Raw genomic sequence first — 72,089 nt, 5'->3', positions numbered from 1 at the left:
GTGCGGCCTCTTTCCCTCACAGCCCGCATGCACAATTCTACGTGGGCTCTTAGCCCATTTAGCTGGATGCGGGCCCGTTTGGTCTAAACCTTTTTTGTCATGTCCACAACAGTCGCGGACTCGCCGAACATGCAGTCATGCAGACGCAGTAGCCTACGTATAGGGGACTTGGATATGTGAGTCCTTGACGCCGGTACAGACGTGCAGTCAGAGTCAGGTGTATGTATACGGTACGAACTACTAGGAAATGAAGATCTCAGCAGGGCTAGAATAGAGGACTGCAGCAGGTCACAGCACATTGATGCCACCGCTGCAAGCGGGCCAACGCAAGCAAGGATGATCTGAGATTCCGATCCGAGCCCCGCCCGGCCAGGCTCCTTCACTGCACTGCGCCGAATCCAATCCAGGTAGCGTAGCCGCCGTACTGCCGTCTGCCAGTAGTAAACCCGTGAGGTCACATCGGCTTGGCCATGAATCCCGGCGTTAAGAGCTCCAGCGCTCCGCCTGCTGTGCCGGTGCCGACAGGCATTCATCGGCTCGGCTCAGCTCCGGCGTGACGCACAGTAACTCCTTCTTGCTCCCTCTCAGTGCTCATCTTGTGTGGTCGTGGATGCAGTGACGACGTGACCACACGGAACTGCTAATTAACCTCGTCATCACTCACTCATCGGTACGATCTCCATCGCTAGTTTCCGAGCGCTAGCTAGATGCCATGCCAGCCTGTGCATCCAAATGCTGTACGAAGCAGGAGTATCCCTGCAGAGCTCTCGAGAGCCAGGACTCTGAAAGAGGTGGAAATGCATTTCAGAGTCGATCTAAAAGAAAACCTATGCAGTTTCAGAAGCAGGACGGGGCTTTGCCGGGCTGGCTGGACAAGACAAGTCTTAGAAATGGCACGAGCAAACAACAAAGGGTTGAATTCGTGCCTGCCTACTCATACGCTAGTGTACAGCTAAGCTACATCAAACTTTGTGGCGCAGCAGCAGCAGGCGCGGTCGTTGAGGGAAGTGAAATGCGAGCACTGGGAATCGGCACGGTAAATGCGATGCTGCTACCGAGCAGCAAATGCCCTGTCAGTGCCCAACTGGGCGGCCCAGCCCAGGCCAAATCTTTGGACAAATTTCACTACAGCCCAAACTTGAAGACTCCTTTCCGTCCGGCTTTCCCTCCATCCTCGGTTCAGATTTCACTCATCATGCCCTCCTTTCCCGTGTGCATGCAGGATGCAGTCATGTAGCGCAGCGACGCCGCGTGCATCCAGCATGGCTGCCAGTAGGCTCACCTGAGGCACGCCCAGGGAACGCCATGATTTCCGCCACAGTCGCTTGCTTGCCAGCAGGCCACCCGGCCGGGCACGCATCACTACGCCCGTTCACTTGCTTTTAAACCCGCTTTTTTTTCGTCCAGAACTGTATTTTTCTCTTATAAATTCCTCTTCTCCGACGTCCATCCAAATTCCAAACGAACAGGCCCGTACTGTCTCTGTCTGTGTGTTGTCACTCTCACTCCTGTGGCTGTAAGGCCCCGTTTAGTTCCCAAAAAATTTTGCATAGTACCCGTCACATCAAATCTTGTGGCACATGCATGGAGTACTAAATATAGACGAAAAAAAAAACTAATTACACAGTTGGATGAGAAATCGCGAGACGAAACTTTTGAACCTAATTAGTCCATAATTAAACACTAATTATCAAATAAAAACGAAAGTGCTACCGTGCCCAAAACCCAAAAAATTTTGGATCTAAACACACCCTAAATGTCCATCATATCCAGTACTGCACGGCGGGGGCAGCTGCGCAGACGAGGATTCAATTCGCATTCATCGGTGACTTGTACCCTCAACTCTGAAGGGAAGACGATCAAAAAAGAAAGAAAGAAGAAGAAAAAAACTCTGAAGAGCACGACAGCCGCTCGCGTGTGGAATTGTGGATGTTGTTCACCAGGTGGCTGAAAAGCTTGGACTGCTTGCGGTTGCCTTGCGACTGTTGCGGCGACACGCATGCGCCGTCGACATCCGGAGAAGATCTCATTGGTGATTGGTGCATGGGCGGCGTTGCAATGCATGCAGCGAAAAGTATGATCAGGTGAGGCCTGTTCCCCTCCAAAACGTCAAATTTTTCAAGATTCTCCGTCACATCAAATCTTTAGACGTATGCATGAAGCATTAAATATAAATAAAAAATAAAACTAATTACACAGTTTAGACGAAATTCACGAGACGATTCTTTTAAGTCTAATTATACTATGATTGGACACTAATTGTCAAATAACAACGAAAATGCTACAGTGTTGTTTTGCCAAAATTTTCGGAACTAAACTGGGCCCTAGGGATCGACATGCTCCCCGCCAGGAATGCAACGTCAACCCTGCTCGGCTGCTCCCCCGTCTGCAAGCGGATGGATTTTGCTTACAGTAGTATTTGCTAGCAGCATGGTCCATGCACCGAAGAACGCATACATGATGATGATCGCTGCTGCGTGTGCATGTGCTCGATCGATGGCAGGAACCATGCTCGCCTTCTCATCAGCGTGGACTGGCTTGCTTGCAGTCGCCTCGCTTGCATTGGGACCCGTTCAGCCATGGAGTATATTACTCCCGTCGATTGAAAAACGTATCATGATTATTTATGCAAATGAATGGTATATATATATATATATATATATATATATATATATATATATATATATATATATATATATATATATATATATATATATATATATATATATATATATATATATATATATATATATATATATATATATATAACTGTTCGCTTGGCTGATAAGCCATGGCTGAAAGTACTGTTGACTGATTTATTATGAGAGAAAAATATTATTCGTTGGCTGAAAAAGTACAGTTTATAAGCCAAGCAAACAGAGCGATAGTCGGGCATCTTTGGCTGAGCATCATAAATGTGTACTCCCTTCCTCAGTCCCAAAATATCTGCCGAGAAAAAACATTGACAAAAGATATATTAAAAATATTAATATTTATGGTACATAAATAGTATTATTGGAAATATTTTAAAATTTAGTTTTTTAATAAATTTATTTAAAAATATAAATATTGTATATATTTTTTATAAATCAAGTCAAATTTGTGGCATGAAAACTAAAAGCAATAGATAATTTAGGAGAGAGTGAGGAGCTTCAAAATTTTGTAGCACGCGGTAGCTAGGTGTACGGTACATTACATCGTGGTTCATGGGTGTCGTATAAAAAGGGAGATACAGCAGACTTTCTTCGGGCCTGCAAAGCTAAGAGCTGTTGGAATACGGACTTTGCCCAAATCGAGAATTTTTAGTTATTTCAAAATAAATCTCAAAGTCTCGTTCTTGTATGAACATAATATTTATGCATAATAAAATCTATATATCTAGCTGTCGGTATTTGATGACCGGCAACCCGTCACGAGGTATCTAGGACGGTGTTCGAAGGGCTTCGGCGTACGCAGAACTCGTCGGTAAACGCAAAGAGACGAAACTGATTCGGGCCCTCTTGTCGAGTAATAGTTTTACGTCCAGTCGACGTGTGGCCTTTTACGATAGATTGATTGTATGATTGTTAGGGTTATATGTGGGTGCGCCGTGCCTCTCTTTATAGAGGGGAGAGGGTAAGGGCACATTTCTAATCCTAGTCGGTTACAAGAGAAGAGTTCTATTTATATTATAGAATCTAACTTTTATAGTAAGCCGACTAAGTCGATCTGGAATGGTTTGAAGTCCACGCCATCTTCTCGCATCCTTCAATAGATCGTGGGCCATCCCAGGGCCCATCCAAGTAGTACCCCCGAAGGGAACCACTAGGACCCTGGTTCGTCAAGCCCCCGAGCGTGTCATGGTTGAACTCGAAAGCCTTCTTGTTCCTTTTGATCTTGCCGGATAGAAACAAGCGTAGTCCGAGTACTTTCATGAGTGAAGCCGTTAGGTGCACCGTAAAAGCCTCCAGGTGACGTGCACTTTTTAGAAAAGTGCACTAGTCGCCCCGTTCGGCTTACCCCATATCCAGCTTGTTCGGCTTCTTTTTTTAGCCGGAACAGTGTTTTTCTCTCACAACATTTTCAGCCAGAACAGTGTTTTCAGCCAATTTCAGCCAAGATTCAGCAAGGCGAACGGGGCCTCTGAGTGTAGCCCTCGAGCCTTTTGTTATTTGCAAAACAAAGAGTTAGAGGGTCTAGAAGAAAAAGCATCCGTAGAGGATATGTACCCTGCAGCCCCCGAGCCTGTGTCCGAGTACTTGTACTTGAGATAAGGATCTGAAAAAAATATACTCAAGGATGAAAGTGTCAGTGAAAATTATTGCCTTGTCTCCTTGTACAGAAGCAGGTAAGCCATGTCAAAGTTATATGCAAAGTTTTAGTACAGTTGGTCCAAAGATGCTTAGTATATTCATGGGAATATGCCATCAAAGGTGCTACTGAGTGTACTGTGACTTCACATGTGCTGAGAAAAGGCCGTCTATACACTGAAAAGGTGTAGTGGGACGCACTGTACCCTTGTAGTGTAGCACGTGAATCTATGTAGGAGTCAGTAGCTTGTCCGTGTATTCCGTATGAACCTGGTCCATAGACAACACCGAAACGGCTATAAAAACCCTCCTGGCGAGCACTTGAACCTCAGTTGTAGATGAAGCAAAGTTTCTCAGAGGTTGAAGCTTGCAAATATGGTGGTGAGCGAAGTAGACCAGCCCCCGGGAGTACTCGGTTGGTATAACCGAGAGCTGTAGTGACTAAAAGAATTCTTGTGAGAGGGTTTAGAGGTAGGCTGAACCTACAGTTGTGCACAGTAGAGGAGTCTGGAACTGCAACTAGAAGAAGTCTTGTGATGGCTAGTAGGGTGGCACATCCAGCAGTCCCATGTCAATTCTTCTAGGTTGCCTGTCGACGTCTGTCTATGAAGGGTCGTACCCAGACCCGACTGTGTACAGATGGCATCAGCTAGGTGGCAAGATGTGCAAATAGCTCATCCTGCATACTAGCCTACAGGTTTTCTCTTGCAGTAGCTATGCTCCCAAGGGTAGTCGGCCAACAAATATTAATAGCCAGACAGTCTAACCAAGGTTCTAAGCAAGAACACACTACATTTCTGTTATCTACCCAGATGCATTACTCTTCTCCTCTTAGATTCAGGTGCATTGGGTATGAAAGTACCTAGTGAGAAGTACTTAAAGTATGAGTACTCTATTTCATACGAGTAGGTGTTGTCCTTGTTATTGTCTGAAAAAATATTGTATCCAATACTTGTAGCTCTCTAAATAAATAGTCACTCATTATTCTGAGTGGTCTTAATCTTGTAAAGTGTGCAACTTTGTATCCATCGAACTGTTGTTGAATAAAAAATCTTCATCTGAGTACTATGCTGTTTATTGCATACTGTCGAGAGATTTTTTGAGTACTGCATCAATCATCCGGGTACTTCACAATGTGGCCATGTATATAACGGTCGTAGCGTGGCTAGTACTCGAAAAGAAGAAATCCAAAGGATAAGTCTGAACACATTGTGACGCGTTGAAAATCCTAAAAAGACGTGCGATCGTCGTATCAACCGTGCAACCGCATTAAAATGGAACGGAAACCGAAACGCCATGTTCGCTGGCGTGATTATCGGGCCACATCATGGTGAAAACCTTATAAAAAGGGAACCATTCCTGTGCATCATCTTCCTCTGCTCTATTTGCTTTTTGCCTAAGGCCCCGAGCTACTGTGAGCGCTGCTAATCTCGCATCTTAAAACCCTAGATCTATAAAAAGCTCTGCTTGATGGGTAAGGGCAAGAACCCGAGCGCCACCGCTAAGAAAGTCACCGAGAAGAGGGCATTGGAGGTGCCGAAGATGGCCGTCGGCGCTCAGATCTGGCCGGCGTCGGTAACAAAGCCTAAGCATCTCTTGAAGCTCCTTGAACAGGGCTATCTACCGGAGCAGAAACTTAGGGAATGGAAGGCATCTGGAGAGCACCGTATTCCCAATCTTGAGCCGGGTGAGATTGTTCTCTTTGTGCCATTCATCCAGCATGGGTTAGGGTTGCCTACTTGACCCTTTTTGCATGGGTTTTTGCATTATTATGGCATAACCCTGAATCATCTGAACCCTAACTCCATTCTGCATCTTTTGATGTTTATTCATCTCTGTGAAACTTTCCTTGGCATCCCCCTTCCATCACTCTTTTCTGCTATTTTTTTCAAACTAAAACCACACCCAGACGCCACAAGTCCAAGTGTTTTGAGGGTGCTAGAATTCAATTCCGCGCGAGGAGGAAGAACGAGTATGTCCACTATACCCTGGTGGATTCTGTAAAAAACTGGAGGGCCAAGTGGTTTTATGTAGGGAACATGTGGCCCCCCTAGAGGTGCATAGCAACACTGCACCAGTGCCCAACAACCGTTGGGATAAAGAGACGCTGACTGCGACAGAACTTGAGGGTATTCGTCCTTTCCTCAAGCAAATCCAAGCCATAAAGGATCAAGGCCTTAGTGGAGTCGGAGTGGTTGCCAGCTTCATTAGGCGCCGAGTACAGCCTCTGTAGGAGAGGATACACTATGGGTTCGAGTACACTAGGCCAGAGGCCCCTACCCAAGTAACCACTGATGAACTGATGGAGGATAAAGTTTTGACGAGAATTCAGAATGTGCTTGCGTCGGTATAGGTGATACCATACCAGTACCCGGAGCATGATCATCAGAATCCGCCAGTAGCTGTAAGTATATTGACATTGTGATCTATAAATATCTTAACACTTGTGAAAAACTGACTCCTGTGTGTTGATGTAGGAGTTGGGGTGGAATTTCAATGATTTGTCCGCCTGTCCTCCACGTCCTGACTCCAGAGGAGTTGGTAGAAGCGGAGCGGCGTCCGGCAGAGCAAACAAAGCGAGCGCCGCCTCCACCGTCCTTGTGGCCTAGGAAGTCAGGGGCGAGTCTGAAGGTAGCCCAGATGTCATCATAGTCTAGGCAAACCCAGGTGCTAGGCAGGGTGCCGCTGGCGAGAAACGGTCGTTGGAGGCCGATGTTGCCGCCGGGAGCGGGGCAGTGCCTAAGAGGCCCCACCGAGCCTGCACACTGAGACCAGGTAAAAGATGTCTAAACTATTTCCATGTAGTCTGAATTTTACCCTGTGCTGAATCCAACTCGTGAACAGCTACTGCACATGAGGCTGTGGTGGAACAGCCGGAAGAGGAGGAGGAAGACACCTCATTTTCTGTCAGACAGTAAGTATTCTTTCTGAGTAAAATTCTGTTACTGAATTCTTGACATAGGTATACTTGGTGACGTTTATTTGCTTTTGGTAGGATGCCACCACCAGACTCGTTGAGCACCTAGGTGCCAACTCTGGGTGATGGGATCACACTTGGACAGGGTGCTAGCACTACAAATCATCAGGAGGACTCAGTGCTATCAGCATCTATATCAAGCCTGGAGTTGGGTGGATCGTTTAGTGGTATATCACTAGGAAAGCCCACCCTAAAGAAGAAATCTAGTGCCAAGTAAGTGTCGAAGTTTCCTCTATATGTTATTTCATTTCTAGGACATAACTTGACTGCTAGTTATACCAGGGTAAGAAAGACACTGAGTACTCGGGCGCGGAGTGAAGAACCCCGGGTTGAAGAGAACCCGCGTATCGATGCAGCTCGGGTGAATAAAAGGCTAGGATAGCGGGCCTATGTCTTCACTCAGGTCTACTGAGACGCCACGGGCGTAGGGTCCAACGTCCACTGAAGGTGAGGCAGAGCAACTTGCACAGCCGAGTACTGGAGAGGGTGTGGAGGTGCTGCAACCAGAGGTAGCCGCTAGGGCCGAAGCCTACGAAGGCTACTACTGGTGAAGATGTGCATAGCACGAGGGCTGACCCAAGTGCCGCTACACTGAGTGCTCCTACCCTAGATGTGCCGACGATAGTGCCCAGCAAGCGGAGGAGGAGGATGTCATCCCAGTTACCGGACCAGGTACCCAGCTCTAGGCATATAGTCCAGAGTTTGCCAAGTTGATGATGTTTTAGTACAGACTGCTGAACTAGACTTCTATCTTTGATGGCCAACTGAGGGTAAGTAAATGCATTTTGCCATTCCCTGCTGTAAATATCTTCCAAATTCTCATTTCAGAAATAGTTGTATGCTCAGGGCACAGAGCTGAAGGCCTCTGTTAGGATCCAGGAAGCCTAGGCGGAGCTCACCAGGTTAAAGGAGGAGCAGACCAATAAGGAGGCTGAGTGTATGTCCATGCAAAAATAGCACGAAGAGACTCTCTGCATCCTTTGGGCTCAAATTGGTGATGCTGAGCGCCAAAAGGTGGCCGCTGAGATTAGGAAGAATGACGCCTTTGATTCTCTGTTGAAGATGACAGAGAAGGCCGAGCTCTTTGATACCAAACTGAAAGGTATGGGAACTATACAACTTCCCTGCAACTCTTGAATATAGTACTTAGTGATCATGATGATGAACGTGTATGGTCCTTTTTGCAGAAGAGCAGATTAGAACCTAGTGGTTGGAAGGCGAGGCGAAGGAGCTGAATGAAGCCCGGAGAACCAAGCACAATCAAACCGAAGAGGTAACTGAAGCAGGGAGCATATCATGATCTGATGTAGGCTCTAAAGTCAGTAACCGACATGAAGGCCCAACTAGAGAGAGCACAGTCAGAGCAGAACACACTCTAGAAAGCTGTGAAGCCACTCGCCCTCCTTTTTTGTAGGCTAAGAGATGGTGAAAAGAGGTGGGTGGATATAGTGAAAGACATCCCCAACCGCTTCGAGAGCTATGTGCATAGAGCTGACAAGGTCTACGTCCAGAATGTACTCGGTACGCTCTGAGTGCTATACCCAGTTGTGGACCTCCATCAGGTAACCATAGACTATGATGATGAAGGGCATCTTGCTATCGTGGAGAGAGCTGAGGAGGAATTCGACGGACTCGTCACCACCATAACAGATGAATTAGACCTTAGGATGGATAAGCCTGATGAATAGGCTATGTAAGTTTGAAGAAAACTTGTTAAGCATGTGTGCCGGGTAGGCACGTTGTGAGAAACAATGCTCTTTTGCTTGTATAGGCTGTTAGTTTAATGACAAAACTTAGCCTGTAAGTAATGCGTCTTGTTGGGGTACTTAAACACCAAAGTTGGTTTATTCTGGCTAACTTGTCCGTGCAAAGTTAGCATCTTTTAGGCTTGCTAATCTTTTGAGTAAGATTGTAGTCTGCTTAGGCTGGAAGTTTATCTTGTGGAGTCCTTTAGAAAGGCGTGTAATACTGAGTAGCCGAGTAAAAAGTGATCAACGTAGTCACTATGATTAGAATCATGTTAGACCCTTCAGTTGATGTTAAGTGCTCAAAGTCACTTTGAAAGGATCAAGATGCCCAAGAGGGCGGGGGGTAAATTGGGCTAATTCTAAATTTCTTTACAATAATTAAACCCTACGGTTAGCCCAATTAACCCCTTGTGCCTAGAAAGTGTTTCTATTGATCTAACGCACAAAAGTTTAGTAACCTATGTTCCAATCCTACTCTAGCATGTCAATTCTATGAAAGTAAATGACAAGAATTGAATTGCTCAAAGTAAAGAGAGAAGGAGGAACGCGGCGATGTTTTGCCGAGGTATCGGAGGGTCGCCACTCCCCACTAGTCCTCGTTGGAGCACCCGCACAAGGGTGTAGCTCCCCCTTGATCCGCACAAGGATCAAGTGCTCTCTACGGGTTGATTCTCCGACACTCCGTCATGGTGAATCACCCACAACCGCTCACAACTTGAGTTGGGTCATCCACAAGCACCGCTGAATGATCACCAAGCTCCCAATCACCACCAAGCTGTCTAGGTGATGGCGATCACCAAGAGTAACAAGCACAAACTCTCACTTGACCACGACAAGCCTAATGAGAAGGGTGGATACACACTTTGCTACTCTTGATCTCACTAATGAGGGCACTCTTTGGGATTCTCAAATCTCAATCACCTCACTAGGACCTTGCTCCTCTTGGCACTCTCAAAGGTGTTTTCAGTTGTTGGAATGAGCAAAAGTACCCTCATACACGAATGGAGGAAGTATTTATAACACCGGCTAAAAAACGAACCGTTATGTGTGTCTACGGGGTGACCGGACGCTCTGGTCAGTTCTCCTGGAACTCCGATGTTTAAGTAGTGACCGGACGCTTTCAGCACTGACCGGACGCGTCCGGTCATGATTTTCCCTCTCTAGAACCTTATTGGAGTCGACCGGACGCTGGCCCTCAGCATCCGGTCACTCACCACTCAGCGTCTGGTCGTGCCAGATGACATCACCTTGATCAAATGAACTAACCGGACTCTGCGCCAGCGTCCGATCAACCCAGAACCAATGTCCGGTCAGCATTTGATCTTCCATTCACTTCCAACTTTCAATCATACTTGAATGAAGTTTGCTCCATTGGACCTAAGGGCTGTTTTGGAGCTATCTAGTGCCCGTTTAAGAAAGTGTGCACCACACCTAACCCACTAGACTCACCTAGGTCAAGCTACCCATCCATACCCCCCTTAATAGTACGGCCAAAGGAAAACACAAAGTCATAAACTACTCTAAGTGTCTCTTCAACTCCAAATGACACTTAGAACTAGTCCATCCTTAACCTTGTCATCCATCCTTTGAAAACCAAAACGATTTCCATCGTAGGGGCATGACCACCATGATTGCCCAATCGATCTCCATTACCATGGCCTAACTTAATTACCTCTACAAAACACACGTTAGTCATAGTAATCACGTATTGTCATTAATCACCGAAACCCAACTAGGGGCTTAGATGCTTTCAATCTTCCTATTTTTGGTTATTGATGACAATACTACCTCGAGTATGTGAAAGAGATGATGTTTTTAACATGCTTGGATCACATAAGCTTTTGATAATAAGAACTAGAGAGTTAGGCAAGCTTATATGACCCAAGCCAAGATGATGTACTCAAAAGATATGAAATAAGCTTGAGTACAATAAATAAAGCTCATTTGTATCAGAGTAAAATGCGGAAGCAAAAGCAAATGAGCATAGCACAAGTGATATGACATAAAAAATAATTTAAAGTAGAGAGCACACATGTCACATATCACATAACTATCACCATCACGTAGATATCACTATCACATAAAAATAGTTCGATGCATGAAAGTAAACACACGATGAATGCATAATAGTGTATCACACATAAAACTCCAAATGTAATAGATAAGCTAATAGATAAACTAAGCTCCCCCTAGATATGTCGCTCTCCCTAAGACTAACATACTCGAACCCTCTCCCCCTTTGGCGTCAAACACCAAAACCTAAGGGTCGGTCGGCGGGGCTGCAGTAGACGAGCCGGGCACTGAGGTACGAGGAGCGAGCTAGAACTGGATGCCATCATCATCTGACCCTGAGCTCTAAGCAGTCTGACCCTCTATAGTAGGAAGCGATGCTGAAACGGTCTAGGTCGAATCAGGGACTGGAGCGGCCGTAGACTATGCATGTACCACTGAAGCAGGCGGCTCTGATGATGCAAGAGAAGAAGGGAGCGTCTCTGTAGTCCCGGTAATAGGTGTAACTTTAGAAGGACCTAGGACATGTAGATATGGCAGAGTAGGCTGCCTTGTCAACTCACTAAAGGAAGCACCAAGGCTCCTAGACACTATAGTCTCTGGCACAAACAGCGAAGAAGTCTGAGCCGGTGTGAAGCCCGTCTGAAGAGGTGTGAACTGCGGGGCTAGCACTGGCGAGACAAACCACTAGGACACCTATTCTGTAGGTGAAGCAAACTATGCTGGTGGCTATCCCTGACTCTAAAGCCCACTAGGCTATACAGCTAGAGTCATAGAAGTGGTGGCAGGCTGACCAAGCTGAGGCGAAGGCTGTGGCGGTGGAGCCCCAATAGCTGTCACAACATGTTGCATAAGCCCAAGTAGGTGCTACTGCATGAGAAGCTGCTGCTAATGCATGGTCTGCTGCTGCTGCTGCATAGCCTGCTGCTGCTGCTACATAACCAGCTGCTGTCACTGGAACTCGTCCTACCTAGTCTGAAACTGTGCAAAAGTAGCGGCGGTCTCCTATACCTGGCGAGCCTGATCCTACCTCATCCGCTCAAGGATAGCAAGTAGAGCAGGGTCTGTCTGCAGTGTAGGTGGAGCTAAACTGGAGCTACCGGCCTCATGGTCATGTCGATGTGGAGGCATCTGAGGAATGTCCCGGTAGTCCTCATCTGAGCTATCACTAGGTCGCTCTCGACCATCCCCTCCTGCTGAGTATCTAACTACTCCTCCTTAGTAGTTGCTATGCCCCTGATAGTATCATCCTACTAGGCTATAGTCTCTGGCATCTCTGAACGATGGCGCAGCTGGTTAGGTGCACTCGATGTACTATGGAGGATCATCTAAGTCAGGTTGTATGCAGGGAACTCTGTAGTAGCACCACTGTACTCTGCTAGCATCTCAGGCGGTCTCACTATAACTGCCCTATGAATAAGAAATGTGATCCAGTGAGCATAGGGCAACTGACGGTGACCTCTGAACCCCTCAGCAATAGTATCCTCCATCTCTGATTGAAGAAGATCCCAAATGTCAAACACAGTCTGCTGCATCAGAGAGTTTAGAAGCCATAACTGAATGCGAGTCAAGCCCTCATGATACCCCATCCTTGGAATTAGGGTCCTCCTCATAATAGCATCCGACACTCTAGTTGTAGGAGTGAGATCACTAGGAGTCCTGCTCGACCCCTCGCCAAAAGGCTCTTTAAAGCAGTGGTGGACTAGATCTATAAAAGGTACCATACCGCCATGAGGGCATCTGGGAGGCGCTGTCTATCCATAGCAAACCTCATGTAGCCTGACGGGCTGCTCCTGAAGCCTGAGAATCTCCCTGACCCTAAAGCTCATCAGCCTGTAATCTCTGTCTCTGAAAGCAAAGTGAATGAATCTGTGCTGTGGGTCAATCCAAAGTGTAGCATAGAACTCCCGGACCCAAGATGGAACATATAAGCCTATCCATCCGAGTAAATATGTCAGCCCTGGTAGATATGCTTGGTAGGGGTGAATATGCTCTCCAGCTGCTGCTACTATGGACTTAATGTTGCACCCCCTTTATGACCTGAATAGTGCCCCACTGTTAAGATATGCATTATAGAAGTCTTTCTGCAGTGGTGTGTAGAAGCCCTCTGATGCACACTCATCCCGCCTTGGCAGAAACCACTGATCAAAGTCCACAAATCTGAGCTGCTACACCTGCTTGGCCGTGGCGGCCCTCAAATCTAGATGAGTCACTGGCGGCGGACCCTGTGGTCTAGGAGGCAGATGAGAACTCCTTCGCTGTGTCTCTGGCCTCGGTGTGACTGGAGCACGAGTACGACCAGAGCGGCATAACTGTGGCTGAGGTGCCTGCTCTGTCTCCTCAGCCTGCTCTCCCTCTTGAGTCTGCTCTACTAGCTGGGACTGCTGTTGTGACTCCCCCTGAGGCTGACTCTCATCAATAGCAACACGTCGTCCTCCAACCATGAGAGTCCCAGCTGGACCACTATGACGGCGCTCAACCTGCTCAAGTGCAGCCCTCGCTGCTGGTGAAAGCTGATCTACGATCTGGACTCCACTCCTAGCACCTCCTGCCTCTGCACGCTCTGTGGCTGCTGCAACTACGACTGCTCTAGCTGTATCTGCATCTAGATACTTCCGCTTGTGTGTTGCAAGCTTCTTCATCGCCTTGCCTTTTGGATCTATAGGCAAGCAAGGCGGACGCCTTAGATCCTCATCACCTGGACCACCTCCAGCGTTCTTGACACGAGCCATCTGATGGAGCTAAAAAGAACAACTGCCACAGACAAAGATCAACTGCCAATTGTCACTTCCGAGGCTTGGCCTCAATCTGTACTCGTGAGCTTGGCCCCGAGCAGACTAACAACTACAAATAGGACCACAACAGCACCGACTCACTACACGATAGAATAGATAGGATATACAAATAAATACAATATATCTAAAGATACGAAATCCTAGGAAGCAAGCAATTAGGAACGAAATTGGAAATGAGGGCTTGCTACCTGATGAACCGGCAAAATGATGAGAATAGGAATGGATCAGGGAACCACCGGGTCGGCTAGGGTTTGTAGTGGCATGGATCGGCGGTGCACTGTGGTGAAGGGGTGTGGTGAGCAGTGGCTAGGGCACCGAGAGCGTTAGGGCAGAGGCTCGATGGCGCTTGGGCAGAGCACGTGCACGGCGGTGCAGAACGGAGGCGGTGCTTGGAGCAGTATCGTGGGCAAGCGCGATGGTGGTGCTAGGGCACGGCACAGGCGAGCTGTGGTGGCGCGGGCACTGAACGATTCAGCGCGGCAGTGCGGAAGCAGCGGGGAGGCACAATGTGACGGTAGCGGCTCGGCTCAGCGACTTGGACGCAGGAGTGCGACGCGGGTATAGGAGCAGGGCGGCGCGGCGATGTCGGTGTGGGTGCGGTTGCGACCTTAGTTCAAATGGCGCGGCAATATATGAGGGTCCCCCGATGAGACTAAAAAGGAAACGGAGAAAAAGTCCTAAAATCACACGTTTCCTATTGACCGGACACTCCGGTGGCAGCGACCGGACGCAGCCAGAGTCTGGTCGATCCTATCTTCTTCTCCTTCGTACGACCGGACATAGGAACACCATCTGACCGAACACTGAGCAGCAAAGTCCGGTCACTCCTTCGCAGCATAGTTCACCTCTTGTGAACTGACCGGATGCTAGACATCAGAGTCCGGTACAGCGTCCTGTCACTCTTTTTCTAGCAAATCTTCAAAGTCCTTCGTGCTGCCTGTTCCCAATCAAGTTTCAACTTCAACAAGATCCAAATAAGCACCAATTGGGACTGATGTGAGTGACCTCTCTCAAACCCTCGATTTTTTCAAAAATATTTTGCCTTAGGCTATAATTCTTTTTAAGAAAATAGGCAATAAGAGGGCAATTGAAGATAAACAACAAAGCAACATTCATGCATATGCAATGCAATACTTGAAAGTAAATCTAGTTGCTTGTTAAGTTTGATCCAAGGTTAAGCTTCTTCACACGCTTTACGGCGGTTATTTTAACCATGTTAGACAAGCCCTATGTGCATTACCATAAAGTAAACATGTTGTATATTACAATGCAATGCAAGGGACACCACAAGCTCATTTTCTAGAGAAGTTGCTAAAATCAAGAACATTGAGCTCATTCCGCAATCGACAAAAAGTCGCCTCATCTAGCGGTTTAATGAAGATATCCGCCAATTGATCCTCGGTCCTTACACCTTCAAGTGAAATATCATTCTTTGCAATATGATCTCTAAGAAAGTGATGTCGGATATCTATATGCTTGGTGCGAGAGTGTTGAACTGGATTATTTACAAGTTTGACCGCACTTTCATTGTCACACAAAAGAGGTACCTTTTCTAGAACTACACCATAGTCTAGCAAAGTTTATTTCATATAAAGTATTTGTGCACAACAAGTACCCGCGGCAATGTATTCCGCTTCGGCACTGGACAGAGCCACACTATTTTGTTTTTTGGAGGACCAAGACACAAGAGATCTACTAAGCAAATGGCACCTTCCGGATGTACTTTTTCTATCAACTTTGCAACCGGCATAATCCGGATCGAAATAGCCAACTAATTCAAATATAGCTCCTTTGGGATACCGAAGGCCAATGCTTGGTGTGTGCTTAAGATACCTAAGGATTCTTTTAACGGCAATCAAATGAGTTTTCTTAGGTTTAGCTTGAAATCTAGCACACATACACACACTAAACATGATGTCAGGCCTAGATGCGGTTAAATATAACAAGCTATCAATCATAGAGCCATAGAGAGTTTGATCAACCGTGTTACCTCCCTCATCTAGGTCGAGATGTCCATTAGTTGGCATTGGTGTCTTGATTGGCTTACATTCATCCATCTTGAATCTCTTGAGAAAATCATTTGTATATTTCTCTTGAGAGATGAAAATCCTTTCTCTCATTTGCTTGATTTGAAAACCAAGAAAGAAGGTAAGCTCTCCAATCATTGACATCTCGAACTCCTTCGACATCAATTCACCAAACTTTTTGCAAGATTCTTCATTTGATGTTCCAAAGATGATATCATCAACATACACTTGACAAATGAAGATATATCCATCAAGCTTCTTGGTGAATAGTATGGTGTCGACCTTCCCAATGGTGAAGCCCTTCTCAATGAGGAAGTCCCGAAGGCGCTCATACCAAGCTCTTGGGGCTTGCTTAAGCCCATATAATGCCTTGGACAACCTATAAACATGATTAAGATATCTAGGGTCTTTAAACCTGGGTGGTTGATCAATATAGACTAGTTCAATAATAAAGCCATTTAAAATGCACTTTTCACGTTCATTTGATATAGTTTCATTTCATGATGTGATGCATATGCAAGGAGGATACGGATGGCTTCTAGTCTTGCCTTGTTCCTCACAACAACGCCTTGATCATCTTGCTTGTTACGGAACACCCACTTTGTTCCAATGACTCTTGCACCTTTTGGTCGCTCTTCAAGAGTCCAAACTTCATTGCGGGTGAAGTTGTTCAACTCTTAATACATGGCATTTACCCAATCTAGATCTTGAAGAGCTTCTTCTACCTTAGTAGGCTCAAAACAAGAGACAAAAGAGTGATGTACAATAAATGAAGCAAGTTTTTTGTGAGTGAGTCATTACACCCTTTGATGGACTCCCTATGATGAAATCTTGTGGATGATCTTATAGTAGAGGTGTATTTCTTCTATTAACCACTTGAGGTGGAGTTTGTGGAGCATCAACATCTTATGCTTGTATCACCATTTGCTCATGGGAGACATGAGTATCTTCATTTTTTACTCTCCCATCTTTTTCACCATCTTGTGGCACATTTGATGAAAAAGGTGGATCAATCACTTGTACATCATCTTCATCATCTTTAGGCTTGATGTCTCCAACCAGAATATTCTTCTTAGCCTCCCTCAATGGTTCATCACCTACATCATCAAGATTCTCATGTGCTACTTGAGAGCCATTAGATTCATCAAATTCCACATCATATGTTTCTTCAACTAAGCCGGTGGCATAATTAAATACTCTATATACTTTGGACTTTGATGAGTAACCAATAAGAAAACCAATATCACAACGTCTTTGAAACTTCCCTAGGTGTTGCCGCTTCTTATAGATGTAGCATTTGCAAGCAAACACCCTAAAGAAGGAGACATCCGGCTTCTTCCCATTAAGCAACTCATAATTTGTCTTGACAAGAAACTTTTGAAGGAATAGGTGGTTGGATGCATAGCATGTGGTATTGATAGCTTCTGCCCATAGAGCTTCGGGGGTGTTGTACTCATCTAGCATTGTTCTTGCAAGAGTGATCAATGCCTGGTTCTTTCCCTCAACTACATCATTTTGTTGAGGAGTATATGTTGCGGAGACCTCATGCTTGATCCCAACTTCATCACAATAGGCTTCAATGTTTGTGTTGTCAAATTCTTTACCGTTGTCACTTCTTATCTTCTTGAGCTTCACTTCAAATTCATTTTGTGCTCTCTTGGCAAACTTCTTGAAGTAAGATGCAACTTTGGATTTGTCATGAAGGAAGAATACCCATGTATACCATGAATAGTCATCAACAATCCCAAGACAATAAAGATTACCTCCCAAACTCTTATATGTTGTTGGTCCAAATAAGTCCATGTGAAGGAGTTCTAGCACTCTTGTGGTTGACATGAAAGCTTTGGTTGGATGAGTATTTGCAACTTGCTTGCCGGCTTGACATGCACTACAAAGCTTGTCCTTCTCAAACTTCACATCCTTCAACCCTCTCACCAAATCATTCTTCATTAGCTTCTTGAGTGAGCTCATCCCAACATGAGCAAGTCTTCTATGCCATAGCCACCCAAGTGTTATTTTGGTGAATAGGCATGTCTTCAAGTTAGTATCTTCGGAGGTGAAGTCCACTAGATATAGGTTGTTGCATCTAAATCCTTTGAATATCACTTGATCATCATCCTTCTTAGATACAACAACTTCCCTCTCGGTAAACAAGCATTGGAAGCCAAGATCATACAATTGTCCAACGGATAGCAAGTTGAAGCTCAATGAAGCAACATATAGCATATTTGAGATAGAATGATCAATTGATATTGCCACTTTGCCCTTTGAGTTATCTCCAAATGTGATTCTTTCTTGTCCATCTACTTCTTCATCTAGTGAGGTGAACATACGAGGATCACCGGTCATATGTTGAGTGCAACCACTATCAATAACCCAATGACTTTCACCGGTCTTGTAGTTCACCTACACACAAAAGATCAAGCTTTAGGAACCCAAACTTGTTGAGAGCCCTTCACCTTCTCAACAAGTGACTTTGCAACCCAAATTTTTTTAGGCATATTCTTATTGGGAGGTCCTAAAAACATGACTTTTATTTTCCCACTAGAATTCTTTCTAAGCATGTAGTGAGCATTGAAGGCAAAAGATCTAGCATGCTTGGGCAAGGGTTGTGGTGGTGGAGTCTGGCACTCATGGGCAAAGTGGCCTTCTTGTCCACACTCAAAACATCTCTTTGGTTTTGGCTTTGACTTATATTGTTGTTGAGCTTGAGCCTTCATCTCTTGGTTTGCCAAATACCCAATGCCACTTCTATCCATCTTCATGACGGCGTTCATAAGTAGCTCACTTTGAAGATGCTTGCCTCTAGTGAACTTGCTCAATCCAATCTTGAGGTGCTCTTTCTCCAACTTGAGCTTCTTGTTCTCTTCCTTGAGTGTATCATTGTTTTTCTCTTCCTTGAGCTTCTTGTTTTTTTCTTTGAGCTTCTCATTCTCAAGCATCAAATCACCATCATGATCAAGAGTTTCTATCACAATAGTGTTGTGGCTTTTGATCTCTTCAAGATCTTTCTTGAGCTTTTTGTTGTCATTCTTGAGCTTGAGAAACTCATCATAATCATCGGCCTCAACCACTTGCTTGCCCTTGCTACTAGAACTTTGCTCAATGCTCTCAATGATCAAATCATCACATGATGTAGCTATATCAATCTTAACAACATTGTTAGTAGCATCATGTGGCTCATTGATAGAAATTCTTGAGCAATGACAAGATTATCATGATTAATCTTAAGAGTGGTATATTCTTCTTTGGGCTTGTTGTGGCTAGTGATGAGCTCTTATTTACACCAAAATTTGGAAGAAGAGTTGCAGGGACTCGAAAGCTCCCAAAATCATGTCGTCAAGGAATCAATTGCGTGCAGATCGGAACCAGCTGATTCGGATGCCAAAAACTAGAATAGGCTTTCTCCATATATCGCCAACGGATAATGACGAAGGCTACAATTTGGCGCCAGGACGAAACATGTAGGACTCTACAAAAGGGGAAAGATTAGAGTCCAAGTTATCTTAAATTAGGAATGTTTTCTTTAGAGTCAAAATTTGTGATGAGTCATGGCTTCACGTAGGCCGATGAATTAGAAGAAGTGGATATTGGTCCTGGAGATAGACCCAGGCCGACATACGTAAGTGCTAAGTTGGATCCGAAGTATAAGCATGAATTAATTGACTTATTAAAGGAATTTAAAGACTGCTTTGCTTGGGAATACTATGAGATGCCTAGTTTAGATCGGTCAATTGTTGAACATCGGCTACCAATCAAACCTGAATATCGGCCGTTTAAACAAGCTCCGAGGAGATTCAACCGAACGTGCTTGATGATATCAAAAAGAAGACTGAAAGGTTACTGGAAGCAAAATTTATTCGACCGTGCCGATATGCAGAGTGGATATCGAATGTTGTCCCTGTATACAAGAAGAATGGAAAATTGAGAGTTTGCATTGATTTTAGGGATTTGAATAAAGCCACACCTATGGACGGTTATCTAATGTCGATAGCTGATATGTTAGTAGATGCGGCAGCCGAACACAAGGTTATTAGCTTCATGGACGGTAATGCAGGATACAACCAAATTTTCATGGCTGAAGAAGACATAGCAAAGACCGCTTTTAGGTGCCCCGGCGTAATCGGTCTCTTCGAGTGGGTTGTGATGACCTTTGGTTTGAAGAATGCCGGTGCAACTTATCAAAGGGCGATAAATTACATTTTCCATAAGTTGATCGGCAGGATTGTTGAGATCTACATCGATGATGTGATGATAAAATCTAAAGGGTACAAAGAATACTTGGCTAGCTTGCGTGAGACTCTGGAATGCACGAGAAAGCATGGTTTAAAGATGAATCCTAATAAGTGTGCTTTTGGAGTATCAGTCGAGCAATTTTTAGGATTCATGGTTCACGAGAGAGGAATCAAAGTTGGTCAGAAAAGCGCGAAAGCGATTGATGAAGCAGTTCCCCCGACTACCAAAACAGAGTTGCAATCTTTGCTTGGTAAGATTAATTTCATCAGAAGATTCATTTCGAATTTGTCAAAAAGGATCCTGCCGTTTTCTGCCTTGTTGAAGTTGAACAATGATCAAGAATTCAAGTGGGGTGATATACAACAAAGGGCGTTCGAGGAAATAAAAGAATATATGAAGTGTCCACCTGTGCTGGTCCCTCCTCAGTAAGGTAAGACATTTAAACTGTACATATCGACTAATGACAAAACAATTGGATCGACCCTGATGCAAGAATTTGAAGGAAAAGAGAGTTGTTTTCTATCTAAGTAGAAGACTACTGGATCTAGAAACGAGATATTCTCCCATCGAAAAACTATGCTTGTGTTTATATTTCTCTTGCACTAAATTGTGACACTACTTATTATCGGTCGAGTGTACAGTTGTTTCCAAGGCTGATGTGGTTAAGCACATGTTATCAATGCCAATACTGAATGGAAGAGTGGGAAAGTGGATTCTTGCGTTATCAGAATTCGACTTGAGGTACGAATCGGCTAAAGCAGTCAAAGGACAAGTAATGGCTGATTTTATCACCCAACATCACAAGCCAAGCATTAGTTATATAGAGCCGATGCCGTGGACGTTGTTCTTTGATGGGTCATCATGCAAGCAGGGTGGTGGCATCGGTATTGTTATTATTTCACCTCAGGGGGCAAGTTTTGAGTTTGCGCTTCCAACTGAGCCAATGGTTACTAACAATAAAGCGGAATATGAAGCTATTCTCAAGGGACTTCAACTTCTTCATGAAGTAAAGGCCAAAACAATCAAAGTATTTGGAGATTCGCAGTTAATTATTAATCAATTGATTGGCCTATATGAGTGCAAAGAAGAGACTTTGAAATGATACTACGATGAGTGCCAAAAGTTACTCAAGGGATTTCTTCATATCTCTTTCCAACATATTCCGAGAGCACAAAACCAAGAAGCTAACCATCTAGCTCAAAGTGCATTAGGATATCGAGTGTTTCAAGAAGTCTTAAGTAGTGAAACCTTAAGTGATGATTGTAGAGTTGAAATAGCCGATTACCTTAGAGATCCATCTCGGAAAGTTACCAGGAAGCTAAGGTATAAATTGGCTAAGTATGTTTTGTTAGATGATCAGTTATATTATAGAATAGTCGATGGGGTATTGCTCAAGTGCTTGAACCAAGAAGAAGCTAAGGTGTTGATGGGTGAGGTGCCTGAAGGGATATGTGGAGCTCATTAATCGGCTTATAAGATGAAATGAATTGTTTGTAGAACTGGATATTTCTGGCTAACGATACTGGAAGACTGTTTTGAATATTATAAGGGGTGTCAATACTGTCAACATTTTGGTAATGTTCAGAGATCACCCGCATTAGCCATGAATCCAATGATCAAACCATGGCCGTTTCAGGGTTGGGGAATTGATTTAATTAGCTAGATTTTTCCGCCTTCAAGCAAAGGACATAAGTTCATATTGGTAGCAACAGATTACTTCACTAAATGGGTTGAGGCAATTCCTTTAAAAACGGTAATCTCAAAGAACATGATTGATGTTGTTAGGGAACACAGTGTGTATCATTTTAGGATTCCTCAAACTATAACTACCGATCAAGGAATAATGTTCACATCAGAAGAGTTTGGGGATTTTGCTGCCAGTATGGGAATTAAGCTATTGAATTCCTCCCCTTACTATGCCTAGGCTAATGGTCAAGTAGAGGCGTCCAACTAGATTATGATTAAGCTAATCAAGAGAAAGCTCGAGGAACAACCAAGGAAGTGACATTCAATACTATGGGCATATAGGATGGCCTACCATGGATCAATTAAAATGTCACCTTACAAACTTGTGTATGGCCATAATGCAGTTCTTCCTTGGGAGGTTCAGACTGGATCAAGGCGCGTTACACTACAGAATGATTTATCAGTTGAGGTTTACAAGAATCTTATGATAGACAATTTGGAAGACTTGAGTTGCCTTCGACTGCGTGCTCTTGAGAATATCGAAGCCAATAAACTGAGGGTTGCGAAATGTTATAATAAAAAGGTCAAGATTAAGCAATTCTCTGAAGGAGACTTGGTCTGGAAAGTAAAATTGCCGATCGGACCAAAGAACAGTAAATTCGGCAAGTGGTCACCTAACTGGGAAGGATCCCATTGGATCAAACGTTGTGCGCCTAGTAATGCTTATATTTTGAAAACATTAAAAGGAGAGGAAGAGTTTGGCCGAGCAATCAATGGGAAATATTTAAAGAAATATTATCCTAGCGTTTGGATCAATACTTAATAAACGATCTATTCGGTCGATAGCTTTAATAGCCGATATTGAAAGGATATCGCCTCCAGTGCAAAAGATGAATCCAAGTGCCCGTGAAGCACTGATGCTTTTGTAAAAAGTTTTGAGGCATAGGCTCATAAGTGGACGCAAGCGGCAAAAAATAGTAGACCCCAGATAAAAGGTTCTTTACCCATGACTATGGACCAATCAGGGATACAGACATGATAATTTTGGAATAAAATTACTTTTATCCCAAAATTAGAGGGCATGTGTTTACACCAAAATTTGGAAGAAGAGTTGCAGGGACTCAAAAGCTCCCAAAATCATGTCATTAAGGAATCAATTGTGTATAGATTAGAACCAGCTGATTCGGATGCCAAAAACTAGAATCCACTTTCTCCGGATATCGCCAACGGATAACGACGAAGTCTATGATTCGGCGCCAGGACGAAACATGTAGGACTCTGCAAAAGGGGAAAGATTAGAGTCTAAGTTATCTTAAATTAGGAATGTTTTCTTTAGAGTCAAAATTTGTGATGAGTTGTGCTTAGATAGGAGTCGTGCGTAGGTCCCGGGTATAAATACCAAACCCTGTCTATTGTAAAAAGGACAACCAATCAATCCAATATACAAGTTATTTACTTTTTCGGCTCCGGCCACCCCTTAGGAGTAAGAGTAGAGTAGATTTCAGTGAGTTCTTCAGCAAGTACGGCTGCGTCGATTCGGTTGACCTCCACTGCTCGTTGTAAGTACCATCACGGTTTATACCTATGTTCGTATGGCTACATCAATCTGGTCGACCCCCACTGCGGCCCTGGTATAAGCTAGTTATCGACTTTTGTTTAATTCAAGTATGGCCTGTGTGATTCTGCCTCACACCCAACTGCTTGAATTAAATCAAGGTCAAGTTATTGGCTCTACCTTAGAATGGTAGTCTTTGATAGGCAGTCTTTGATAGATTCATTAAGTTACCGTTACCGATATTGCTTATTGCTTTCATTATTTATCTAATTACAGCAATATCATTCTGCCCGATTGAGATTGATTTAGATCAGCCTTATATCTTATTTGACCCATCGTTTGCTAACATAAAACTGATATAATTTACACCTTAAACAATGAGTTACGTTTTATTGGCTATTTTACATCAATCTTAATCGTGCATAACGTGCGGTTAAGGCATGTTGCGTCTTGAGTAGATCTTTTGGTTAGCAAGAACCGTTCCACGGCCCGTTATCACGGCCTATGTGATTCTGTCTCACATCCCACTATTAGCACCGTGGAGTGGAGATCATTATTTAGTAGATCTATTCTTGGTAAGGCATGACTTTAACTATGCGTTATGCCTAAATCATCTGTTTTAGCCGATATCAAGTGATTTCACAAACAGTTCGCATCACAAGACCGTTGAAGTAAAGATAGGTTGAAAGATATATTAGCCCCTTGATCTTATTATTATATTACGGCCTGCGTGATTCTACCTCATGCCCCACTGATATCAGTAATGAGTTGGGGTCGTCGAGTCTATTGTTATTTCTATGGCCTGCATGATTCTGCCTCATGCCCCACTGGTCATGATGATAGATGAGATCTAACCTGTCCATTAGATTTATCTTTGTTAAACGGTTAAGTGGTGTCGAATTGTCTCTTTATATAAAAAGGGGTTTGGTTACTTATGATCATTGGCTCAGCACAAACCGATCATTGTTGACATCTTATTGTCATTGGTTAATATTTGTTCGATTAATGATATTTATCCTGAATGATAACCAATTCTTCTTACATAACCCCATGAGCTTTAACAGATTTATTCTCATGAATATACTGGAATCGACTATTTAGTCGATCTTCTTTCATATCGGCTCTCATAGCCGCACATTCGGGACTGTGTGGCAACACCGACAAGTTCCGCCCTTAATTACTGATGAACTTTCTCTCCTTGTCAATTGTAGGGTCAAATTGACTGGCACATCTCAGGAGGATCGCGTAGGATCGACCATCCCTATACTGAAGCTAGGCGGATCTGCTCCATCGAGCGGACCCTTCTGGCTTGCTACGTGTGTCCTCGACATAGGACGAAAATTCTGTGTCGATAGCTCTTTATGCATCCCCTCAAGTTTATCATGTTTTTCTTTAAGCTCTTTCTTAGAAGATTTGAGCTCCTTGAGTTTGGATGATATAGCATCATTTGCTTCTCTAAGCTCAACATTAGCCTTTTCCGCTACATCACATTTAGCTAAAAGAGAATCATTCTTAGCTTCTAGCTTGTCATTCTTAGCTCTAGTCTTTCTAATGATCCTAGTATATTTGTTTAGCGATTTGACAAGTTCATCATATGAAGGTGATTCAAATTCATCATCATCACTATCACTATCACAGTCATCATTGTTAGCATGATCATCACTACTACTATCATCATCATTTGATACCTTTCATTTACCCTTGGCCATAAGGCATAGATGTGTAGAGGATGATAGCGGTGGTGTTGATGAAGATGATGAGGAGTCAATCACAATGGCGGCCACCTTCTCATTATCACTATCATCATTGGATGAGCAACTTGATGAATCAATGTCCGTGAGCCAATCACCGATGATGTATGCCTTTCCACTTTTCTTCTTCTTGTGGAAGTCCTTCTTCTTGCCATCTCTCTTCTTGTATGGCTTGTTTTTCTCCTTCTCATCTTCTTCTTCATTACTTGAGTCATCTTTCTTGCCCTTGTACTTGTCTTTCTTGGGCTTTGTGCATTGATGTACTAGATGACTAAGTTCTCCATAATTGTAGCAATCCATCTCAAAGATTGGCTTCCTTCTAGAGCTTATGAAGAACTTCTTCTTGTCATCGAACTTGATGCCACTCTTGTTGAGCTTCTTTAGCATCTTGGTGGTTCTTTTTACCATGAGAGCAAGGCTTGCATCATCAACTTCAATATCACTTAAGCTCTCATATTCAAGTCTTGCTTTGCCCTTCTCTTGGCTAGCCTTGAAAGCCAAGTCTTTGTCTTTCTTCTTGTTAGAGGATGAGCCATCTTGAGGTGTGATGTGCATGTACATCTCATGAGCATTGATCTTTCCTAAGATTTGTGTCGGTGTAGCGGTGGAAAGATCACCTTGATGAAGCACGGTCACAATATGCCCATATTTGTCAATGGAGAGGACACTCAAGATCTTTCTTACAACATCGGATGATTGCATTTGAGTGAGTCCAAGCCCATTGACTTCCTCTATAAGAACATTCAAGCGTGAGTACATTTCATTAGCACATTCTTTAGGAAGCATCTCAAAAGAGTTAAGCTTTTTCATGACAAGATGATAGCGTTCCTCACGCTCACTCTTTGTTCCCTCATGGAGCACACAAACGTTCGACCATAGTGCATGGGCGTCTTTGTGGTTCCTCACCCAGTTGAACACATCTTTGCAAAGGCCTCTAAAGATGGTGTTTCGAGCCTTTGCATTCCATTTTTCATAATTCACCTCATCGCCTTGTAGGTGTGTAGCATCCTGAGGTTTTGGGAAGCCTTGTGAGGCGGCTCTAAGTATTCCAACATCTAGAGCTTCTAGATACGCCTCCATGTGGATTTTCCAATATGGAAAATCATCCCCCTCAAAGATAGGAGGAGGTCTGTCCCCATGAGACATCTTTCACTAGGCGGTTAAGCATAAATACGTGAGCATGAGGCTCCGATACCAATTGAAAGGATCAAGATGCCCAAGAGGGGGGGTGAACTGGGCTAATTCTAAATTTCTTTGCAATAATTAAACCCTACGGTTAGCCCAATTAACCCCTTATGCCTAGAAAGTGATTCTATTGATCTAACGCACAAAAGTTTAGCAACCTATGTTCCAATCCTACTCTAGCATGGCAATTCTATGAAAGTAAATGTCAAGAACTGAATTGCTCAAAGTAAAGAGAGAAGGATGAACGCGGTGATGTTTTGCCGAGGTATCGGAGAGTCGCCACGCCCCGCTAGTCCTCGTTGGAGCACCCGCGCAAGGGTGTAGCCCCCCTTGATCCGTGCAAGGATCAAGTGCTTTCTACGGGTTGATTCTTCGACACTCCGTCGCAGTGAATCACCCACAACCGCTCGCAACTTGAGTTGGGTCATCCACAAGCACCGTCGGATGATCACCAAGCTTCCAATCACCACCAAGCCATCTAGGTGATGGCGATCACTAAGAGTAACAAGCACGAACTCTCACTTGACCATGACAAGCCTAATGAGAAGGGTGGATACACACTTTGCTACTCTTGATCTCACTAATGAGGGCTCTCTTTGGGATTCTCAAATCTCAATCACCTCGCTAGGACCTTGCTCCTCTTAGCACTCTCAAAGGTGTTTTTCAGCTGTTGGAATGAGCAAAAGTACCCCCACACACGAATGGAGAAAGTATTAATAACACCGGCTGAAAAATGAACCGTTATGTGCCTCTACGGGGTGACCAGACACTCCGGTCTTATTGACCAGACGCTCTGGTCAGTTCTCCCTGAACTCCAGTGTTTAAGTAGTGACCGGATGCTGGACAACGTCCGGTCATGATTTTCCCTCTCTAGAACCTTTCTGGAGTCGACCGGATGTTGGTCCTCAGCGTTCGATCACTCATCTCTCAGCGTCCGATCGTGCCAGACGACATCACCTTGATCAAAGGAACTGATCGGACTCTATGCCAGCATCCGATCAACCCAGAACCAGCGTCCAGTCAGTATTTGATCCTCCATTCACCTCCAACTTTCAATCATACGTGAATGAAGTTTGCTCCATTGGATCTAAGGGCTGTTTTGGAGCTGTCTAGTGCTAGTTTTAGCAAGTGTGCACCACACCTAACCCACTAGACTCACCTAGGTTAAAGTACCCATCCATACCCCCCTTAATAGTATGGCCAAAGGAAAAACAAAGTCCTAAACTAATATAAGTGTCTCTTCAACTCCAAACAACACTTAGACCTTGTCCATCCTTAACCTTGTTGTCGATCCTTTGAAAACTGAAACGATTTCCACCGTAGGGGCATGACCACCATGATTGCCCAATCGATCTCCATTACCATGACCTAACTTAATTGTCTCTGCAAAACACACGTTAGTCATAGTAATCACGTATTGTCATTAATCACTGAAACCTAACTAGGGGCCTAGATGCTTTCACACTTGTTAAAGGAACCCTTATAATGATTGTTTGTTGTTAGGATCCCGTCCTGTAGCCAACGAATCATGTTACTTGCTTCTGAGAATCACCCTACCCAGGACGATATGCAATAGTTAAATTAAATGTTGGTAATTGGCTCCCGACCACGGAGATGTAAGCCATCCGAGTAGCATGCGTATCTCATATAATATAGCCTAGTACTGGGTATACAGAATAAGAACCATGTGTCGAGTAATTTTATCATATTGAGAGATGTGTAGCCGCACAATTAGTCAGCTATATATCTCATATATGATGTAATAAAGGTTGCAACAAAGAGAGACAACTGTAATAGGTATGTATTTTGCACAAAAGAAAAAGATAGATTCATCTAGCGAAGAACATTGACTCTGTATTAATAACAAAGAATCTTAAGTACAGAAGCTAGAACACTGAATTTTCTTAAACAAGATAACTACTTAATAATATTAAGCTTAAAATCTCCATAGCTGATCGATGTTCTAGGAGTTAGGCATGGGATCACCGTCCTCTATGATTAACTCAAAGGAGCCTGGCCGAGTAACTTTGGAGACGATAAAGGGGGCTTCCTAGGGGCTGAGTAGCTTGTGTCGTCCTAAGGTATTCTGGATACGCTTGACGACTAAATCTCTGACTTGAATGGTACAAGGGCGCACGTTCTTGTTGTAGTGATGCCGTAGGCCTTGCAGGTACCTAGCAGACTGGAAGAGTGCATTAAGCTTGATTTCTTTGACACTGTTAATTTCTAGCCACCGGGTTTCGTCTGCTTCATCTTTATTGTACTATTCAACCCTGGGAGAGTCCCATATCAAATCTGTTGGTAAGATGGCCTCTGAGCTTTGCTAAATGCGTAGTCCCCAAACTACCTTGGGTAACTCGTATATCCACTTGCCACCATAGTCTTGAAGCTCGTCGAATTGTCTAGGCTTTAGGCCGGCTAGAAGTAGCCCGTTAGCCCGCTTTACTTGGTCGTTCGCTTGAGGATGAGCAATGGAAGCATAGTCGATGTTGATGCCGTAGTCTTGAGCCCAGCTTCTGAACTCAATAGCTGTAAAGGGCGAGCCAAGGTCTGTAATGATCTGATTGGGCATTACAGAATGTCTTGCATAAACTCGACTGCCTTTGTAGCATTAATCTTGATGAGTGGCATGTACCATATCCACTTAGCGAACATGTCAATGGCTACATAGATGTACTCGAAACCACCCGATGCTCGTTTGAGAGGTCCAACCATGTCGAGCCCCTAGCATGAAAAAGGCCATGATGGAGGGATGTAGATAAGATTGTGGGCTAGGACATGGGCTTGCTTGCGTGAAGAACTGACAGCCCTTGCAGTGTTGCACTAACTCTTCTGCGTCTTTCAATGCTGTAGGCCAATAGTACCTAGATCTACAAGCCTTGCCAACTAAGGTCCTAGAGGCTGTGTGGTTGCCACAACACCCATAGTGAATTTCCTCCAAAATTTTCTGCCCTTCTTCAGGTGTAATGCATTTGAGAACACCAGATGATGCGCCCCGTCGGTTGAGCCTATCTCAGACTAAGACATAATTCTTGCTTCTGCGCATGATCTACTCTACTTCTACCTTATCGTTGGGCAACTTATGGTGTCGGATGTAATCAATAAATACCTATGTCCATGTCGGGTTGACCACTAGTACCTAGACATCAAGAGTCGGAGTATCGGTGGATTTGGAGTTTTCTTGTTTGACTGAAGGGACTTACAGTTCTTGAACAAACACATCAGGGGCTACCTGGACTCTATCTGATCCCAATTTGGCCAAAACATCAGCCGCAACGTTGAGATCTCGCATAACATGAAGGATTTCTATACCTTGGAAGTGTTTCTCAAGTTTGTGGACTTCTGTGCAATAAGAGTCCATGGTCTCCTTGGTGTAGTCCCAATCCTTGTTGACCTAATTGATGACCACTGAGGAGTCGCCATAGATGAGCAAATGCTAGATGCCGAGTGAGACTACTTCTCGAAGGTCGTGAAGGAGGGCCTCGTACTCGGCTTCATTGCTGGTAGCAGACCAGAGTATTTGTAGGACATATTTAAGCTCATTTCCATCTGAAGATACGAAGAGAACACCAACCCCTGCGCCTCCTAGTTTGAGGGAACCATCGAAATACATCTTCCAATGATCAAAGATAACTATTAGAGTAGGCTGCTGGGCTTCGGTCCACTCGGCTATGAAATTAGCCAAGACTTGAGATTTGATGGCTTTGCGAGAGACGAACTCAATGTTCTGAGCTCCTAGTTCGACTGACCACTTGGATATGCGTTCTGTTGCATCCCGATTGCATAGAACGTCGCCAAGTGGGAAGTTGGATACCACTGTTACCTTGTGTTCATCAAAGTAGTGGTGTAGCTTGCGTGAAGTGATCAAAGGGGCATAAAGGAGCTTTTGCACATGTGGGTACTTGGCCTTAAATTCTGATAGCACCTCGCTAATATAATAGACAGGTCATTGTACCTTATATACGTGCCCTTCTTTAGCCCGCTCCATGAATATTGCCATGCTTACTACCATAGTAGTAGCTGCATTGTAGAGTAAGAGTGGTTCGTGTCTCTCAGGTGGAGTAAGTTTTGGAGAGGTGGACATGTACTCTTTGAGCTTCTAAAAGGCTTTGTCAGCTTCAGCTATCCACTCAAACTTGCCTGACTTTTTCAACAACTTGAAGAAAGGTAAATCTTTTTCTCCGAGTCGTGAGATGAAATGATTGAGGGCATCCATGCACCTTGTCAGTTTCTGAACATCTTTGACGCAGTGAGGTCGAGTCATCTGAGTGATTGCTTGAATCTATTTTGTGCTAGCTTTGATACCCCGATGGCTCACGAGGAAACCCAATAGCTGTTCGGAAGGAACTCCAAACACACACTTTGTTGGGTTAAGCTTCTACTTGTACTTATGAAGACTGTCAAAGGTTTGCTTCAAGTCTGCGATCAGAGTAGAAGGGTCCTTGGTCTTGATGATGACATCATCCAAGTAGGCTTCTACATTATGACCGATTTGTTCGCTTAGGCATGCCTGGATAGCCCGCTGATAGGTTGCACCAGCGTTTTTAAACCCAAAGGACATGGTCATGTAATAGTAGGCACCAAATGGAGTGATGAAGGATGTCTTGCTCTGATCTTATTTTCGAAGGGTAATCTAATGGTAACCCGAGTAGCAATCAAGGAAGGATAAAAGAGTCGACCTGTCCGTAGAGTCTATGATCTAATCAATGCGAGGTAAGCCGAAGGGATCCTTCGGGCAGTGTTTATTGAGATCTATGTAGTCGACGCACATGCATCACACTTTTGAGTTCTTCTTCTGGATGAGTATAGGATTGGCTACCCAGTCAGGGTGAAGAATTTTCCTAATGAACCCAGCTGCCAATAGCTTGGTGATTTCCTTCTTGATTGTTGTTTTCTTATCTGGTGAGAACCATCGTAGACGTTGCTTGATCGGCTTTGAGCCGAGGTTTAAATCCAATTTGTGCTCAGCCAACTCTCTCGGAACACCTGGCATATCAGCCAACTTCTATGCGAAGATATCTTTGTTTTCTCTGAGAAAGTTGGTGAGCGTGAGTTCCTATTCTTTGGAGAGATGGGTGCTAATGATAGCCATTTTAGAGGGATCACCAGTACCCAGATCAATCTTGATGGTATCCATCTTAGAGGGTGGTGCAATGATTCCTGTCTTCTTAGTCAGAATCTCCATGTCTTCTGGCTTAGTTTGCTGTGCAATGTTGGCAATCTCCTATGTTTCATAGGCTTGCTATGTTCTGGCTGCGATCTAGACGGCTTCCGTGTCGTAGTCATATGAGCGCTTGAGGTCACCTCGAAAGGAGAGTACGCCATTAGGACCCGGCATCTTGAGCAAGAGGTACGGGTAATGTGGTATGGCCATGAACTTGGTCAAAGTAGATCGACCAAAGATAGCATGGTATGATGATTCAAAGTCGGACACCTCGAATTTGATGAACTCCGTTCAGTAATTGTTTGGGGTGCCAAATGTTACCAGGAGCATGATCTGTCTGAGTGGCATGGCAGCCTTGCTGGGCACTATCCCGTAGAAAGGGTCATTAGTGGGGGTGAGTAGGATGGTAAAGTCAAGTCCTATCTTCTTCAGCGTATCAGCAAATATTATATTGAATCCTATGCCGTCATCGATCAGGACCTTGGGGACTGTCATGCCGGCTATTGTTGGACCCAAGACAAGTGGATAGTGGCCGGCGTTAATCACGCTAGTCCATTGATCTTTTTCTAGAAAACTAGATTAGGTACTCAGATCAATTAAGGTATTTTGGTGTTGATGGCTCTCCTACCATGATGTCTCGAAGAGCCAACTTTCCAGAGCGCTTATTTGATGAAGTCAGTAGCCCCGCAAAGATTATTGTGATTTGACCCATGGACTGTTGGAAGCCAGGGTGAGGGTTCTCGTCTCCATCTTTGCTGTTATCACCTTTACCCTTGCCCTTATTGCTTTTATCGTAGAAACCCAGTTCTTGGAGCTGTCTGCACTCGATCGCCGTGTGCTTGATGTTCTTATGGAAAGGGCAAGGTAAATTCTTCAGGTCTTTGAACTTCTTGTTATTTTTGTTAGATTTCTTGGACCCATCCATGGAAGCAAGGGTGTTGTCAGGTCCTTTATTTCTGCTAGGTTGTCCACCCTGATTGCTTCTGTGGTCATAACCTTTGTCTCGTTGGCCGTGTGAGAATCATTCATGAGTACGCTCTTCAGATGCAATCATCTTTTGTATTGTACGCTTAAATTCCTCGATGGTCTCTGGATTATCATCACAGAATTTTTCAAACTGCCACTTGTATTTGATCCCGTTGGTGAAGTGATCTATCACCTCCATGTTTGTGATATCATAGACATGGGCTCGTAACTCAGTAAAGCGGTGATAATATTGCTAGAAGGTTTCATTTGGTTTCTGCTAGCAAGCTCTAAGCTCGTTCTGAGTACTTGGGTGGGTGAGGACGTCGCAAATTTTTTCATAGAATTTGCGCTGGAGCTGTCCCCAAGTATCGATGGAGTTGGCTCATAGCTTATCGAACCAGGCAAGAGGCACGGTGTCGAGTGCCATGGGAAAGTATAACACTTTGATGTCATCGTCGCCGCCTGCCAACTCGATGGACTAAGAGTAGATGCGCAACCATTAGTTGGGTTCTATCTTCCCCGTCGTACTTGGTATGTTTGGACGGCTTGAATTTGTAGGGAAGCCGAACAGAGAGTAGTCTGTTAGAGAAACATGGGAACTTGTCTAGTGAGATGCCAGCCTCTCTATACTCAGACTCGCCTCTGCCTTCCCTGTTACTATACTAGTGCCCATGATAGGCTGACTATGCGGCACCCTGATTTCTATTCTGCTTACCTTGCGGCCCTAGATGGGAGTGGGCAGGTACTCATTGTTCTCCTCCTTGGTTACCCTATGGCCCCAAACGAGAGTGGGCTAGTGCCCATGCCTCTGGTCCTTGGGAAGGGTTAGCATGGGATGTCACTTTTGCAGCCTGCATCTGAAGGGCTATGGATTTCAGAATGACTTTGAGTAGTTGCTGATCTGGAGTAGGGTTTTCTATGGCTGCCATCTATTCTACCAGGGCGTAGTGAAGACCCTCTGGCTAGCTACTTCCATGAACTCAGGCTCAATGTTGTGTGATGTAGAAGCTCTGATGACATCACGGTCTTGGCGCTGTCGTTCTGCTTCTTCATCCCATAGACGTTGTTCATATGCTGCCTCTACAGCTAAGCGCCGTCGTTCAATGTCTCGATAAGCCGACTGACACTGCTGCCATTATTCCTTGCGGTGTTGGGTGCGGTTGCGCTAAGCCTGTCAAGCTCTGTTCTTTCTTTCTCTAGCCATCTTCTGCTCATCTATTTCTCTGTTGGGTGGCGCAGTACCCGGGGAGATGTCGAACAACGTTTTCTCTCCATCTTGGATATCTAGTGGATTAGCCATAGGGATCTGAGGTGGTTGACTAGCCACAAAGCTTCTTTGGAGTGCCTCATGGCCGGGTGAGTTCTAGATTCTGTAGTCGTCGTGATATCCAAAATCTCTATAGAACCATGATCGTTGTTGTCCGCTGAAAGAGTTATGTTGTCCTGATAAGGCAAGAGTTTCACCATGCCAACTAAACGAGATGAATCTATTAAAGAAGTGTCAGGTCGAGCACCCGACCAATGGACGATGCCTCCTTTGGGTGTGATGGATAGAACCAAACCTCTCTGGGCACCCGTAAGAGGGATCTCTTGCTCAGACTGTATGAGGTAGCTGATCGTATCTTGATAGATTAAAGCTGAATTCTTGAGTCCGAGTGGAAAATGAACTGGGTCTTCGTGTTGGACTTTAGATGGGATCTCTAGTCTGGACAAAGGTGACGTGTCTGAACGGGATCCATGGTTGATGGTGACCTCCTAAGTTTGAGTTGAATCAGACATTGAGAGGTGCAAAAACTTCTCGACGAGTTGATCCAGTGCGGTCGTCGAGACGTCTGGTAAATCTTGAGGCGTCGGGATCTCCATGAGACAACTTTGGAGCCTGCCATTGTCGTATGTCTTGTGGATCTAGGAGCCAAAGATGAAGGTGACACCCGTCGAGAAAATCATGTTGTCGAGGTCCGTCGAGCTCTCGATCGCGAAGTCGCCAAAAGCCCCTACCTGGTGTGCTAGCTGTCGGTGTTTGTGACCGACAACCCATCACGGGGGTACTTGGGATGGTGTTCGGAGGGCTTCGGCGTACGCAGAACTCGATGGTAAACACAAAGAGACAAACGATTTATACTGGTTCGGGCCCACTTGTTGAGTAATAGCCATTACGTCCAGTCGACGTGTGGCCTTTTGCGTTGTATTGATTGTATGATTGTTAGGGTTACAAGGGGGTGCACCGTACCTCTCTTTATATAGGGGAGAGGGTAAGAGCATGAATCTAGTCCTAGTCGGTTATAAAAGAAGAGTTCTAGTCCTATTACAAAATCTAGTTTTCATAGTAAGCCGAATAAGTCGATCAGGAATAGCTTGAAGTCCACACCACCTTGTCTCATGTCCTTCAATAGATCGTGGGCCATCTCAGGACCCATCCGAGTAGTACCCCCATGGGGAACCATAGGACCCTGGTCCATCACTAGAAATACTAATACGTAATATTTATGATAACTAATAAATATCATTATATTAAGTGAAATTTGTCTGGTGGATATCCAAAGTGATGGTCGTTTGCTGGTAGACAACCCGTTTTGAGCAGTTTGCCAAAAGACACTCTGGTTCGTTGAAATTAGGCCACAGGACACCATGGTCTGGTTTCAGCCAGTTGAGGAGAGAGAAAATTTAGTTTTAGACATCCGGTGCCCCTGAGCCACACTTAGGTCCGTCCCCAACCTAGTTTGGTTGGACCCCATAAGAAAAGAAAACCTCTCTCGCTCCCTGGGCCGAATCCGGCTGGCCCACTCCTCTCCCACTCCCTCTCCCATCTCGCAGCACCTGCCGCCGCCACCGCCACCGCCACCATTGGAGAGCGCACATCTGAGCTCTTGCTCTCCCACAGTAGGCCCACGCTTGCCTCGTTGTTCCTGCTCTTGACCTTGCAGAAGAACACCGACCCACTACGACCCTCTTCGACGCCAATCCGTGGCCTTTGTGGGGTGCTATGAACTCGCCAAAGCACGTCACTACCATCCATCCGCCTCTCCACGATGCCTCCCCTCTCGGTGCCACTCCCGTCGACTAGATACCCTCCATCGGCTTCGCAGTGAGCTCCTGAGTCCAACATACTTGATATCATCGTCTCTCATGCTCCGTAGCCTAAGATCGGGTTGCACTGGCGAGGGTTCACCGCCGGCGACCATGGCACCGCCACGCTCATCTCTCCCTCTGGCGTACCCCTTCACTCTGGGCGCGGTCCACGGAGCTCGCGTGCACGGCCCGAGGAGCTCGTTGGAGCAGGGGACCACCACTGACAGGGAGGACGAGCAGGGGAACACCACCGGCGGGGAGGAGCAGCAGAAGCGAGGAGAACGACGAGGAGGAGCAGCAGAGTACCAGCGGGGGCAGTGACAGGAACCAGCGTGAGGCTGCCTCGGGCCTGAGAAAAATGGTCGGTTCTTACGTGGTCTAACCAGACCAGGTTGGGGGGCACGGACCCAACTGTGGCTTAGGGGCACCGGATGTCCAAAACAAAATTTTCTCTCTCCTCAACCGGTTAAAACCAGGCCGCGGTGTCCTGTGGCCTAATTTCAACGAACCAGAGTGCTTTCTGGCAAACTGCTCAAAACGGAGTGTCCGCCAGCAAATGACCATCACTTTGAATGTCCGCCAGACAATTGCCCCTTATATTAATCATAATATATATTTTTATAATAAATCTATTAGAAGATATAAATATTGACCCTGGTTTCTATAAAAATCTAGTTAAATTCAAGAGTTTTGACTTGGTTTAATTCTAAAGTTATTTTTTTGGACGGAGGTAGTACCAAACATGGCCTAGTAATAATAGTCCTCGATTTGCTTATACAACCTCGCAAGTTCATTGACTAGCCGTGCAATTCTCTCTATAAAGTGTATGTTTAGAACTGCTTCATCGACTATATTCTACCAACTCTACGTGGAGTAGCTCCTAAAAGAACCTAGAGTTTCTAGGTGTTGCACAAACTCTATCTTTTTTTTTTAGCAGAGCTCATCAAGCTATTCTAGTTTCGTTAGCAAACTTGGAAGCAGGGCTAAAAAAGGTGAAGTGGAGAAGTCCTAGCCCTAAGGGCCTATTTAGGAGAGCTCCTGCAACTTCAGATAAAAAACAACTGCACTTCCATTTTTTCTATTCAAACACCTCTAGATGTCCACAAACCAGGCCCAGATCCGCCGACACATGGATCTAGCTCCTAGATCCATAGACTTAATAGAGTTAGTACAAATCACCCACTATACCACTTATTAACCACCTTAAATAATAGCTCTTTCTTTCTCCTCTCATTTTTCCCATCGATGACGCATCTACGAGGGCACACTTATGTCTGGACAAAATACTCGTGGCTCGCTAACTTGCTCGACTCGTGGTCAGCTCAGCTCGGCTCGACTCGACTCGTTTTAACTTTTTCACGAGTTTTAACTATTTTAACAAGCTAGCTCACGAGCTGAAACGAGCTGAGGCCTATCAGCCCACGACTATGAATCTAGAAGATGATGATGCTGACCTAGAAGTGTAGACCTATTCTATTGGTATGTAATCCTTATTTTTAGCTGTTTCATATGAATTTTGATTTTATAATTGTTGTGATACTTAAATGTTGATTTTATGGATGGTTTTCCAGGGAGAAGATGATGATGCTGATATTAAATATGTGGACTTTTCTAAATTTATGGTGACAAGGAACTAGTTAGTATGCTGAAACTGCATGATCATGGATGGACCAGCTATGTTGCATGGTTGATACTTTTGATGAACCTAATATGTATTAATCATATATGGTTGCATAATGGTGGACGTCACCTTCTACGATTAATGTAGCATAAACATTATAAACATGTGTGTCCTATTTTTTTAGTAGCTCGTGAGCTAAACGAGCCAGCTCGAGCTCAGTAACGAGCTAAGCCGAGCTGCCCCTCGAGCTCGTAATATTAACGAGCCAAACCAAGCTGGCTCGTTAGCCTAACAAACCAGCTCGAGCTAGACCGAGCCGGCTCGATATCCAGCCCTAGTCACGCTCCACCCGTAGCACCCGTCCTCTGCCCACACGTGCACAGGGCTGTCGTAGCCATGCGCAACTGGGCGCTCACTAACGTGGCCGGGCTGTGGCCATCGCACTAGTGCCCGACTGAGGTTGTCATGGCCTTGCCCGCTCTCGACCGGGGGTGTTGTGGTCGCCATCGCACTCCCTCCGTTCTCTTTTATAAAGCATGTACACGTATCAAGAGTCAAACTTTAAAATATTTGATCATTAATTTAGCTAACAAATTTAATTATTATACTGTAAACCAGATATGGTTAGATTGCTAATTAAATGTACTATCCGATTATCATAAATTTATAAATATAAAATAATGTAATGAAAAATAAATTGTTGGAATATAAGTGAATTGCTCATCTCTCTCATCAGCTTAAGCTTTTGGGTTGAACTGGTTGGTGCATGCAACTCAATAGAGTAGCAAAGTCAGAGATCTCGAGTTCGAAACCTGGTTAGTGCAATTAAATAACTGCTTGCTCCTCTCCACGTCCTTTTAGGTTGAACTCATTGGTGCAAGCAACTCAATATAGTACCAAAGCCACGTGTCTCGAGTTTGAATCCTGGTTAGTGTAATTAAATAAAATATAATTACTGCTCGCTCCTATCCACGTCTGTGGCCTAAGGGAGCCTCGACGTGAGGAGAAGTGTTGGAATATAAGTGAATTGCCCACCTCTCATCATCAGTTTAAGATTTTATGTTGAATTGATTGGTGCATGCAACTCAATATAAATAAATGGTAAGGGGTAGTTTGGGTGACCATGTCATGCCCAACGACGCTTTCTAAAGAGAACAGAGGAAGTAACTTCTTAGCGTATACTCGTAAGTCGTCTCACAACTTCTCCAATAGTAATGATTGATACATTTGAAAAAAAAAGTAGATTGTCAAGTTTTTTTTTTTGCACGGAGGTGGTATTATCTTTTCTAAGAGATGAGTACAACATGGTCCAAAATAGTACTCATTCCGTCCCAAAATAAATGCACTTCTAGAGTTTAGATGAGGAGATTAAGGTCAGTGAGAAATATATATATATATATATATATATATATATATATATATATATATATATATATATATATATATATATACCTATAAAAGTGTTGCACTCTAGGAAGAGAAAAAATAGAAAAAAAAAACAAGTGAAGTTAGTTTAGATGTGTATTTATTTTAGGACAAATTTTAAACTCTAGGCCTTGTTTAGATCGAAAGTTTTTTCAACCTGATGAATAGTACCACTTTCGTCTTATTTGGCAAATATTGTCCAATCGTGGACCAACTAGGCTCAAAAGATTCATCTCTTGATTTTCAACTAAACTGTGTAATTAGTTATTTTTTTACCTACATTTAATACTCGTCCAAAAATTGATGTGATGGAGAGAGAGTGAAAAAACTTGGAATTTTGATGGGAACTAAACAAGGCCCTAAAAGTATATTTATTATGGGACAAGGCCGTATCGCTGTTTCATCGTCCTCGTACCTTAAAAGAGGTGTCTCGCTCAAGTGCCCGCATGCACCGAAGGAGCACGGTGAGCACTGGCCAGTGCGTAAAAATGCTATACCAGCACCGCAGCAGACAGCGTGCTGAGGGCTCGGGCACTCCTGGTCGCGCCGCGCGCTAAAAGGAAAGCCGGGCTCGGTCGTAGCGAAAGCTGGTAACGGTTAACCGCTATGATGATTACACCACGAGAATGATGCAAGTTTTTAGCTAGCCGCCCAGACACAAGGCGGCAGATTGACAGAAGAGCAGACCGCCCCGGGGTCCCCGGAGCAGGCACGGGGCACCGACCACCCGTGAGGCCGTGACTTTTTACGAGCGGATTCGGATGTGGTGAGGAGGCCACTGCAGAGTGCAGACGCCAGAAGGCGATCGATAAGGATAACGACTGCCGCGTGCACGGCGACGGCATTCTTCTTTGCGTCGATACGTAGCGCCCCCCGTCCCCGTGAGGCGTCATTGATGGACTGGACGAGGTTTCAATTTGCTTGCTTTATTTGGAGTTGGAGGCAGGCATGAGGATGGACTTGGTTCCTATTATCTCTTCCTTCTCCGATAGCGGCGGATGCATAACAGAATTGAGGGAGATCTGGTCTCTTCTTGTTCTCTCTTTATTTTTCTTTTTTTCTCCATCTCTTTTTCTCCTTCATCCTCCCCCATATTTTCATTGATGCACCAGCTGTAGGGGGCTGGAGCCCCCCCCCCCCCCTCCCCCCAAAGCCCCCTGTAGATCCGCCCCGGTTCTCGGATGATGGATTCAGTCGTATTTTTTTTCTCTCTCATTCCAAGCACAAACAATTGTTTAATGAGTAGGAACAGGTTCTTAATTTGAATTCGGCTCTTCACTGGGCTGGATTTGGTTGGCGGTTGCCCTTCGGTGCTAGCTGAAGAATCGATTTAACTCCATGACCATGCTAAATGCATAGTTTTATTATGTTATTCGGTAAATATTTTATTCCTCGACTCATCTAGAGCCGAGTTAAAGAAGCTTGAAATTGACTTCATCTCTGTTTATTATTATTATTTTTTTTAAAAACTTCCTAAATAATGAAAAGTGTTTATGTGACAACTCAATGAGTAAAGATGAATCTCGATTAAAACTTGCACTGATACTTGCGCTATAAAAAATACTCTCTTTTATTTTAAATTGTAAGTCATTTTGACTTTTGTAAGTACATTGCTTTTTACTATACACCTAATATATATTGTCTACATACGTACCAAAGACTATTTATCTAGAAAAATTAGAACTACTTGTGATTTAGAACTGAGGTAGTAGGATGGAATACTATGAGTGTGTACAGTTTGGCTCTCCATCTATATGTTGGATAAGACAAACGACAGCCAAAGCTTGATGAGGTAGGCTCGTCCAACTCAAACTCAGTTCAATCTTGTTACACACATGTACGCTCGCTGCACAAGACGTCCCTGCCAACCTTTCCCACTGGAGGAGTAGAGCGCTCCTCCGCTCGCTTTCGCTACCTGTGCGTGCACTGCGTGGTGCTCACCTACTACACTGTACGTCTGCTCCTCTTTTTTTTTTGGGGCTCTGTTTTTATAATTCGTCTTTTTGGGTGAGTCAGAACAATATTTTAGCTTTTTTTTTCACGAACGGAACCTTTATTTGTTCGTCCCTCTGCACACGGCACACGGGACGCGTAGCCGCCGCAGCGTAGCGTGCACATGCATCGCATGCATGCCAGCGTGTAAACATTGCGCTGGCCGTGCTGTGGCAGGAGCAGGAGCATACTAGGACGGTCAAAGTCAACACCATGGAGACAAGCCGCAGGGGAACGGAATGATGAGCGTCAGGCCGTCAGCGAGCGTCCGAGCCCAGACTGGGAGAGCCAGCTGTACACATACAGTCCTACCCACTCGATTGACCCCACTCCACCCCTTCTAATGGCGGGCCCACCCACCCCTCTCGTGTCAGTGTCACCCAGATCTCGCCGCGCGTATAAAACGGCGGCGTCCACTCTCCCTTCCTTTTTACCACCACCGGCTTACCGCCGTCCATCCACCCACCCAGAAGGCAGCCACACAATGCACAGGGGACGCTAGCCGCCGTCCCGCCCAGCTACTCAGCTAGCTCCCTCGGCCAGCCATTTCCTTCCTGGCCTTCCCGCACCACCGGCATGTCGTCGACCAGGGCGCGGCGGGGCGGGAGCCTGCAGTTCCCGGTGGGGCGGTCGTGGCGCCACGTGGCGGTGGTGGACGCCGGGTGCGGCTGCCGCCCGCGCCGCGCAGCCACCAGGCTGCTCAGCCAGCTACCTTCCTTCCTCCGCCCGTCGCCCAAGCCGCCGCAGGCGCCGCCGCGGAGCAGCTCGCGCTCCTCCTCGGGATTCTTCCCGTCCTCGGCCTCCACGGCGTCCTCCGCCGCCACCTTCGCCACCACCCACTCCTCCTACTCCGCCTACTCCTACAACAACCCCACCACCGCCGCCGCCGCAGCCGTCACAAAGCACCCGCCCGCCAAGGCGCCAGCGGCGGCGGCAACGGGCAGGAGGAGGCAGCAGGGGGGCCACCAGGGCAGGAGGAAGAAGCGGTACGAGAAGATGGCGGCGGCGTCTGCGGCGGAAGCAGCAGCAGGCGAGGACGGCGACGGCGACGTGGGCGTGGCCGTGGAGAAGGAGTCCTCCGACCCGCGCGCCGACTTCCGGGAGAGCATGGTGCAGATGGTCGTGGAGATGGGGCTCTGCGGCTGGGACGACCTCCGCTGCATGCTCCGCCGCCTGCTCGCGCTCAACGCGCCCCGCCACCACGCCGCCATCCTCGCCGCATTCGCCGAGGTCTGCGCGCAGCTCACCGCGCCCCCGCCGCCGCAGCCGGCGTACCACGCCTACGACTACCACTACCACTACTGACGAGTGACGACATGGGCTCACGTCCTGAGCGAGCTCGTGCCAGTGCCTCTCTTCTGGTCCCGAGATCCTGGCACCACCCGGCGATGCGCTCCAGGCTCCACCTGCTGCAGAGGTCATGTGATGTCTGCCACCGGGTGGTGATAGGATCTCGTGAAGGAGAAATTAAACCACCGCCACCTTATTATTAGCTTCATTCACAAAGGATTAGTATTTACCAGTAGCTACTAGTACCAGGTGTCCACCGTCCAAGCAGGTCCTTGTATTGTGCTCCATCACTTCATCTTTTCTTGGGTCTGTTTTGTGCTTTGTTTGCTATCTCGCTAAGCTTGCTCAGTGTTATATTACTAGCTATGTTGCAGCAAGCAGCATAGCAGTATGTGTGTTCGGCTGGCCTTTTCGTTTTGGAAGAAGGTCGTCCCTGAAGAAGTAGCAGCAGTGTGAGTGATTTAGAAGCAGGTTTGGTTTATGTTTATTATCTGTGTACGTATGTAAGTACGCTGCTAATGAAGATTTGCGAGCTGTTTCTGCTCATACGGCACGCCACTTACTACATGCTGAATGTTGCTAGTACATGGAGCACCGGTTAATGGTTATTCAGCGTTGGTGAATGAATAGAGCATATGAATTGATGATACAGATACAGGCAGCCCCCAAGTAACCATGGTTAGTTCAGTTCAACGGTACTGTACTTACCCTTCGGAGGAGTACTGGCGGACTACTGGTCAATTGTTAAACAGGCTCGAAATAAATAAATAAATTAGTACCCCGTACGGGTGTCTGAATGAGGCAGCTCGGGCTCGGTGTAGTTGTTTGTCTGAAACGATCTGAATGGGCATTCATCGCCGAAGCAGAGCGTGCACACAGGAGGACCACATAAACAACTGTCTATCTTCAGAAGGTGAGACAGGGATAGCGACCATTCATCAATCATCGGACGGCGTGACCTGCTCTGTTTCGTTCACGACCTCGCTACGGGCAGTCGGTGAGGAGTGTTGTGAAATGTGAAGCTGAGAGCCTGGGACGACTAGTGGCCGAGTTTCATTCGGGCCGGTACGCTGCACTACGGGCGTGATTTGTTGCTTCTGGGTAGGGTACCCGGGCCGGAGGATTGGTCTTGGGTGGCGTGATGCAGGTTAAAACTATTCGTCTAGGTGTGTTTAGTTGTAACTTTGGAATTGGTATTGAATGATAGTCAGTTTGTTTGGTTGCCAGTTTACACCAATTTGAGGAATGAGCTGGTACTGCTAGTTGTGTTTGGTTTGACGCATTACACAAAGTGTGAGCACCCATGTATCACTTTGGTGAGGTTACCACCATTTTTATCAGAACAAGCATGTGAATACAAACATTGCCTCAGATCAATTTGTATCATCATCAACTATGACCTTGGAGCATAAGAGATATTACAAAATAATACAACAGCAATGGTAAGAGGCAGTTCTTCCCACGTTTAGCGCGTGTTTAGTTTCAAAAAGTTGAAATTTGGGGCTACTGTAGCACTTTCGTTTTTATTTGACAATTAGTGTTCAATCATGGACTAATTAGGCTCAAAACGTTCGTCTCGTAATTTCCCACCAAACTGTGTAATTAGTTTTTTTTCGTCTACATTTAATGCTCCATGCACGAGCCGCAAACATTCGATATGATAGGTACTGTAGCACTTTTTGGGAATTTGTGGTGGAACTAAACAAGGGCTTAACAATTTAAAAGATGAGCTCAGATAATAAAGGGAAAGCCACCCATATATGAACAGACAGTGGTTAATATATTGGCCTCAGATAATAGTTCTTCATCGGTTGACCTTGAGCTTGGAGCATAAGAAACACAGAAGGCAACACACAGCAATGGTAACAAACAAACATGAAAACCAAATAGAATAAGGCCAGAGTTCCAGTGCCTCACAAGCTCAAGGTCATCAGGTATTTGTAATCCAGTACACATGACGGTTTAGTTATCATCATAGGCTTGACAAGAATATCAAAGCTGCAGTCACCTCATTCTGCCATGGAATTAGAAACAACATAGGGCTTGATTGGTTGCCCAAAGCACTGCAAGGAGGCATTTTAGGGCATAGACCCCAGGCTCCTTTCCCCGATAGGCAACATACCAAGACATGACATTTTGAGCATCACAGACAGTTGTAGCAATGAGCAAGAATGAACCACAGGAGCACCAGCAACAGAAAACACTGCCCCACAGCCACAACAAATAACACCGGTTTGTTCCTGAGCACCTTTGGTGGAGGATTGACAAAAATTTTATCATCTTCACAACCCATGAACTCTAAGTATGATGCTTCTGCCTCTTCTTTGTTAGGGAAGCTTTTATAGCTGTTGTTTTTAAAACTAGTTACCTGGGTATTGCATCTAGCCCAGGTTGCATATACCCTAGGAACTCTTCCACGGTACACAACATACCAAGCCATTTGCCCCTTAAAAACACAAAAAAGCAAGTATAAGATGTTGATAAGATGAGCGGTAGTTCAATTGATTTGCCTCGGATTTAATTGTCTTTTCATTTGACCTTGAACTTGGAGCTTAAGAAACATAGACAGCAGCAAACCTCAAACAGATAGTAGAAAACCAAAATCATGACAGTCATGAAACCATGTGAGGCATCTAGCCCAGCCATCAGATCATCAGAATTGTCCAGCTGTTGCTTGGGCATGGATGTCTCACATGGTTTGATTACAGGTTACAGCCATGAGAAGCAGAAGCAGAAGATAGAAGAAACAATGCTCCAGTACCTCACAAGTCCAAGGTCAACAATATGCTTAATCCATTACTCAAACTGACATTGTTATCTTCATAGGCATGAAAAGGATCTCACAATTGTATCAGTCTCAGTCAAAAAATGGTTGACATTAGAAGCACAAAAAACGTAGGCCTCAGCTAATGTAAACTGCAATCATCCCAGGTGGCAAATAAGAACACAAATTGCTAAGGCAAGTTCATGACTCCCATGGAAGCATGTGACACGTCCATCCCAGCCATCCGGTAGGCATGCCTACAACAGTTGCTTGGGAATGGACGTATCCCACGGTTTGATGAAAGACATGAGAAAACATAAGAATAGCATAGGGCTTAGATCAACTAAGTGACAATCCATCACCCTTTGTTAATGTCTACACCACACAGATCAACAAAGCCTCACATCCATCACCATGGCTCCTATGCTATTCCAGACTAGGTGCAGCCTTGGTTAGGCGGCAAATGGTTCTTTGTAGCATTAGTTGAGGTAAGTGCTACACATCAAAATACTTCCTACAGCATAAGACAGTTAGCATGGCTATATGCAAAAGTGGAGAGGCTAGCTAGTATGCATCTAAGCAAAGTAGGTTGTGCTCAGGTAGGTCCTAAGCCACAGGATCCTATGAGCCTCTGTCATCTGAACAAAGCAAAGTCCCTCAGCCTTGTTCTGCAGCAGGTAAACCAGGGCAAACATGAGTGCCTCCTGTGAGTACCCAGGGCAGTCCATAACACAGCCATAGAGATCCTGATGCACCTCATTGTGCTGTGGAGTCTTCAGGGCATCTCCTATAGACTCCATAGCCTTGATCATTCCATTCATGAGGTCTATTTCCTCTGGGGCAAGCTTCCTTCTCTTGCCACCCCTTTTATCCTAGCTCTTGGCATCAGAACCCTTAGAGCCTTCCATACCAAAAGGAGTTCCCTTTCCAGAATCAGCCTCTGTGCCACCTAAGTTAGTGTTGTCCTCAACGGTATCAATATCACCTTGGCCAATGTCGGTTGGAGTACCCAGAGGCTCGTTTGAGCCCATTGCATACTTTCCTGTTGCCTGGTTACCACCAAAGATGGCCTCCATCTGGACATAGTTCTCTATTGGTGTGTTCAAGAACTTAGCATCAGCAGGATGGTCCTAGTTAGTGAAACAGATGTAACTATTAGACATAGGAGAGCAAAAGAAAAGAAAAGGGATAGCTGAGGTGTTATCCAAATAGTTTCTAACCTTGGTGTGGCCAAGCAGGTGTTCATCATCAAGTACTATCATGTGCTGGTCCTCATCTCACAGAGCACCACTCAAATCCTTGAGCCTAACAACCTTAACCCACATTTGTCTTCACTTTCTCAAGTGATTGTAAATCTGTTGGGTGGTCACATTGACCCTAGCAAACTTAGAGACCATGAGTGCAACCTGCCTAACATGTACCTCCTTGAATCCTTTCTCAGTTTTGCCCCCCTGCCCAACCAAATCATGGAACCTCCTAAGCATGAACCCAGACTGGACATGGCTCCAATGCATAGGGCCATTGGGCAAAGTGGGCAGAACCTCCTAAATTATAGGACCCACATGCACTTGTCACTGTCCAACGACCTCTGACAACTATGCATACATTCTTGGTAATTTAAGAAGTCTGTCGGGTGTCCACGGGGAACCCCGAATCATTCACGATTTCTGAGCAGGATCACATTACAGAGTCATTGCAGTATTACAACATTTATTCAAATATATACATCAGAGTAAAATAGTGGAAGTCTTACGATAACTTAGTTTACAAACCAGTTGTTTTAAACCTTACAAACTGAGTATGATTATTATTACAAACCATAGTAGTAGTGGAGTGACATAATTAACATAAACATAACACACAAAATAAGCATCCTGCCCAAGGATCACACATTCACTTATCGTCATCGACATGAACAGCAGTCATGCAGCAAGGTCCAAAACAGACCTGCTCATGAGGCTCACCTACAACAAGGGTCAACGAACCCTGAGTACAAAAGTACTCAACAAGACTTAACCAAAATAAAAACTGAGAAGACTCAGGAATGCAGGCTCAGGGATTCAAGGTATGGCTTTAGCAATAATCAAGTTCTTTTGTGTAAAAGCTCTTTAACAAAATTCTTTACTTCAATATGTAAAACCTTATAAGTACCATATATGAATCTGCCATGATCCATAATGAGATCATGAGCTTCATATCAAACTCTTTCTTAAACCTTACTCAAGTTCCAGTTATTAAACTACGATGATGAACAGTGAGTTGAGTCTCCATAATCGAGGAGCAACGACGATTTGAACCGATTGTAAACCCAGCTGGGGATTCCAGACCACACGACATATGCAGGTCCCCGACTTACATATATCAACCTATCCTTAGGTCCTCTAAAACAAGAACGGGTCCGCGCCAATCGAGAATACAGTACTCCACCAATCTAGCCCAAAGCCACGTGGGTACATGCTACTCTCGCCATCTCTCCACTCCCAGTGCGCGAGTAGCCATTCTTGTAATAGAATTTTAGAGTTAAGGCTTACCGGAGTATGTGGTTAGTACTACAAAGTCTTACCTCATGCAATTCAACAATGGACGGACCTTAATCGACATAGGCGGAAAGAAGCCGCTCACAAGACCTCCATGTCTTGTGGCTCTCACACACCGAGTCTGCCCGGTCTAGATTTATTACTCCACATGCTCATATCTTATGATAACATAAGTAACCAAAGATCCATTTAAAACTCTCAGGTGACAGGTAATCACCTGGCTAAGCAGGACTAAGCATAACTAGGCATTTACGAATTAAAACTGGTAACAAGATAGATATGGAAAAACAAGGTTGGTAATGCACCAATTAGGTTTCCACTTGACTCCTAATCACTTAATGCAGTATATAAAAGCAAAAGCGTTAAAATTTGTAAAACACAAGGTAGAGTTAAATGCATCCGGGGCTTGCCTTCGTTGACGGAAAAGTTAGGTTCCTGCGACGTTCCACAATTATCCAATCCGACCTCACAGACGGATTAACTTCCTCCGCAACTGGATTAACTACGACGGTTCACCTTCGTTCACTACACGTAGTAACAATGCCATGTTTAACATGATGCGGGATACGAAACATGATGCTTGATGATGGATGCAAAATTAACAATTCGAATACAACTTTCCTTCGCGGTACAGTTGCAAGTCAAACAAACTAAACCTTTTTCATAACAGATACATCAACTGCCAAGGATCATTACCAACTAATAACCCAAGGTCATCACTCAATCCAAAATTCAAACAAAACCTAAATCATTAAATGTTACTATTTGCTTTTATGAATTAATTGTTTAATTCAAAATTATGAAATAAATCAACTTATTCTAATTGAGCTCAAAATTTTTGTAAATGTTTATCACATGATAACTATAAGTGGCAAAACAATTTTCATAATTTTTGGATAATTAATTAAGCCTAGAAAAATCATGGAAATCCATTTATTAATTAATTGAGCAATTTTCATCACATTCAAAAAGTACTGAAAAACAACATTTCATATTTTTCTTAAATAATATACACCACAGAGAGATCACACAAAAATTTTCATAATTTTTGGAACTCTAAATAATTCTACACAAAAATAACAAAAACTATCACTATTCATTCAAATCTGCAAAATAGAAAAATCCATTTTGAACGCTGAGTCACTGACAACCGACCCCACATGTCATCTTCTACCTCTCGCGCTGACCGCGGCGACAACAGCTTTGATCGGTGAAATCTTGCCAACGGCGAGGTCACTGGCGACAGCCAAGGTACGAGCATGATCACTACGTCACGGCGCATCGATTTGTGGCACTAGTGAGATCAATTACAAACTGGACCAAGCACTACGCCGGCCATGGCGGCCACGGCTGCACGGCAGCGCTATGCCGGCGACAGGAGACCGGTAACGGTGAAACAAACGACTCGGGAAGAACCAGGAGCTCACCCCGATCACGTTGAAGGCGAGGGACGAGCCGGAGGAACAACGGAGAGGCGGGTCGACGGTCACAGCGATCACGGCGGTGCGAGCAACGGCGACGACGGTACTTCGGTGGCTACGGTGGACAAAAGGTGCAATCAACCGGTCATAGAGCATCACGAGAACAAGACAAAGCTAGAGCAAGCCTCCGCAAGGTCTGAGAATCACCACAGAGCTCTGGCCATGGTGAAACGGGGTCACCGGTAACGCTGCCGGCCGCGAGGAAAAAAGGCAAAGAACGGCAGTTCCCGACGTAATCAAGCAACAAGGGCTAGAGGACTAGTTGTGCAAGGGACTGGCGAAGCTGTGGCAAGCTTAGCCAAGGCTGGTTTGCACTGAGGAGGCGAGGCGAGCTCGACGGAGCTACGGTGGCGGCGTCGGAAAAATAGAGGAGAGAAAGAAGAACGGCGACGTAGTTCCAGACTTAACCAGCGGGCGAAAAGCGGCGGGGAATGGTGCGCTTGACACGCCACGATGACGCGGACACGTCAAGGCCAGAGGTGGCGCCTGAGGACGCGCGTAGAAGCCGGTGGAAGCTCACCGACGGCGAGAGTGTGCCTGCTTCCACTGTTCCAACTAATTACCAAAATGCCACTCGCTTTAAATCACAAATTACTCCCAAATTTGTATAACAACTCAAAAATCTCCAAAAATAAAAATTGCTCAAAATTCAATGTTCTACAACTTTGCTTTTATAACCACCCCCTAAATCGGTCTACATTTTGAAATGCAAATTTGAATTCAAATAGGGGACATTTAAAGAATTTTGCCTTTTCAAATTACTTCACATTTTTCATAACAACTTTGAAAACTCCAAAAACAAACTTTGTACAACTTGAGAAGCTCTACACTTTTGCTTTTAGGCTCAACCCCAAAATATGCTTAGATTTTGAAATGAGTTTTCAGTGTAGGATTTAAATACTGAAAATTAGGGTTTTCTTGGAAATTCAAATCCAAACCAAATTTTGAACTTGATTCAAACAATACAATTCAACACATACCACATAAAGGTAAACTTGTTTTAGTGTATGCATATCAAAATTTTCACTAAAGGCCAAATGCTTTGCAATGCATATGATGACATGGCAAGTTTTAGTATTTAAACACCCGAGGTGTTACAATCCTTCCCCCTAAAAGAAATCTCGTCCCGAGATTCAAAGCCATAGGGTAAGTAATGGAAAAGGAAATGTGTCACGCGAACACATACAAAATCTATCCATAAATAGCTGAGGTCCCTTTACAAAACACAACTTGCAACAACCGAGCTCAACTAACATTACTCTATATTAACGTAAGAAAGTCTGGAAATTTTTCTAGCAAGTAATCTTCGGATTCCCAAGTAGCTTCTTCTTTGGAATGTTGATTCCATTGTATCTTGTAGAACTTGATCATCCTTCTTCGTGTGACACGATCTTTCTGATCCAGAACTCAGATAGGATATTCGGAATAGGTCAAATCAGGTTCAAGTTCCACTCCTTCAACCTCAATATTCTGCTCAGGCACTCGGAGACACTTCTTTAATTGAGAAACATGGAACACAACATGTACAGCTGAAAGATATTCTGGTAACTTCAAGCGATATGCCACTTTTCCATACCTCTCTAAAATTTGAAATGGTCCAATATATCGAGGTGCCAACTTACCTTTAACACCGAAACAGGTAACTCCCTTCATTGGTGATACCTTCAGATATACAAAATCTCCCTTGTTAAACACTAAAGGTCTACGTCATTTATCTGCATAACTCTTTTGTCGGGACTGAGCTATCTTCAAATTACTTTGTATTTGCCTAACCTTGTCTTCTGTTTCTTTCACAAGGTCAACTCCAAAGAACCTTCTTTCTCCGGGCTCAGACCATCTCAGTGATGTTCTGCATCTATGACCATAGAGTGCTTCAAATGGAGCCATCCTAATGCTCTCCTAATAACTATTATTGTATGAGAACTCAACCAAAGATAGACATTCATCCCATTTATTGGAATAGTTAAGAACACAACATCTTAACATATCTTCAAGTACTTGATTGACCCCTTCAGTCTGACCATCGGTTTGTGGATGATAAGCTGTACTATATAGTAGTTTGGTACCTAACGAAGCATGCAAGTGTTTCCAAAAGCTAGAGACAAACTGTGTACCCCAATCTGACACTATGGTCTTTGGTACCCCATGTAGACTCATGATTCTTGCTAAACCTTTTGATGTCTTGGGTAGACCAACAATAAAGTCCATACTAATATCCTCCCACTTCCAAGCTAAAATAGGTAATGGCTATAACTCTCCAGCAGACCTCAAATGTATAGCTTTCACCTTTTGACAAGTATCACACTTGGGTATATACCGGGCAATTTCTATCTTCATTTTGGTCCACCAAAATCTTTGTTTCAAGTCATGGTACATCTTATTACTTCCTGGATGAATAGATAACCTAGTAGCATGTGCCTCTTCAAGAATTGACTGTCGCAACTCAGGAACCTTTGGTACCACTAGGCGATTCTTGAACCATAACACACCTTCATCATCTACTTTGAAGCATTCCGCTTTCCCATTCTTGATTCTTTCTTTGATATGGGCTATACCCTTGTTTTCTTTCTGAGCAGCAATAATCTGATCTCAAATAGTGGCTTCAATAGTTATATTGGTCAAACTACCTTGTTGAATTACCTCTATATTCAACTTCTCCATCTCTTGACATAAAGTCAAACCCATTATTCTTACTGTCAGACAATTGCAATGGCTCTTTCGACTGAGGGCATCTACAACTACATTTGCCTTACCAGGGTGATAATGTACTTCCAAGTCATAATCTTTAATCAGTTCTAACCATCTTCTTTGTCGCATGTTCAAATCTGATTGAGTAAAGATATACTTTAAACTCTTGTGATCTATATAAATATGGCATGTATTCCCAAGCAAGTAATGCCATCAAATCTTCAGAGCATGGACAACTGCTGCTAACTCTAAATCATGAGTGGGATAGTGCTCTTTATGTTGCTTAAGTTGTCTAGAAGCATAGGCAATGACTCGGCCTTCTTGCATCAATACACATCCAATACCAATACCAGAAGCATCACAATAAACGTCAAATGACTTCTCGATATCTGGTTGTGCTAATACTGGTGCAGTGGTTAACTATAACAGAACCGACCAATTATACGAAATTAAGTAACAAAATCACCCACCAGAGTAGACGATTTAGTAAACTTAAGCTCGTATAACTCGGTAGTCCGTGAAATCACGAAGGATTTCAAACTAACTCACGTACCAGCCAAGATCATAATATGTTTAGCGGTCATCATCACATATTACATACAAGTTCGCATCATAGGTACATCAGAGTTTAAACATAGTTATTACAAAATGAGTTCAAATAAAAGTAGCGGAAGCCATTTGTTCAAAACCACACACACTCACATGGAGTTCAAATACAGTGCCAGCTAATGATCATCTCCAACAAAAGCATTAGACGAGACGTAAGGAATGACCATGCCCATGGTCCTAAGCATCACCCATCGTAGGATAAAGGCAGTTGATACAGTAGCCGTAATACATCTGTCCATCTGCAACAAGTGGGAAATAAAACCATGAGTACGAGAAGGTACTCAACTAGACTTACCCGACATAACCGAAAATAAAGTGACACCAAGGATTATGAAGGGCTTTATAGTAGGGTAGCTGACTCATTTGCAAAAAGAGGCATTTTTAGCATTTCAAGAACCTTTCCAAAAGCATTATTGTCAAGTTAATTATTATTAACCTGTCGACTACATTTGCACCTATACTAGAGCAAGCATGTGATTAAGCAAATAATGATAACCAATGATCATTAACAACTTCCGTAATGTCATATTCATTATAACTGTCTAAGTGTTCCAACAACATTACTACGATGAAGTAACTCAAGTCAAGTGTTCACTATCCAGTGAACGATGGCGATTCGAATCGATTATTAACCAGCTGGTAATTTATTCCTTACACAAACCTCACTCACTCGCTAAAGTGAGGTATCGGTCACCGAGTCAACTATCCAGGAAAATCTCGAGTTTGCCAGGAACCACATGTACCCGGGGGCTGACCGACTGCCTTTCGGTCTTATCATCGCGCCCCCATGTCCTACCACACCTGCTCCGGTACAGTGCGCTGCGGGCAATCTACTCGGCCCGAATAATCTCCTAGCTTCGCGGTCGAAAGGTACTTTATTCGGCCAGCTAAATGTAAGGCATGCGTTCAACATGACCTGAGGCCCAACAACGGTCGGTCCTTAATCGACACAGATGGAAAGCACTACAGTCCAAAACTCTGTAAGTCTCCGTCCGGTCTCAACTTCAAATTAACACTTAGTTATACCATGATTACATAGTTATCCAAGCAGATCTAGGTAACCACCTATAGCTCGCAGGTGACAGGAAATCACCCGACTTCTACCGGTCTAAGCCAGCTAAGCATTGACTCGACTGCGGATACCAGGGTAACAAGGATATAGTATAACAAAGGTAGACACGGTATAATGCAGCAACGGTTGCAAACAACTCCTGAATATAATGCATCAATTAAAGTAAAGCATTAATTAATAATCACAAACCGAGGAGAAAAATGCTCCGGGGCTTGCCTCTCTCGAAGGAGCTCAGGCGGTGATCGGGGCACTCCGGAAGTTCCTCAACGTCCTCCTCGTCTGCTTCGGTCACTTCTTGTGGCTGCACCTCGAGTTGCTCCTTGGGCTCCTCGGGTATGATGACCGAGCTCTCGGTTTGCGATCCTGTATGATGCAGGTGCGTAAGTGCTTATGCAAAAGGTGCATCGGATGAAATGAACACAATGAATATACTTGCAAGCAAGGTAGTCAACATCATCCAAGAACATGTACTACAAGGACATGTTATCTACTGCATTCTCTTCTACTACTAATATGCTACGTCAACACATCTCATTAAATGCTTCAAAGATACATCAAAGCTTCACTAATTTCTTAATCATGCATAAAGCAACATTTGATTAAACCCGAATTAATAATAGGTTTGAATAGCAACATCTATTTTTATAGCATAGAAAAATCTTAGAAAATTACCATAGCACAGTACTACCCTAAGTAGTCTACCATCAAATTTTTATGGCATTTGGATAAGTGGAATAGCCTACACAAAAATGACAACCTTGGACCTAATTATGAGCATGAAAATACTTTGTACTGTGAAAAGTGTGAAACAACAGATATAATATTTTTCCTATGTTCTACACAGTAAATAATCACTGTACAAAAATTATCACATGCATGTTTTATACAAATTTTGCTCTCTAGCAAAAATAACAAAAATCAGCCATTAAAGGCACTTGAACTACACCTCATAATTTTTCTATAGGACATGCATGGCATATATTTTTCGTAGAAAGTACATTACACAAGAAGAGTAACAAACTTAGAATCATATTTTTTTGATACATATAGGATTTACTAAACATTTTACAAGATATCAGCAATATCAAGAATTAAATAAAGCTCTACATTAAAGTATCTCAAAAATGACATGCAATATTTTTATCATGTAGATCTGGTGACAAAGAACACAACAAAATTTGTTTCAACAAATTTGGAGCCATTTTGAGCAAGTTATAAATTCCCAAAGCATTTAAATAGAAATCTGAAAATCATTTCTTAAATCCTTTTCAAAAATCAGCCGATGAAAACGCTGGGTGCACCCGGTGCTGTGCACCCAGACCCAAGTCAGGGCGCTGACGAGCGGGTCCCCACGGGTCAACGGCCCCCACCTGTCGGTCAGACCAAAACAGGGGCGGAGCTGACCGGCCGGCTCTTCGCCGACGGTGAGCTAGCCGGCGGCGCGGTCACCACCAGCAGCTCACCCACGACGAGGCGGACGCGGTGCACCAAGAGAAGGCACGGGAGGAGCTCAGAATGGGGCTCGACGGTGCGCATGGCGGAGCGGTGGCGTGGCTCATCGGCGGTACGCCAACTCCGGCCATGGCAGGGCACGGGCAGGCGCGCACGAGGTTCGCGAGGGCAAGGCGGTGCTCACTCACGCGAATGGAAGGAGAGAGGTGGAGCGGAGAGGGGGTGTCCACGGGAGCAGAGCTCTCTGGTGAGCTTGGTCGTGCTTCGGCGAGCGATTCCCGAGGAAGGGGAGCTTACCACGGCAAATCGACGCGAGCACGAGGTGCGCGAGGTGGAGGCGCAGCTACTGGCGAGATGGAGTGGTCGACGGCGAGCTAGGATGGCCGGGCGAGCTAGTTTCGGCGAGGCGCGCAGTGGCGGAGGCGAGCGCGTGCGTGAGAGTTGCTGCTGCTGCTGCTGCGCTGCGGCTGGCGGAGTGAAGAGAGAAGTGGGGAGCGCGGCGCGGTCGGCAGGTGAAGGCGAGCGCGTGGAGGGCGGGGCAGGCCGGCTGTGACGCGCGGCGAGCTTCGCCGGCGCATGGCGGCCACGCGGCGGGCGCGCTCTGGCGTCGGTCAGGCGCGGCGCGCGGGAACGGGTGCGGCTTCGGCGCGGAGGTAGGCCGGGCGAGCGAGCTGGGCCGAGGCGAAGGCGCGGGCGCGGTGAGGAGCGCTGGGCCAGCTTCGGCTGATGGGCCAGAAGTGAGGCGCGAGGCCCAACTTAGGTGAATTGATCTTTTTCAAATTATTTTCAAATCCTTTTTCGTTCAAACGAAATTTTGAACTATTTTAAAGCAGTTTCAAAAGTTGGTGTAAAAATGAAAGTTGCTTAAAAATTTAGTCTCTACAACTTTGCTTTTAAGGCCAAAGTCAAATTCCAAATAGATTTTGAATTACAAAATAAACATCAATATTAATTCAAACCCCTAATTTTGAAATGCATGAATGATGCTTATGCATGAGGTGATGATGATTATGCTCATGGGATGAAATGGTAATGCATGCTTAACACCGAGGTGTTACAACCCTCCCCCCTTATAAAAATCTCATCCTGAGATTTGGGTTATGAACTATTTGTTATAAAAATCTTCATAAGCTTTTTGTAGATATTCTCCCGTTTCCCAAGTTGCATCTCCCTCATCATGATGATTCCACTGTATCTTGTATGTTTTCACCACACTATTCAGAGTAGCATGTTCTTTAGTGTCTAAAACACGGACCGGTTGCTCACGATACACCAAATCTGATTTGAGTTTGATGCCTCGAGGTTCTATTCTTTCCTTCGGAACACGCAAACACTTCTTGAGTTGTGATACATGGAAAACTGGAAATACGGTACTCATTGTCTCAGGTAACTCTATCTTATAAGCTACTAGACCTCTTTTTCCAAGATCTTGTATGGTCCTACAAATCTAGCGGCAAGCTTTCTTCGGACTCCAAACCGTTTCTTCTTCATTGACGTGACCTTCAGATAAACATAGTCACCAACTTCAAACACAAGGGGTCTCCTTCTTCTATCTGCATAACTTTTCTGACGTGATTGGGCCGCCTTCATATTTTGTTGAATAATATGAACTTTCTTCTCGGCCTCTTCTACAAAGTCAATGCCATAATACCTTCTTTCTCCTGGCTCGACCCAATTCAGTGGCGTTCTACATTTTCTGCCATACAAAGCTTCGAATGGAGCCATCTTGATGCTTTCTTGATAACTATTATTGTAAGCAAACTCAGCTAAAGGTAACCATGACTCCCATGAACCCCTAGAAGACAACACATAGGCTCTTAACATATCCTCTAGAACAGCATTAACTCGTTTAGTATGACCATCTATCTGAGGATGATAAGCGGTACTACGAATCAAACTAGTTCCCAAGCCTTTGTGCAAATGTTCCCAAAAGTGAGCCGTGAACTGTGGCCCTCTATTAGATACTATAGTCTTTGGTATGCCATGCAACCTTACAATTTCTACAATATACTTCTAGGCATATTGAGGTGGTCGATAATTTGTCTTGACAGGTAAGAAATGAGCGGTCTTGGTAAGACGATCCACAATCACCCAAATCGAATCATGTCCCTTTTGAGTAGTGGGCAAACCCGAGATAAAATCCATACTTATATCATCCTACTTCCAACTAGGTACGGACAATGGTTGCAACAAACTAGCAGGTTTCATATGAATAGCTTTCACTCTACAACATGTGTCACATCTGGCAACATAGGCTGTAACTTCTTTCTTCATGTTGGTCCACCAATAACGAGGCCTCAGTTCTTGATACATCTTACTACTTCTCGGATGGATAGATAGCTTAGAAAGGTGAGCTTCATCCATGAGTTTATTCCTAAGCTCTCGATCCTTGGGAACCACAAGATGGTCGTCAAACCACAACACGCCCTGTTCATCCACTCTAAAATGCTTAGACGACTCTTCTTTTATTTTCTCTTTGATGTGAAATATTCCTTTGTCTATTTTCTGGCCTTCTATTATCTTACTCTCCAACGAGCAACTAATCTGAATACTATGTAACACAGCAGGATGCATTAGATCGAACCCATCTTCAAGTAATGGATGCACATTCAAGTAATATGACTTTCTACTCAAAGCATCTGCCACTACATTGGCCTTTCCAGGATGATACTGCACATTCAGGTTGTAATCTTTGATCAATTCTAACCATCTTCGTTGTCTCATGTTCAGTTCTAGTTGGGTAAAGATGTACTTGAGACTCTTGTGATCTGTGAAAATATTGCATACATTACCAAGTAGATAATGTCTCCAAATTTTCAGGGCATGCACAACTGCAGCAAGTTCAAGATCATGTGTCGAATAGTTGACCTCGTGCTTTCTCAATTGACGTGAGGCATAAGCAATGACTCTTCCTTCTTGCATAAGAACACAACCCAATCCAGTTTTCGATGCGTCGCAAAACACATCAAATGGTTTCTCAATGTCCGGTTGTGCTAGAACAGGAGCAGTGGTCAATAGTTTCCGCAAGGTGTGGAAAGCTGCTTCACACTCCTCTGTCCACACAAACTTGTGATCTTTCTGTAGTAGACTTGTCATTGGCTTGGCAATCTTCGAGAAGTCTGGTATGAAACGGCGATAGTAACTGGCTAATCCTAAGAAACTTCTAACCTCAGGAACTGTGGTCGGTGCCTTCCAATCCATAACCTCTTGCACCTTACTTGGATCGACTGAAACTCCATTTTCTGACAGAATGTGACCAAGGAAAGGAACTTTCTTCAACCAAAATTCACACTTGCTAAACTTAGCATACAGCTTATGATCTCTAAGTCTGGTCAAGACAATTCTTAGATGTTCTTCATGATCCTTCTCGTTCTCGAAGTACACCAGAATGTCATCAATGAACACAACCACAAACTTATCCAATTCTGGCATGAAAACTATATTCATCAAAAACATAAAGTATGCATAAGCATTTGTCAAGCCAAAGGACATGACAAGATACTCATACAACCCATATCTGGTGGAAAATGCGGTTTTCGGTATATCTTGTGGCCTAATCTTGATCTGATGATAACCGGATCTCAAATCTATCTTGGAGAACACCTTAGCCTTGGCTAACTGGTCAAATAGAACATCGATATGAGGCAAGGGATACTTATTCTTGATGGTTACAGCATTAAGTGGCATGTAATCCACACACATTCTCAACGTGCCCTCTTTCTTCTTCTTCACAAACAAGGCAGGACATCCCCATTTAGACTTGCTTGGCCGGATAAACCTCTTTTTCGATAACTCTTCTAGTTGCTTCTTCAGCTCAACTAATTCATCCAGAGGCATCCGATAGGGTCTCCTTGAAATCGGAGCTGTTTCGGGGATTAACTCAATTCCAAACTCAATATCCCTATCTGGCGAAAGACTAGGTAACTCATCTGGGAATATATCCGGAAACTCACACACTACCGGAATATGATGAATATGAATAACTTCAGTAGCACATGTCACACTTATAAGGTCCGTTCTCTGAGGCAATGGTACTTGGAAAGTACCCTCACCCAGGGGATCCTTAAGGGTAAGTACCCGACTTCCTGTATCTATAACTGCTCTCCAATCCTTCATCCAATTCATCCCTATAATGACATCCAGAACTAGTCCAGGCATAACTATCAAGTTTACTCGAAACTTTCTGCTACCTAATTCAGGGGTTGCCCCTCGAACCATCTGATTGGTCAAAACATCAGCCCCCACTGAACTCATACGGTAACCATAACCCAATTCTATGCATAGTTGTTCATGTTTCCGTGCAAATGCTTGACTCATAAAAGAATGCGATGATCCAGAATCAAATAGAACAACTACAGGGTTTTGGTTGATAGGAAACTTACCAGTGGTTACGGGCTCTCTCTCAGGAATCTCATCCACAGTCGTACTATGCACCCGAGCAGTATAGGTCTGCTGCTTCTTCTTCAGCGGATAAGGACAGAACCTTGAGAAGTGGCTGGGTTGATCACAATTGTAGCAGGGTCCCCTTACTGTACCAGCAGATCCCACAGCTCCCTTAGAACTGCCCTGTACCACAGTTGTGGCTGCCTTGTTGGACTGCACTACCATCTTGTAAGGCTTCTATGGTCCCCTGAAATTCTGACCTCTCTGCTGTGGTGGCCTGAACCTAGCGCCAGGTGCAGATGGATGATAGGTAGGACGACCTCCCGCAGGTGCTCTTGCCTAGGACGGACCACCTTCTAGTGCTCTCTTGCGAGTCTTGGTTGCGGTACTGGCGTTGTTGTTCTTTTCCAGCTTTAGACAATCACTGATAAAGTCATTGAATCTGGCGCGAGTGTTGGTACCCACATGCTTCATCATCTTTGGATTGAGTCCTCTCTTGAAACTGGTGATTCTCTTAGCATCGGTGTCAACCATGTCGGGAGCATAACGGCACAAGTTGTTGAAAGCATGCAAATATTACGTCACGGTTTTGGTGCCCTGATTCAACGCCAAGAACTCTCGCAACTTCATCTCGGTCAGCCCGGGTGGAATATAAACTCCACGGAAGGCCTCATCGAACTCTCTCCACGTAATCTGAGCATTTGGAGGGAAGGTTGTGCGATGGTGCTTCCACCACATTCCCGCTGGTCCTTGCAACTGATGTGTAGCATACTCAGTTTTTAATACCTCAGTCATCCTCAACACATGGAATTTATCTTCCATAGTGTTGATCCATTCTTCAGCATCGAGTGGTTCTGTTGCTTCCTTGAATATTGGCGGCCTGGTGTCCATAAAATCTTTGAAGCTGCTGAACTGATTCACAACATTGCCACCACCCTGATTGTTACCGCGCTGAACATTGTTGGCAATGGTATGCAGAAAATCCTCCATGTTCTTCTGGGATTGTTCCGTGTTGCGCTGACTCCTGAGCAACTGTGTGAAGAACACCTCTGGGGTGAGCGGGGGAGGAGGTGGCAAATGCGGTTCATGGGGGGCTCATTATTGTTGATGTGGTTTCCACCACCACCACCACCGGTCCCAGCACCATTAGCACCGGTCTCAGCGGCTTCATAAGTGGTACGACGAGTATTTGTCATCTGCATATTTCAGCAACAAGTAATGATTGAGTGAAGCTGTAATAATAATGAGTGAAGGAAAAATTATGCCGTACTAAATTTACTAGAGAGAATAAATTCATATAATAAAACAGAGGCACAATAATCGCATCCCAATTAAAACAACATCACTAATTAAATTACTTCAAAAGCAAACATCGCGTCCAATACAACCAAATTGCCAGCATACCTACGCTGGACTTTTATGCGTTCAGATATCGCATTACTAGCCAAGTTCCAATCACATGCCAAGTCTCATAAGTTCAAAGCAAGATACATTAGGTTACATGCCAACAAAAGAAAGATCATCACGATAGGACCTAAACACTAGCGCAAGGCGACTAGCCTACTCCTCAGGGCCGTCGTCGAGGTCGGAGACGTCACCATCGCCCCCAGGTGAAACTACAGGCTCGTCCTCGTCGTCGTCGTCGATGTCCATGCCAGCGGCGTCTGGAGGAGCATATGGGCCAACCCCATTGTAGAGCACGTGAAACTCCTCGTGCAGGTTGATGTTGTACTCCTCTAGCTCATTGACCCTCTGCAGCAGAAGGTCCCTCTCGTTCCAGGCTTCATTCCTTTCCTGAACCAACTGTCCAATCATGTGGTCTGCATTGTTGTTGGCCTAAGTCAACGTATGCACCCGCTGCATAGCTCTATCACCTCTCTCTACCGCCTGGTCCCGCTATAAGCTCATATCAGCCAACTGCTCCTACAAACTAGCTATAGCACGCGCCTGCTTCTTCTTCTGCTTTCTTTCCTTGAGCTTATCCTCACCACGCAAGCCAGTCAAAGTCCAGTAGGTACACTCAAGACCCTGATACGCTCTGATAGCAGCAAACATAGCACTCATAGCATGGTTGTCGCTAGCCTATCCCTCAGCTGGACCTCTGACCAAAGCACTTCCCTGAGGCTGAACCCAAATAGCATCATGAGGATCGTCCCTAGGAAAGGTGCCAGCTAGAGCTGCTGCAAGCTCACTGGGAAATCTGCTCATGATGTCCCTGATGACATGGAAAGCTGCTCCCTCTGCACCCTCAATAGGAGTGCGACCCTCAAACTCCAAGTGCCAACCATCCCATTCCGGAGAATCACCAAGAGCAGGAACTGTGATCTCTACCACTACAAGTCCATCCTCTGCTAACTGGCTCTCATTCCAAGAGTACACCGGCTCTTGACCCTCTGGGTACCCCACATCATGGAGCACTCTCCAAAGCAAGGTCGGCATGCCAAACTCGCTCAAGAAGGTGTCCGTGGTGCGGTGCTCCCTCAGGGCCAACTAACGTCGAGGTGCCCTTCCTCCGGTGGACTTACGGGCGGTCTGCTTCGTGCGGGCCATCTGTAGCAAAATTTCTTTTATTACCCCATGGGAACATATTTTAGGTGATACAACTTTTATCAAAATGAGATAATCAATTTATAAGGGGAGGAATGCATGACATGAATGAAATGCACAAATAATATGATGTATGTACGTGCCGTACGTTCTCACAAACTTATGAAATAAATAATTTCTAGCGACGAATTTGGTGGCATACAAACGATCTCTCAAATACGTATCTAATATGTTCTACACGATAACGTTGTTATGTACCCGCAGAAGATTTATTTCAGCCCAATTTCCAATGAATGCATAAAAGCAGTAAATTTTATCTACACGCTCTACACGAATCCCCAGATACGTGTACAATGGTAGTAACTACCCGAACCATCGTCCTATTGATGGCATCGCCTCAACAGATGGAATACCCACACATGAGATACCTTTGTAAAACATGCGTAGAACATGTAATTACTCCAGCATCTTATAAGCATTCACCCTAGATTGGCGGTGTATCCGATCATGCTCTCATAACTCACACTTACCATGGCGTAGAGGCAAATGATCCATACACTACCACTCAAATAAGTGGCACTCATACAATAGCACGCCGTATGAGCAACGAAAGAGCAATATGATGCAAGAACCCCAAGTCAGTACTTAAATAAGCCACCTAGAGTCCTTAACTGGGCATAAAGGATATGACCACTGGCACACTTTTTAGTTTGGAACTCAAGTTTTTCAAACACCTTTTTGTTCTAAATACACTTGTGAACAGTAACACGCTAAACCATGCTCTGATGCCTGCTATAACAGAACCGACCAATTATACGAAATTAAGTAAGAAAATCACCCGCCAGAGCAGACAATTTAGCAAACTTAAGCCCGTATAACCCGGTAGTCCGTGAAATCACGAAGGATTTCAAACCAACTCACATACCAACCAAGATCATAATAAGTTTAGTGGTCACCATCACATATTACATAAAAGTTCGCATCACAGGTACATCAGAGTTTAAACATAGTTATTACAAAATGAGTTCAAATAAAAGTAGTGGAAGCCATTTGTTCAAAACCACACACACACATGGAGTTCAAATACAGTGCCAACTAATGATCATCTCCAACAAAAGCATTAGACGAGACGTAAGGAATGACCATGCTCATGGTCCTAAGCATCACCCATCGTAGGATAAAGGCAGTTGATACAGTAGCCGTAATACATCTGCCCATCTGCAACAAGTGGGAAATAAAACCCTGAGTACGAGAAGGTACTCAGCTAGACTTACCCGACATAATCGAAAATAAAGTGACACCAAGGATTATGAAGGGCTTTATAGTAGGGTAGCTGACTCATTTGCAAAAAGAGGCATTTTTAGCATTTCAAGAACCTTTCCAAAAGCATTATTGTCAAGTTAATTATTATTAACCTATCGACTACATTTGCACCTATACTAGAGCAAGCATGTGATTAAGCAAATAATGATAACCAATGATCATTAACAACTTCCATAATGTCATATTCATTATAACTGTCCAAGTGTTCCATCAACATTACTACAATGAAGTAACTCAAGTCAAGTGTTCACTATCCAGTGAACGATGGCGATTCGAATCGATTATTAACCAACTGGTAATTTATTCCTTACACAAACCTCACTCACCCGCTAAAGTGAGGTATCGGTCACCGAGTCAACTATCCAGGAAAATCTTGAGTTTGCCAGGAACCACATGTACCCGGGGGCCGACCGACTGCCTTTCGGTCTTATCATCGCGCCCCCGTGTCCTACCACACCTGCTCCGATATAGTGCGCTGCGGGCAATCTACTCGGCCCGAATAATCTCCTAGCTTCGCGGTCAAAAGGTACTTTATTCAGCCAGCTAAATGTAAGGCATGCGTTCAACATGACCTGAGGCCAAACAACGGTCGGTCCTTAATCGACACAGATGGAAAGCACTACAGTCTAAAACTCTGTAAGTCTCCGTCCGATCTCAACTTCAAATTAACACTTAGTTATACCATGACTACATAGTTATCCAAGCAGATCCAGGTAACCACCTATAGCTCGCAGGTGAGAGGAAATCACTCGACTTCTACCGGTCTAAGCCAGCTAAGCATTGACTCGACTACGGATATCAGGGTAACAAGGATATAGTATAACAAAGGTAGACAAGGTATAATGCAGCAACGGTTGCAAACAACTCCTGAACGTAATGCATCAATTAAAGTAAAGCATTAATTAATAATCGTAAACTAGGGAGAAAAATGCTCCGGGGCTTGCCTCTCTCGAAGGAGCTCGGGCGATGATCAGGGCACTCCAGAAGTTCCTCAACGTCCTCCTCGTCTGCTTCGGTCACTTCTTGTGGCTGCACCTCGAGCTGCTCCTCGGGCTCCTCGGGTATGACGACCGGGCTCTCGGTTTGCGATCTTGTATGATGCAGGTGCATAAGTGCTTATGCAAAAGGTGCATCGGATGAAATGAACACAATGAATATGCTTGCATGCAAGGTAGTCAACATCATCCAAGAACATGTACTACAAGCACATGTTATCTACTGCATTCTCTTCTACTACTAATATGCTACGTCAACACATCTCATTAAATGCTTCAAAGATACAGCAAAGCTTCACTAATTTCTTAATCATGCATAAAGCAACATTTGATTAAACCCTAATTAATAATAGGTTTGAATAGTAACATCTATTTTTATAGCATAGAAAAATCTTAGAAAATTACCATAGCACAGTACTACCCTTAGTAGTCTACCATCAAATTTTTATGGCATTTGGATAAGTGGAATAGCCTAAAAAAATTACAAGCTTGGACCTAATTATGAGCATGAAAATACTTTGTACTGTGAAAAGTGTCAAACAACAGATGTAATATTTTTCCTATGTTCTACATAGTAAATAATCACTGTACAAAAATTATCACATGCATGTTTTATACAAATTTTGCTCTCTAGCAAAAATAACAAAAATCAGCCATTAAAGGCACTTGAACTACACCTCATAATTTTTCTACAGGACGTGCATGACATATATTTTTCCTAGAAAGTACATTACACAAGAAGAGTAACAAACTTGGAATCATATTTTTCTGATACATATAGGATTTACTAAACATTCTACAAGATATTAGCAATATCAAGAATTAAATAAAGCTCTACATTAAAGTATCTCAAAAATGACATGCAATATTTTTATCATGTAGATCTGGTGACAAGGAACATAACAAAATTTGTTTCAACAAATCTGGAGCCATTTTGAGCAAATTATAAATTCCCAAAGCATTTAAATAGAAATCTGAAAATCATTTCTTAAATCCTTTTCAAAAATCAGCCGATGAAAACGATGGGTGCACCCGGTGCTGTGCACCTAGACCCGAGTCAGGGCGCTGACGAGCGGGCCCCCACGGGTCAATGGCCCCCACCTGTCGGTCAGACCGAAACAGGGGCCGAGCTGACCGGCCGGCTCTTCGCCGACGGTGAGCTAGCCGGCGGCGCGGTCACCACCAGCAGCTCACCCGCGACGAGGTGGACACAGTGCACCAAGAGAAGGCACGGGAGGAGCTCAGAATGGGGCTCGATGGCATGCATGGCGGAGCGGTGGCATGGCTCATCGGTGGTACGCCGACTCTGGCCACGGCAGGGCACGGGCAGGCGCGCACGAGGTTCGTGAGGGCAAGGCGGTGCTCACGCGCGTGAAAGGAAGGAGAGAAGTGGAGCGGAGAGGGGGTGTCCACGGGAGCGGAGCTCTCCGGTGAGCTTGGTCGTGCTCCGGCGAGTGATTCCCGAGGAAGGGGAGCTTACCACGGCAAATCGACGCGAGCACGAGGTGCGCGTGGTGGAGGCAGAGCTACTGGCGAGATGGAGTGGTCGACGGCGAGCTGGGACGGCCGGGCGAGCTAGTTCTGGCGAGGCGCGCAGTGGCGGAGGCGAGCGCGTGCGCGAGAGTTGCTGCTATTGCTGCTGCGCTGCGGCTGGCGGAGTGAAGAGGGAAGTGGGGAGCGCGGCGCGGTCGGCAGGTGAAGGCGAGCGCGTGGAGGGCTGGGCAGGCCGGCTGTGACGTGCGGCGAGCTTCACCGGCGCATGGCGGCCACGCGGCGTGCGCGCTCTGGCGTCGGTCAGGCGCGGCGCGCGGGAACGGGCGCAGCTTCGGCGCTGAGGTAGGCCGGGTGAGCGAGCTGGGCCGAGGCGAAGGCGCGGGCGCGGTGAGGAGCGCTGGGCCGGCTTCGGCTAATGGGCCAGAAGTGAGGCGCGAGGCCCAACTTAGGTGAATTGATCTTTTTCAAATTATTTTCAAATCCTTTTTCATTCAAACGAAATTTTGAACTATTTTAAAGCAGTTTCAAAAGTTGGTGTAAAAATGAAAGTTGCTTAGAAATTTATTCTCTACAACTTTGCTTTTAAGACCAAAGTCAAATTCCAAATAGATTTTGAATTACAACATAAACATCAATATTAATTCAAAACCCTAATTTTGAAGAATTATTTAAAAGCAAAATTTGGCAAAAATTTAAATACAAACTTTGCTCCAGTTTGTATCCTAAATATTTATAAGCTATCCTAGTGATCAAAACAAGAAATAATGGCATCCAAACATGAGCATGGCATTTCACATTGTTTTAAACATAATGAATTTCAATCAACTTAAGCACCACATGAAATGATACTTCATTTCTTTCGAAATGAAATGCATGAATGATGCTTATGCATGAGGTGATGATGATTATGCTCATGGGATGAAATGGTAATGCATGCTTAACACTGAGGTGTTACATTAACAATCTCTTCAAAGTCTGGAAAGCTTCTTCACACTCAGATGACCAGATAAACTTGGCTTGGTTCTTCAACAACCTAGTGATGGACTTGGATACTCTAGAGAAATCTGGAATAAAACGACGGTAATACCCCACCATTCCTAGAAAACTCCGAACCTAATGAACAGTGGTTGACGGTTTCCAATCAAGCACGTCCTTAACTTTGCTTGGATCAACAGCAACTCCTTCAGCTGACAAGACATGTCCAAGAAACCGTACTTCCTTAAGCCAGAAGTCACACTTACTGAATTTGGCATATAGTTGATGTTCTCTTAAGCGGGTCAGGACAATTCTGCGATGTTCCGCATGTTCCTTCTGTTCTTGGAATAAACTAGGATATCGTCAATAAACACCACCACAAATTTGTCTAGCTCAGGCATGAACACTGAATTCATCAGATACATAAAATGAGCTGGGGCATTTATCAAACTAAAAGACATTACCAAGTATTCATATAACCCATATCTTGTGGTAAATGCTGTTTTGGGAATATTTTCAGGCTTAATCTTGATTTGGTGATAGCTTGACCTTAAATCAATCTTGGAGAAAACTTTGGCTCCTACCAGTTGATCAAAAAGCAATTCTATCCAAGGTAAGGGATACTTATTCTTAATGGTCACTTCATTCAACGAACGATAGTCAACACATAACCTCAGGGTCTCATCTTTCTTTTTCACAAAAATTGCAGGGCATCCCCAAGGTGATGAACTAGGTTGAATAAATCCTTTCTCAATCAACTCTCACAACTGAGTCTTTAACTCAGCTAATTCCTTGGAAGGCATCCTATAAGCTCTCTGAGAGATCGGAGCTGTTCTAGGCTTTAACTCTATGTTAAACTGAACATCCCTATCTGGTGGTAGACCGGGTAAATCCTCAGGAAAAACATCAGGGAATTCACAAACTACCAGGATATCCCTAATCTCCTTGACAAAAGTTGCACAAACTTTGTCCACTGATCTCCTTAAGGTTGGAAGTTGGATAAGAAGCTGAGAATTACTATCAGACAAACTCACCCTTAATGTCCTATTCAAAACATCTATAATAGCCTTATGTTGATACATCCAATTCATTCCCAAGATCACATCTATATCTTGATCCTTGAGAATAATCATGGTAGTGGGAAAAATATGCCCACCCAGGTTTATGGGTACCTGGTATACCATTTCCTTAGTACATAGACGTCCCCCGGGCGACCATATAAAGAAATTTTCCTTTGTTTCCCCAATTGGAATTGCATGCTTTATGACAAAGGTTCTATTGATGAATGAATGAGATGCACCAGAATCGAAAAGCATAACAGCAGGATGATCGGCGATAGGAAACATACCCATCATCACTGGCTCCCCTTCCGGAATTTCCCTAGCTTGAATATAGAACACCCGTCCTATCTTCCTTTCATCTTTGCTCTTCTGAGCATTCTGATTATGGTTCTTGTTCTGTGCTTGACCCTATTGTTGATTGGCAGGGGCCTTCTGATAATTTTGATTAGCCTGCTTGGGATACGGACATTCCCTGAAGAAATGACCGGACCTTCCACAATTGTAACATGGATAATTGTGACCTTGGGATGTTGGAGCATTGCCACCAGGAGCATTTGTCTGTTGTGAATTCAGGTAGGTTATAGCAGGACGGACATTTGACTATTGCTCAGCTTGGAACTACGGTGGACGATAAGGAGGACGATAATGGTTGACTGGATGATAGATTATCTTTTACCTCTTTTGATTTCCACCAAAAGATCCAGACGGCACACTCTTCTTTTTCTTGATCTCCTTATGCTGCCGATACTTTTCCTCAGAAGCAATTGCAATATTCACTGCCTCATGATAAGTAACATTGGCACATGCCGTCATCATTGTTTGTAATTTGGTATTCAGACCTCGCATGAACCATTTCTATTTCTTGGCATCTGTATTGACATGTTTAGATGCATACTGTGATAGGTGATTGAATCTACCCACATATTACATAACCATTTGATCCCCTTGCTTCAAAGCAAGGAACTCATCCAGCTTCATGGCCATCACTCCTTCTGGAATATAATGAGCTCTAAAGGCAGTACGGAACTCAGCCCAAGTTATTGGAATGCCAGCTGGTTGCATAGCCACTAGATTTGCCCACCAGGCACCGGCTGCACCTCTAAGTTGCTGGGCAGCAAACATAGGTTTCTGCATCTCTATGCATGGAATAAGATCAAATTTCTGCTCCATGGTCCGAAGCCAATCATCAGCCTCTAGTGGTTCATCGGCCTTGGTGAACACTGGTGGTCTTGTATCTGTAAAATCAACATACATAGCCTCCTGCCTGTTATGATTGCGGCCACGGTTTCCTTGCACCATATTCTGATTACTCTGAGCTATCTCTCGAAGCAATCGAGCATTTTCTATGGTCACATGGACCAGTGCTGCTATAGCATCAGCCAAAGTTGGTGGAACTGGTGGTGGATCAGGAACACCACCCTCGTCATGCGAAGAACCAGGAATATTCAAAGCACGAGTACCAGGCATCTGTTCATAACAAACCAAACTTTACTCACAAGCTTTTATTGAGATATTAAAAGAGCTTACTGCAAACACATTACATTGGGTTTACTTATTTAAGCACAAGCCCGCACCTAAACAAGACTACTTAACTTAACTAGATCTCCTATTTTACAACTCTACTCTTCTCCTCGACCACATCAAACCTCATGATCGGTATCCATTCCAGAAACATTTCCGCCTTCATTATCACTTTCATCAACCATCACTAATTCTTCTGGATCTTCTTCTTCTTCCTCTTCAAGTTCATCATCATCAGCAATGACGACACCAGGGTCCATTACATTAGCTTGAGGTTCATGATTTGGATCCAGGAGGTTGCTCAGCCTATGGACTTCTTCATGCAAAGTAGTATTATGTTCTTCTAAATCTTCTACATAAAATTCTAGCTCATGTGCTCTAGCTCTAGCTCTAGCTACATCTTACCTATGCCAAGCCTCATTTCTCCCTTCCACCATACGAATTAACATACGCTCGCAGTTCTTATGAGCGGTGGTGCGACACTTCAATTGATCCTTTAACTTGCCCACCCGGATGGCATCCAAGGCCCTATCTCTAGTAGCCTGTGCTAACTCTGTTGAAAGCCTCTATATCTCTGCCTAGGGATCAGGCCTAGAGCTGCTACTGCTAGCACCGTCATTTCTAGGGGCAAGTTGGTGACGAGGAACTCCTTTAGGTCCAACGGACTTACGGGGCGTTACCTTGGTGCGAGCCATACTATAGGAAGCAAGATTAATCCAATTAAGACAATCTGATCAAAATCTAAAGAGCAGTTAGGATGGATTACATAACTCAACCTAGACTCACTACCCAACCCAGACTCAGGGTGAAGGAAGTAACAAGTGAATTAATCATGATGCATGAATCATTCTTACGAACAAAAACATCAAAGCTTATAGGGTACATAACCATATTTATTTTTATATAGGGCATAATAAGATTACTACTCCACCACACAAAGCCTTTTTAATCAATTAAGGAATGGTGAGAATGAAATAAGATAAGCCAGAAGCAATTTGGACCAAATTAACAAGTTATATCTATTTGTCCCAAATCATTTTGAAGTTTTTGTAAAACAATACAACAAAGACTTTGTAACGATCGCTCTGATACCACTCTGTGGTAGAACCTCCTAAATTATAGGACCCATATGCACTTGTCACTGTCCAACGACCTCTGACGACTATGCATATGTTCCTAGTAATTTAAGAAGTCTGTTGGGTGTCCTCGGGGAACCCCGAATCATCCACGATTTTTGAGGAGGATCACATTACAGAGTCATTGCAGTATTACAACATTTATTCAAATATATACATCAGAGTAAAATAGCGAAAGTCTTACGATAACTTAGTTTACAAACTAGTTGTTTCAAACCTTACAAACTGAGTACGATTATTATTACAAACCATAGTAGTAGTGGAGTGGCATAATTAACATAAACATAACACACAAAATAAGCATCCTGCCCAAGGATCACACATTCACTTATCGTCATCGACATGAACAACAGTTATGCAGCAAGGTCCAAAATAGACCTGCTCATGAGGCTCACCTACAACAAGGGTCAACGAACCCTGAGTACAAAAGTACTCAACAAGACTTAACCAAAATAAAAACTGAGAAGACTCAGGAATGTAGGCTCAGAGATTCAAGGTATGGCTTTAGCAATAATCAAGTTCTTTTGCGTAAAAGCTCTTTAACAAAATTCTTTACTTCAATATGTAAAACCTTATAAGTACCATATATGAATCTGCCATGATCCATAATGAGATCATGAGCTTCATATCAAACTCTTTCTCAAACCTTACTCAAGTTACAGTTATTAAACTATGATGATGAACAGTGCGTTGAGTCTCCATAACTGAGGAGCAACGACGATTTGAACCGATTGTAAACCCAGCTAGGGATTCCAGACCACACGACATATGTAGGTCCCCGACTTACATATATCAACCTATCCTTAGGTCCTCTAAAATAAGAACGGGTCCGCGCCACCCGAGAATACAGTACTCCACCAATCCAGCCCAAAGCCACGTGGGTACACGCTACTCTCGCCATCTCTCCACTCCTAGTGCGCGAGTAGCCATTCTCGTAATAGAATTTCTGAGTTAAGGCTTACTGGAGTATGTGGTTAGTACTACAAAGTCTCACCTCATGCAATTCAACAACGGACGGACCTTAATCGATACAGGCGGAAAGAAGCCGCTCACAAGACCTCCATGTCTTGTGGCTCTCACACACCGAGTCTGCCCGGTCTAGATTTCTTACTCCACATGCTCATATCTCATGATAACATAAGTAACCAAAGATCTATTTAAAACTCTCAGGTGACAGGTAATCACCCGGCTAAGCAGGACTAAGCATAACTAGGCATTTACGAATTAAAACTGGTAACAAGGTAGATATAAAAAAACAAGGTTGGTAATGCACCAATTAGGTTTCCACTTGACTCCTAATCACTTAATGCAGTATATAAAAGCAAAAGCGTTAAAATTTATAAAACACAAGGTAGGGTTAAATGCATCCGGGGCTTGCCTTCGTTGACGGAAAAGTTAGGTTCCTACGATGTTCCACAATTATCCGATCCGACCTCAACAAACAGATTAACTTCCTCCACAACTGGATTAACAACCACGTGTTCACCTTCGTTCACTACACGTAGTAACAATGCCATGTTTAACATGATGCGGGATACGAAACATGATGCTTGATGATGGATGCAAAATTAACAATTCGAATACAACTTTCCTTCGCGGTACAGTTGCAAGTCAAATGAACTAAACCTTTTTTGTAACACATACATCAATTGCCAAGGATCATTACCAACTAATGACCCAAGGTCATCACTCAATCCAAAAATCAAACAAAACCTAAATCATTAAATGTTACTATTTGCTTTTATGAATTAATTATTTAATTCAAAATTATGAAATAAATCAACTTATTTTAATTGAGCTAAAAAAATTTGTAAATGTTCATCACATGATAACTAAGTGGCAAAACAATTTTCATAATTTTTGGATAATTAATTAAGCCTAGAAAAATCATGGAAAACCATTTATTAATTAATTGAGCAATTTTCATCACATTAAAAAATACTGAAAAACAAAATTTCATATTTTTTTAAAATAATATACACCACAGAGAGGTCACACAAAAATTTTCATAATTTTTGGAACGCTAAATAATTCTACACAAAAATAACAAAAACTATCACTATTCATTCAAATTTGCAAAATAGAAAAATCCATTTTGAACGCTGAGTCACTGACAACCGACCCCACATGTCATCTTCCACCCCTCGCGCTGACCGCGGCGACAGCAGCTTTGACCGGCGAAATCTCGCCGACGGCGAGGTCACTAGCGACGGCCAAGGTACGAGCATGATCACTACGTCACGGTGCATCGATTTGTGGCACTAG

General features: G+C 44.3%; 1 protein-coding gene across 1 annotated transcript; it reads left to right on the top strand.

Moving 5' to 3' along the window:
- Positions 1-40,953: 40,953 nt before the first annotated feature.
- On the top strand, positions 40,954-42,287 carry LOC136505888 (transcription repressor OFP8-like). Its single transcript, XM_066501018.1, has one exon. It carries the CDS (start codon positions 41,073-41,075, stop codon positions 41,799-41,801), a length of 729 nt encoding a protein of 242 aa, XP_066357115.1. The 5' UTR covers positions 40,954-41,072; the 3' UTR covers positions 41,802-42,287.
- The last annotated feature ends 29,802 nt before the right edge of the window (positions 42,288-72,089 follow it).

Source organism: Miscanthus floridulus, chromosome 14 (assembly GCF_019320115.1).
Source record: "Miscanthus floridulus cultivar M001 chromosome 14, ASM1932011v1, whole genome shotgun sequence".
In the NCBI taxonomy this organism is placed as follows: Eukaryota; Viridiplantae; Streptophyta; class Magnoliopsida; order Poales; family Poaceae; genus Miscanthus; species Miscanthus floridulus.
This window is presented reverse-complemented; position numbering and strand designations above follow the sequence as displayed.

Bases quoted from the DNA above. Each gene is read 5' to 3' on its own strand.
- LOC136505888 (XM_066501018.1), top strand. From the start codon at position 41,073: ATGTCGTCGACCAGGGCGCGGCGGGGCGGGAGCCTGCAGTTCCCGGTG.